General features: G+C 47.7%; 1 protein-coding gene across 2 annotated transcripts; it reads left to right on the forward strand.

The window, feature by feature from the left end:
• The first annotated feature begins 17,754 nt into the window (after positions 1 to 17,754).
• Positions 17,755 to 59,105, forward strand: CD82 (CD82 molecule). 2 transcript variants are annotated; one of them, XM_052781929.1, is made up of 9 exons: positions 17,755 to 17,777; positions 38,357 to 38,438; positions 43,738 to 43,810; positions 47,328 to 47,452; positions 48,441 to 48,515; positions 53,465 to 53,572; positions 55,859 to 56,050; positions 56,333 to 56,416; positions 56,935 to 59,105. In XM_052781929.1, exons 2-9 carry the CDS (start codon positions 38,376 to 38,378, stop codon positions 57,010 to 57,012), a joined length of 798 nt encoding a protein of 265 aa, XP_052637889.1. In that variant the 5' UTR covers positions 17,755 to 17,777; positions 38,357 to 38,375; the 3' UTR covers positions 57,013 to 59,105. The 2 variants fall into 2 exon arrangements, with proteins under 2 accessions (XP_052637889.1, XP_052637888.1); XM_052781928.1 differs by lacking the exon at positions 17,755 to 17,777 and adding an exon at positions 30,361 to 30,473.
• Positions 59,106 to 70,122: the final 11,017 nt, after the last annotated feature.

Genomic DNA, 70,122 nt, shown 5'->3' on the forward strand with positions numbered 1-70,122 from the left:
GGATTTCAGTGTGCTGGGAGAGCTAAAACATGGGGAGCTAAAGCCTCGTGGGTTTCCCCAGGCTTGCTATTCATCACAGGCAGCGTGCGAAACTGGAGACAGGCCGTGGGATATAGCACGGTCGGCTCTTACTGAAGGCTCTTGCCTGCAGAAGGGCAAGCTCTGCAGCCAGCCTATGCATTGCTCCCCGAGAGGGGGGAGCGCGGTGGGGTCAGACCTGCTCTCGGCGGCTCTTGGCTGGAGACCAGCTGAACTTGCGCTCCGTTTACCTCCTCAGCGAGGGGGAATCTTCCTTGCTGGCACCGCCTGGCCTTAGTGGTGTTGGGGTGGATGCAATGTTAGAAGACAAGCCCGAGGAGAAAAAGAGGAACTTACAGGGAAACTATTAGTCCAGGGACACCAGCAACAGCCCATAACAGCTGCACAAATGCCAGCTGACTGCCTGCAAATGTAACCTATAACAGAGGACTTTGTCCAACACGTTACGGACTTCAGCAGGCCATCTGCACAAAGGGAGACTGTCTGTATCAACATCTTGTGCCATTAGCCACCTTCATTCCTTCGGTTTGGCACCGATAGTTCCCTAACCTAAAGAAAGCCAGAGTTGCAAGTGACAGACAGAGACCGCAGTTGTCCTTAAGCCACCCTGATGTCACTCACGATCATGACAATGCATCATGAGACTGCCATGATAAAATACAAGCTCAGCAAAACTACATTGGCAGGAGGACACCAAGAAAACACCTCTGTGACTTGAGAAAAGTGAATAAGATCCCAAACTGCATTGCAGTAGCATTTACACTGTCCTTCTTCTCCTAACAGATCTGGTCTGCTTGATTTTCCCTCCCTTTTTATTAAGTAGGGTTTGACCATGTTCTGTGTTAATGGCTTGCTAGAGTATACTGCTTAGGGTGAGCTTTAGGAAAGTACCTACCAGCAGAAATGGGCACATCATCAAACTTGTGGGTAGACATATCCATTGCCCAACCTCCTATATCCTAACGATGAGTACAAAATAATGGAATGAGAAGTCAGTCGTAAAAGAAACATGGGAACTCCTCTCTTCCTCCTTCCAGAAAAAACAGCTAGTTAGCAAAAGCCAATGCAAACAACTAAACGTTTCAACACACAGTGAAAGGCAGCAGGCTTTGAGTTCTGCTGGGAGGAACGTCAAAAGTTCTCCACTGAGAAATTCATGTGCTCGGACATGGAAAACTGGAGACCAGAGGCAAGAGCCTTTTAGAACCTCCTAGTTGTTGGGAGAGAGCTCGTGTCCTTAGCTTGTATCCAGCATAAGAGATCTAATACAGAGAATAAGCACTTGGCTTGGCCATAAGGGCAAACGCAGTGTCGATGATGTGTCCGGGGTGATGGATGTGAGGGGCGTTAGAAGGCAAAAAGGTGTTTTTAAAGCTGTGGACTCGCTCGCAAAAATCAGGTGGGTTTTCTGTGAGTGCCCACCCAGGAGGCATCACCCCAACTTCTCTGGAGACAGCCGGAATTACAATGCTCCCAGACGTTGTTCTGAGCATCCACCTTGGCACGACCATCCTGCAAGTGCCTCTGTAGTGTCTCCAGCAGTTTGCAAGCTCTAGGAAATACTAACACTTAGACTTTTCCCCCAACCTCTCCCTGACTCCCTTCCCATCCCAGCTCCATGCAACTCGAGCAGCAGATCTCCCTTCTCAGGGCTGTTCTCCCATTTTTTCCTGTGATGCTCTGTTCTGTCATATGCCCCACATGTGTGCCAGAGTTCAGCCCCGTGGGGCTGCAGGCAGGGGGGGCAGCTGCATGGCATGGGTGATACCCTTATTAAAACACTTTCTCCTCAGGCCCTGAACCTGGATGTCTCTGAAATGCTCAGTCCCCATTCTCTGCCACCCCTCCTGCACTGGCAGAGAGGATTGCAGGGAAGGGCGAAGCCAGGTTTTGCAAAGGCGGCTCCGTTCCCTTCTTGCTAGCTGTGAGCACATGCAGTGGCTCCGTGTCTGGGCTCTTCTGCTGCTGCTCCACCTGGAGCCATCCAGGTGAGTGCGGATGCAGTGCCCAGGTAAACGGACCCTGGAGGGGGATGAAGAGTCCCTGGAAGCCTGCAGGAACGGAGCGCTTCAGCTGAAAAACCCAAGTACACCTCTGCGATGCTGGATGACGGACACATTAAAGGCATCTATTCCAGCTCCTTGGAGCCAGATGCCTCCTCCTTCCTCCTCTGGGCAGAGAGCCGGCTCAGCATGGAGTTTTCTCTCCCATTTCCTAGGGATGTCAGTCAAAGCCAGGCTCTTGGAAGTTCAAGCGTGGCCAAAAGGAAGCAGATTTCAAAACACACCCCTCCCTCCATTCCCCCCTTCCTAGGCCTTTTGTTTCCAGTTCCCCCTCTTCCCATCAAAGACAGAAACAAGAAAAGCTTCTGGAGTCACCAAGCCATGATCTATCATTCTTTCAGGGGAGTTTCTTCTAATATTAATCAACACAAGCCTCTCTCCCTGCCTCCCCTGCCCCAAGGGAGCGGTGGGCTTGGAAAGCTCAAGCGGGTTTCGGATGGGTCTTGCGGCAAAATTCCTTAGTTCTCAGTTGGAGCAAGATGGTGTCGGGGCAGTTGCCAGGCTTTCTGAGATTCTTGGAAGATAAATGAGATTGACTGCCTATTGCCTAGAACCGCGAAAGCACAGGACACCCAGAAACTCTGCTGTTTTCTGCAAAGTGACTGACGCCTTCGTCCTGCGAATTAGGGCCAGAGTCCCCGCTTCGCTGTAATCGTCCCCGGTGAAGAAGGTGAGGCTCCAGCTGGGAGCTGATGACACCTTCTGTATTTTGCTTTTCGACCCTGGACTGGGTTGCAGAAGCATAAAGATTATCCTAAATATGTCAGCTGCTGACAGACCTCCGGGGGTGGCCTCCCAGTGACACAGAGTGAGAGTACAATTTCTCTGCTTTTTCCCCTTCGGGTCCATCCCCTCGGTCTCTCGGGGGTGCCAGCAGAGCGGCACAAAAGTGAGCTGTTCCCTCCCTGTGCCCAGTGGTGACAGCTTTGCACTGGGACATGAGGCAAGTTTGGGCTGTTCGGAGGGTGCAAAGGGATTGAAGTGAGGTTGCCTCATCCTGCAGTCTCTCCCCCTGGTACGGCATGAATGCCTCTGGGGTTAAGCTCTGCAGATGAGCCAAAGAATGTCCTTGGTGGCTGCCAAGTGGGACACTCCTGTCCACCCAGTTCAAGACGCTGGCTGGCCTCCCCCCAGGCCAGGGCTTGGGTCCCTAGATGGCAAGAGGCACACAGGGAGCTCCCAGACCCTCCTTACCCAGAGGTAGAGGCGGTGTCCAGTCAGTGTTTAATCTCCTGCAGAAGAAAGAAGGACACTTTCAGCTTTCCAAGTAACAGAAGAGGCTCCTCTTCCATCCTCTGTATCTGGCTCCTATGCCACACTCTTGGCTGGGGCTGAATTCATTTTCTGCTATGCCCATCATTGCTGATTTGGCTGTTTTGCGGAACATCATTTGCAAAACCTCACACCCGTGCTGTTGGTATAATTTTGCCACTAGATTTACTCCAGACCATTAAAACCACAGTGAAGGTGCTCTAATCTTCACAAATCCTTGCAGGCTCTGCTGACTTCATGGATCTTGCCATGATCTCTGCCCTTAACATCCCTTTGACTTTTCCTTTCTTTTGTTATTTAGTTAAAGCATCAACAGCTAGGCAGCTGTTTTACTAATCCTCCTGATAGCCTCAAAAGCACAACAGACAAAAGGGAGAACAAAAGGGAACCTTCCGAAACCCTGCATGAGAACCTGGGTGCCAAAGCATAAGTAGACCACCCCACCCCTGAAAGATCTCCTCCAGAGAGTCAAAACAAGCCACAGCAGAAGAATTTGCTGACAAAATAGCGGGACCTCCTGAACACTTTGGTTAAAACAGCTAATTAATCTGACAGGTGAAGATGGCGACCTGAACCTCCTCCAGTACCAAGAGTAGGGACTGCTTCTAAACCATACCCATGTTAGCGTTCCAACTGACTTGCAGAAGTCTCCTTCTGATGGCAGATTATCTTGTAACAATCCTTTCGATATATGTTACCAGCAATAAAGGTGTCCTCTCTGGATCCTGGTCTCCAGAACACTCTTGCCATATTGTATTTACTTTTTATCTCAGTCTAAAGGGAGATGATTTCACAATCCCCAATTTCTGATTTTCACTCACGTTGTTTTAATGTTTAACCCTGCAAGACATTCTTTTTTTTTTCCTTTTTCTTTTTTTTGCCAATATCAGACTAAAGAGTCATAAATATTGATACGATGTTGACGACCAGGTTGGAATTATGTGGCCCATTCTTCTTCCAGAGATCAGGACTGCCAAGGAAAAAGTGTAATACTTAATGTGCTTTTTGAATTCCTTTTTAAACACAGCATCAAGATCTGCTGGCTCTGGGTCAGGCCTGGTCACTGGCTTTACCCCCATGAGACAGCCTGGGCAGTCAGCACAGAGCCAGGGGCCAGGGCAGCCCAGCCCTCCCTAGGGCTGACCTGTTCCAAGACGCCTCGCCCCTGAGGCTTTGCCAGAGAAAACCTCACTATATACAGTGAATATACTAGTATTTATTATTTGCCTCACGGTCTCTTTCATGGCTCAAGGATAATCGCTGGTACAGAATTAAAAACACAGTCCCCATCTCGAGGATCTTACGGTCTGACTGCACTAGACCTTGCAAATGCCTTTCAAGTTAAGGTCCGACCCTCATCTAAATTTCCATGAAGACTCTTCTGTTGAGGCTCATTTCAGAAGATTTTTGGTTGGATGTTTGAAAGACTTTCCAATAACTTTAGAGGAATGTGCTGAAATTGCATCAATTTTGGTGAAAATTCCCAGAGAAAAATACTTCATATTAGATTATTTTCCTGCTATAGAAATTGTGCTGGAGTTTAAAAAATTCTGTTCGATTTGGTTTGTGTTATCTTATTTCATTTCATTTATTTGTATGTTCTTCTTGTTTCCACTATTTCTTTGCACATCACCATAAGCACATGCTAGAGACACACTTGGAACTGGTGTAAAAAAGATAGCAAATATAATGTAGAAATGAAGGAAGACAAAATGATATTTTGAAATTTGACACATTTCCAAAAACTGGAAGCAGTATTTTTCTGAAACAAAAGCTTTTTTAAATGTCTGAAACAATCTTAAAATTCTGCTTCACTGAAAATTATAAACATATTAGTTTTCATTTTTAGTTTAAACAGAAAGGAAACTCATTGGTGACGACATCTCCCGTACGAGCGGCATTCGGAGGCCGAAGCAGCTCTTGGTCTGTGTCTTTAAGAAGGAGGGATGACAAGAGGCTGGCGTGCAGCGGCTGTTAGATTTCCAAGATGCTTTGTATTATGGCAGGACAGAAGAGTTGACAGTCTCTTCTCAGTTCTGTGGTTAGCAGGCTACAGGCATGCAGTCATTACTTTATATTAATGTGAGATGTGAACATTGTTTTGCTGGTTATAATTATTCTCCAAGTGGTACAACCTTAAAAATTACAGCTTTGGAGAATCTCTTTCTCTGTAGTTCTTCCTGGGAGTCCCTGCCTGGGTCGGTTCCCAATAATGAGATTTTCTAAGGGGGCTGGGAATGTATTGATTGATTTATTTGCTTTTGGATGCTAATTAACTTTGATGTTCTGCAGCCACGCTCCTGGCTGCCATACTGCATGCAGGGGAACAGCGGGGCTGGGCCTCCGCTTAGGAGAAGGACCACAGCGGGGGTCAGATGGGAGGGAGTGTCACTGGTTTGTGTTGCATTTTTCTCCTAAGCCAGAAGTAGAAATCTTTCTGAAGAGCCCTTCTTCTCACAAGACACCCCAACAGACAGGAGGAGGGACGTCCCCATGCACCAGGCGTTTCTAATACAGCCAAGGCAGACAGAGATGCCCCAGTGTGGGGCTGCCCTCCAGCGAACCGGGAGTGGGAACTGCCCAGGCCCCCACTGGGAGCTGTACCTTCTGGCAAAGGTTGTCCTGCAGCCACCAAGGCCCCCGGCTTCCACCCCGACCAGAACAAAAGCAAAGCAAAGACATCTGAAACAATTGCTTAAGCAGTGATGAAAGGGATCAGCCTCCCTTTATCTCCACAAAAGACACTGTGTCATCAGTCTTTGCACCATATTTCAGCACTATCCTCTCCACCGAGCCTGCCAGCGAGGGGCTGTGAGCCTGTAGAAGCAGATGCAGTGATGGGTTCGGTGCTGTTGAGTCTAAGGCTTGGATGAAAACCAAGCCGCTCCTCTCAGACAGGCAAGAGGCATCAGCAGTGATGACCTCTGGTAACACTCAGCTCTCAACAGGATCTTAACCAGAGCCTTCCCCTCCATCACCAGAGCCCCTCAGCACACGTTGAAACAAGGTGCTGGAAAGCCTAGGAGCACACCCAAGCCCTCCTAGGCTTTGGATTCATGTTGCTGTGTCACACCAATCCTCGGGCCAGCAGAGGGAATTTAGGAAGGAATGTAGGTGGCTAATGCCATGCACTGATGTTCCATCCTCAGCCCAACAGGCTGGTAGCTGTTTGCAAAAGTGCCAAAAGTGGCTGGCCTTCAGCTAGGGTCCAGAGTGTGCTTCAAAGTCCAGGTGAGGCTGCAATGTCCAAAGTGTTTGAATGCTGGAAGTGCAAACCCATATTTTTCTTCTTTACTACCTTTCTCTTCGCTCTCTTTTTGTTTTGTCTTAGGGCACAGCAGGGCAAAGTGAAATAGGAATGGAGGGATGCACTCATTTCTTCTGGTAATGGAGAAGAGACATGGCCTCTTTTGCAGAGGAAACAGCTCTGTGCTTACAGAATACCATTTTAAGAGCCGTAGCATTAATGTTTACATGATGCTGCATCTACTAGAGCAACACATGTGATACCCACATTTATGGTAGCAGCCTCCTCAGCCATCATTTTGCCACACACATCATAAGTCAGCAAGACCTCCTGCGTGTTGCCCATGGAGCTCTGGCTTTGTGCCTCTCCTCCAACCAATTTGTACCATACTCTGAGTATTTAGCAGCTTGCCACGGTGCAGAGCCAAACCATAAATCCCTTGGGGAGAGCTGTGCTATAAATGTCCACTTAGACCTCTACTGCCAGGATGAAGCAGGCTGTCCCCTGAGGCCGCCAGAAAGCGGCCCCTTCCCTGCTCCTGGTCACGGAGTCACCCTTGGGGCAGAAGGGGCCAGGTGCCTACTGCTGCTGCTTAGAAAGGACCCAATCTGTCTTGAGCATGGTGGTGTGCTCAACCATAGGACACAAAATGCTGCTTTTCAGTTGTATCCAAAACTCTGGGTAGTGGCCTCAGTTGCTAAGAGGTGACATAGGGGTTCGAGATCTGGACACAGCTTGGTAGCTGCATTTTGATCTCACATCTAAAAAGGAAGTCTACAAATGATGCCACAGGAGAAGTGAGTGAGGAAAGCCCCAGGTAACCTGGACAATTCACTCCTGAGCAGGATGCAGAGAGCCTCACTGAACTTAAAGTGAGACAACGGCAACCCTGCCCTGCTAGGATGGATCTAGCATAGATAGATGGTCCAACAGAGCAAAGTCAAACCTTTTGCATGCCGCAGGAAGAGGTGGAAAGGTGAGAAGGGGCAAGAAAAGTCATGGAGACACCCGTTCCTGCTCACGACATGGAAGCAGCTGCTCTTCAGCAGGGTGGATGCAAGTATCCCTCCAGAGAGTAGGCAAGTAATACAGTGTAATCGTTCACTCATACTAAACCGAACTTTGGGCTCCTGCCTCCTCTTTCTTTCTAATCCAGGCCCTGATCCCCCAGGATTATTCAGATATCTAACTCCTCTTTAGCTGCCGTGAACTGCACTAGAAATCCAGCTACTGGCCAACAGTCTGAGCTGTCTGCGACAGATGACTGGGTGCTATGGGATTGTTCTCCGAGCTCTCAGACAATGAAAGGACTGTTTTTTCCCCAAGCCTCCTCACTGACTGCCACATTTAATGAAGATACATATTAGGACAGTCAGCACCTTAGGTGGTGAGACCATCAGTTGTCTTCTGCAATGAAAGGGGCTCTTTTTTCACCCTTCTAGTTACTGAAGCTTATTGAGAGAGAGACTGCAAGAGATGAATTATCCCAGCTGAAAAGTCTGGGCCTGCTAAATCTCGTAGGGTGGCTAGCTGGGCAGCACCATTGCAACATGAAGATGACTCAGCCACATAGCATCTTTGTTGGCATCCCATTAGCTGCTGTGGAGACGATTATTTCTTTATTGCTAAACAGAGTCTGTCAGTGGCTTGGGGCACTTCTGTGAAAAATGTAACAGAGGCGGAATAATAATTCAAAACATGCCAGACCAGAAAGCCGTGGCTCATCATATCAGAATCCTTCTGCCTGAAAATCAACCAGTTCAGATCGTTCAGGGTGGGTGAACCAATGCCACAGATGCTTGTGACTTCACCAGAAGCAGCGCATCCTTCCAGGAAAGCAGGATCCCCTTCTCATACAAATGGCCTTACAAATACAGAAGCAGAAGGGAGCAGAGAAATTCTCCGAGTGGAAGCTACATCAGCAGAACTGACTCAGAAGAGAAATTTGCTTTTCAAAGTTTTCCGTGAGGCGTCAGCTGCTCTTGGGTGAAGTGATGCTAGCAGGCAGCGTCCCAGTTACTTTCCCACTGTGGGAACCGAACCCTTTCAAAACTGTTTTGACTGTAACCAAGGAATTAGAGAGATGGATGAAGCCAGCCGAAAGTGTGACAATCTCCTAAAGGCACACAGATGGTGAGCAGACCCTGGAAACTGATTCACTTTGAGCGATCACTTTCCTGAAGCACATTTTGGACAGTTTTCAACCTCTCTGAGGACCTGAGGAAACCCGTAACTTCTCCAAGGCAAAAGGAAGGGCAGGAGGGGAGAAGGAAAAAAAAAGCATGATTTCTCCTTGAAATGCACATTCACACATAGTTATTTATTTATTTGCCCTTTGACATCAAGAGAAGCTCATCTCTCAGAGAACGATCACCCGTGGCTCAGGCCAGATGGAGGTGGGATACAAATTTCATTGCCAGTGCTAACCATGAAAAGATTTTTCCCGTTTTACCAGAAACCACAATCTCCCATAGTTCCCAGACTGCTCAAGTGATGTATAGCTTGGTAATTGTCCTGAAAGATAAGGGAAAGCCTCCTCTGTGGTTGCATTTGATATCGGCCTGATGTATGGGATCGCTCAGTGCCGGCTCAGTGGAGGGTGTCTAGAGACAGCTTGGAGTATGCCTCTCTGCCTTCTTCTTGCTGGGGAAACTCTGCTGGTGGCAAGCAGGATCCTGAGGGTTGCAAATTGCTTTCCCACATCTAACATCCCTTTCATAGCAGCGTTAGTCAGTGTTTGGCATGAGGAGGAGAATTAAAGAGTTGTTTATAGCTGCTCCGGAGCCTCCTCTGCAGCGCTGCCACCCCTGCGGCATCCCTACGCCAGGGACTGAAAGGAGCTGCCGAGGGCAGCTCAAAAGGGTAGGAGTGAAACGAGGCGTGGAGGGGGGGAAAGTCTTGCAAGTGGAAGAGGGAGAAAAGCTTCTGGAGTGGGAAACCTCCACCCACAGCAAGTGGCAGAAGCCCCTTTTCTCGGCTCAGTGCAAGTGACACTGGACAAGCCCTCAATCAGTCGACTATCAGAAACACTGGCTGTGGCAAATCCTGCTAACCAGATGGAGGAGCCTGATATAGAGATCTTCCAGCTTGGTGCTATACAGAAAAGATGGACAACTTAAGATTTTCAGATAAGACTCTGCAATGCTTGATTTTTCCACTTCCCAGAGAGAAATGAGGATCCTGTTAAGAATTTGGGATAAGACTGTCCAAGCAATCGGGACAAGCAGCCGCTAGATGGCACGTCCATCCTTGTCCAAACTCGGTATCCCACAGCCATGAAAGTCCAGGATGTCCCGCTCATCCCACACTGGCACAGCAAAAGGATGAAATGCTATCATCTCGGCATCTGCTGTAAGAAAACGCTGGCACACTTTGCAGTTATTTTGCATTGGGGATCTGCAATCTGATGAACATTCCTCTGTGATTTTGAAAGGATTTAAAAATAAGCTGCTCACAGATTTTGCAAACTTGCTCTCACTGGTTTCAGTGGAGATGTACTAGGGCTGCAAAGAGCATTTATGTGCAAAACAGCTCGTAAAAGGAAATATACAGTGCTTTGTTCTCCCACAGGAGGGCTAGTGAATTATTTGGGTAGAACCCACATGAAGTAAGAAGTTATTGGTAGATACTATTTTCCAGATCCTCAGCTGCTGTTATGTGGTATACTTCCCTCGTTTATACTAGCTGAGAGTCTAGTCTCTAGGTCTCCAGATCAGAATTAAGCAAGACACCAAGAGGTCTTTGGAGAAAGGAGCTTTTATTTGAGGGGACTGCCAAGCACATTAGATTTGGACCACTTTCTCTCAGAGATTTAATCTCAGAGGAACTGGCAAAACAGAAAAGGCCCAGGAACAGGAGTGAATCAAGCACATTAGGACATTTATGCTGTAAGCCACAGTGTTTTCCATGTGTAGCAGCAAATATCTGAAGTCTTTCAGGGAGTTTCAGTGTAGCTTTTGTCATTGAAAAACTGGCTTGCACTATACAGAAATCAAAAAGGAAGCCAAACTCATGGATTTCCTTATCAAGTCAGTCTTATATACCATAAAGAAGTTTGGTTCTGGCGCAAAAAGGCTTAAATCACCCCACCCCCCACCCCACCCCAATTTTTCCACTACAATATGAAGAAGGATTAGAAGTACTGTACAGGGTTTTTTAAATTCTCCCTCATCTTCTCTGTTTGTGCACAAGGGAAAAGACTGTGCTTTTATTTGATGTTATTTTGAAATTATCACTTTAAAAAATGCTGTTTTGTGAATTCAGTAAAGTAACACTTCGTGTTTCACTTGCATGCCTGTGAAGTTCTCTAGCACTTGTTAGAGGGGGAGTCAAACCAGCTCTCTGTAACACGAATTAGATCAAGTTGGACAACGAATATGTTACTTTCATGAAAAAAATAAATATTTTCATTTCCTAAACACATTTAAAGCTGATGGGGAGCATACAGCAAAGCTATACAGCTGGGAGGGGAGGGAAAGGGAGTCTCACATTTTGTGAGTTCTCTACGTTGCTAATCACTGTGGAGTCGTGGTGCCCCACTGAAACTTTGGGGTACTTCTGCCATGCAAATAACAAAGAATTGTCCCCAGGAGAGCACTACTAGAGATCCAGCCCCAGATTTGAGACTAAAGAGAGACACCAAGTGGAAGCAAGGCACATGACCAGTGGCAAGTCATCAACGGACCTCAAGGATTTCATTCCTACACGCGCTTCATTGCAGCTTTACACGCATAACATGCATAAATCGGTGATGCAGGGGCACATTTGGGCACCTCGCTGACCATGTGGGCATTGAAACATGCATCTGCGTGAGAAAGAGCAGAGAAGCAAAGGTGGAAAAGAGACTTGTTTCAATGCAAGGTTTAAAATTGGCTCTACGTAGCGAGGAGGTACTTGGATGCCTTCACAGATGAAATCGAAGGGAATTAAGTCTCTAAATACTTTTGCAGATCTGAGCTTATGTAAGAAGCATTAGTGTCATAGGATTGTTTGTTCCACTTGCCTTACTCCTTCAGGTAGATTGTGCCAGTGTTACACACATTTCCCTGAGAAAATACCCAGCCTGCCAGTGCCAGCTCCTGAGTGCTTTCATTTACTTTGGCAGACCTTGAACTGGGTTCTCCTTCCTCGGGTTTTCTAAAGTGTTTTTGTTAACTGGACTGAAAGGGATGACTTCTCACCAGTCTTCAGGGCTGTGGAATTAATACTACCTAAGCAACAGCACCTGTCCCAGCACACCCCCAGGGCAGATCAACAGGGAAGCTTTCCCCATTGCTGGGTAATGTTCATTCCTCTCTATCCAAGGTAACTGACAGTTAAAAGAACTGTCAAGAAGCAGATGATGTTTAAATACACTTATTCAGCCTTGTATCACAGACAGAGCTGGTCCAGATCAACATGGGTGCCAGGAGTGAATCACATATGAGATCTGCCCAGATATGCCCATGTTTCTCTGGTGCAAATTCTGTTCTTCCTTTTTGAAAGACGAGGGCAGATCCATGCAACTTTGCATTCAAGTTATGGTCTTAGGAGGAAAGTAGTCTTATTATCAGTGCTCTGGCTCCTTCTTCCTACTATGCAGAAAAATGCATATACTCATCCAGACAGCCTAACCTCAGAAACACTGTTATGGAAAGTTATTATGCAAAATAGCTCAAATCTTGTGGGAGGGGAGGGATCTCATGGTGCTTTGGCATTTCATAACCTCCCAGTGCAAAGCTGGACATAAAATTCAGAATATCCCTTCAATCTGCAAGTACTAGATCAAAACAAGGTTGTAAGTGGAACCTATTGTGCTCCAGCACAATAACAAGAAACAAGACCCTACTTGGTTCCTGGAGGAACAGTGGATATTCTTGTGGCTCTCTGAACAGGAGGTTGCGATTCAAGGTAAGGTCTCTCCTGCAAAAGGCACAGACAAGACACCTTGTATCTCCAAGGAGAGCGAGCACACTTGAAGAAGCCGAATGCTTCTGTGTAAGAGGAAGAAGAAAGATTTTGGTGTCTAATATGGAAGCCTTAGGAGTAAGGTCAAGTTCTGCAGGTGTTCATCCATACCTACGCTTGTTTAAAAGGACTGAGCCTGAACGCCACCTCTTTGGAGTTAGTTTCTGGTTGCCAAAGATGACTGCAAAAGGCACAAAGAGGATTGTAAAATTGGGTTAAGTCCTAGCTCCACCAAGTTCCACAAAGTCACACTATGGATGCTATTAGCCCAGGCATGCCCAGGTACTGAACAGAGCTCAGCAACACAAGCAAGAGCTCCTTAGTGATTGGGATGCAGTTTTGAAACTCATCTGGGATTTTCTGTCTTATCTGCCTCAAATGAGCAAGCCCATGGCAACGGTCATGGTCTCTTCTCAATCCAGAGATGTCTATGACCTGCTCACACTTTGTGGAAGACCTTTTGAGATTTGTTTCTATGAGGATTTTTAAAAAGGGAGAAATTTTGGAAAGCACAGGATGGCAAATCTTGATGATTTGTTCCAGCAAATTTCCCATCCCAAAGGTCAGATAGGCATCCAACTCATGGGGGCACATGCTCCCATACTTGCTAATGCTCAATGGATCACAAAAACTTAGAGTTCAGAAGTCCCAAAGTTAGAGCCTAGGAAGACACATCCCCGGGTGCTGCATTTCCTGGCACCCATTGAGGGGGGAGCAATATTTTCTTGCAAAATACTGAGTTTGGGAGTGCAGTCACCTCTGTAATAGTCAGCTGTGAGGGACTCCTATCAGGGTTCAAAATAACCAAGCTACAGAGGAATCTGCTTCCCAGTTACGTGGTGCCTCTGGCAGAACAGTTTCCCTTTGGCTTGTCCAAGTCTTAACTTCTGCTGGAAAATGTCAATTGCCTGCATTTCTCGTTTCAACCAGGGGAGGGCAATTGGTCATCAGGAAAATTAATTCGGTTTACTAAAGCTGACGTTCACTCCGAAGTCATAAAAAGCAGAATTAGTAAAAATAATTAGTCCTGAAGAAAACCAACAGAATACTTTAAAAACATACCTTTTGATAAACATTTTTTTCCCTAACGCAACTTAAAATAGTCTCCTCTTGCCTCACAAGCCCCAGCAACCAGTGCACTTTTACTGCTGTTCACTCTAACCATTATTCTTTGTATATGATTAATCTGCTAATAAATCACAGGTTTTGGCAAATAAAAGAGCATTCCACTTACAGTGCCATGACAGCACTTCTGTCAAATTAGACTTGACAAAATATGTAATTTTAAATCGTGCTTTGCATTCTATCTATTTTATACTGTGTTATTAAACAGACACTAACTGTGAACTGTAAGTTGTTTGATCGTGTTTTTCCTTTTGACTTGGAATTTAAACAGAAACAATACAGCAATGCTTTCCTCTGTTTTTGAAGTCTTTCCTCCTTATCAAAGCAATTTTGAAAGAACTTTTTTTTTTCAAAGTTAGGCTATTTGTATTGATAATTACAGCACTCCTCACTGCACCACCTGAACCAACCCCTCAAAGTTTTGGCCCTGTCAGCACAGAAATCCTTCCCCTCTTAGAGCCACAGTAATGTGTGGCCAATTCAAAGACTTTTTAAGGGAAAGAAATATGCAAACGTTATAAAGCCACATGTGTCTTCCTCTTTGTTCTCCCTAATGCCAAGGACTAATTTCCTGCTTCTGATATACATAACGCTGGGCAGCAACCTGTGCCAGCTGAACCTCAGAGCCCTTCTTCTCAGAGATCCTCTGAGACTAGAGAAAAGCAGTTTGGTCCTTTCCACTCTGCAGCTTGCTGCAGAACAACCCCGAGACCTTCCATCCCTGCTTCACGGAGAGACGCGAAGCGCTGCCTGGACGTACAATGGTGGGAACTTGCTTGCTCGCATCCCACTGTTCCAGGATGGCTCCTTACCCAGCCAGGCATGGGTAGAGAATGAGGAGTCTGTAGCTCCCTCCATCATTAGCAGCCACCCATAATTAGTAGCCACCCATGCAGTACCCGTGTTTTCCATTGCAAAGCAGTGGGGCTCTGAGGACTGTGCAGCTTCTCGCAACGCAGAGCAAGGCTGCAAACGGCTGCACGAAGGTGCAGCACAGCCAGGTCTGTGCAGGGCATTAATATTCCCCCGTGCCTGAAGGAGACAGACCTTGTGTACAAATGAATCAGGACCTGTACGAGGCTGCATCCCAGGGACTTGGCCTCGCGTGCAGACTTCCCATGTTTATCCACAGAATAGGCCGTGACTTGATTGGGTAAAGAGATTAATTCCTTCTAAAAAAGAAAGTATTCATTTGACAGGGAATGGTGGTTGTGTTTGAAATGAAGATGGCCCAAGGCAAAAACAAGATTGCTTGGCTGAATGACCTATTGGCTGGTCTCTGGCTCCCTTTGAAATGGTATTCAGTCTTCAGCCTTTACACGCCACATAATGGTGGGTTTCTCCAGCCTGCATGTTTTCTTACAAGCACTTTTGTCTAATCACTAGCTGAGAATCCAGCCTACTGTGTACTGTTGTAAAAGATGCTGTTTATACTTGGGCTTTTAGTTTATCATCTGCGCACAGTTTAGCTGCATCTCTGCAGATCTGTTTCTCCTCTGTTGCCAAGTCTCTGTCGCAAGCCCTCAGAAGAGGATGATTCACTTCAGACTTTCTAATAAAATTCAGGCTCTTTGGAAGCTCTCTTTTAAAACCTATCCCCTGTTCTCAGCAAATGCAGTGGTATAGACTTAATGCTTTTCTACAGACTCACTGATTCATACCCGAGTAGCACTGAAGCATAACCAGTTATACATGCAATCACTGATGCATATATACCTCCACACTGCCCTTGCTAACATGTATCCCATTCTCAAAGCCACTAACACAAATTCATTCCGGCAGCAGAGCTGCCGGCACATACACAATCCATTTGCACGGCACCTTGTAATCACTTTTTATTTTAAACCCATTTTCTTTAAGAAGGAGCCTTTGCACTAAGGCTCAGGGGGAATATTTTGAGCCCAGGCTTCCTTCCTCAAAGAAAGACACTTTTTGCAAGAACCAAAACCAGGGTACGTGCTCAGTACCTGTAGGCTTGGACACTCTGTCAGTGCACAGATGAGGAAGACTGAATATAGGAACAGGCAGACACTGCTTCACCTGCCCCACAGAGCCTTGCATCTTTACAGGTAAGCATTCTGGCTTACAGAGTCTGGGCATAAGCCTGACCAGAAGTCTAAATTAAACACAAAGCCTATTACAGAGAGAGAAGGGGGAAAGAGAAAGTACTTTCAATATTCTGTTTGAGAATTGGAGTATTTTTACTGAAGGTTTATTCTGCTTGAAAAGAGGTGCTGGAGCGCTACCAATTTCCGGAGAGACATGTAGTCCCCCAGACTGGCTGCAAATGAGTTTTCAGATAGTGCCCCAAATAATTCTGATGCAAAATTTGTCCTCATCTTAGACACTAACAACTGACCTGACAACTCTTTTGGTAAGAGAGAGAAGCCTGAGCAAGGTCAGGCTTATTAGACAGTTTGCAGGCCGCGGATAGCCGGGTATTGCCATGGACAGCTGCAGAAATAGGGCTGGCGAGACCACACCTACGAAAGCCCCAGTGCAGAGCGAGTAATTTCACTTCCACCTTATCGTCCCTCTTCTGCTTCAGCACCTGCACTTCAACCACCTCTCCCTGGCCAGGCCCACATGCCCGCTGCGGCTGATGAGGCTGCAGTTACCCGCTGGCGGCACGGAGGAGGACACGCAGTCCTGGGTGCTGCATGCAATGCGTGCGGCATTCAGTGAGCGGCACCTGCTCTGCAGGTTGCAGCCCCCTCCCACAGCCCCTCTTGTCTCATGCTATGCAAGATGCGTGAAGGAGGACTTATTATACGGCCCGTGTTTGCCCGTTACGCGACCGCATGCTCATCCTGCCAGCAATGTAAGATGTCTGCAGGATAAAATACAGGCTAGTGGGAAGGCTGCGGAGCACCGTTGCTGCAAAAAGGGAGAAGGAGGTGTTTAATCCTGGTACCAGAGGAAGAGAAGGGGAGCTGCAGGGAAAGGTTTGGACTGGATGGAGCTGTAAATGCAAGAATTGAAACAAAGTGAATGCGGCGACTAAAGCACAGCCTAGAAAAGGACCTTTAAAAATCTCTTCAAAGTCTGGTGGCATAGTGAGGAATCACCCTGCAGGTACGGAAAGATGCTTGAGAGGCATCTGGTAAGGACAGAGTAAGGTGGCCACTGTACACCTGTCTCAGTACAAAGGCCAAACTGGTTTTTGCAGCCCCCAGGACCAAGGACCGTGGCCTTGAGCTGCATGAGCTTGCTGTTCCTTCTCCTGCCAGGGCAATGGAAACCATGAAAGTGAGGAATGCTGCTCCTGAGGAGGGTGAGGGACCTCCTGACCTTCCCTCGTTTTAGGATTGGCTTGCCTGGTTTGGTTTTAGTATCTTTGAAATGAGGATTTAAAGAGGGTCACGTTATCGTTACTGTTAGATTACCTTGCCGCTATCATTTTTATTTCTGTTCTGCCAGGAGAGAAGAGGCAGGATCCCATCGGGCACGTTATGCCACACACCAAGAACAAAGAGCCGGCGCTGGGAGCTTGCTGCCTGCCGCACCAAGCGGATCCACTACACAAAACGGGGAAACGCAGGCAAACAATGCCAGGACACCGGTCAGCAGAGTAAAACAGCAGCCGCAGCAGACTAGCACCTCGCTGTCTGCGATCGCTGGGGCAAACAAGAGCTTAACGGGGTCGCAACAGGGAACAATACGGCAGCCCTGCTGATGTTCACAGGGTTCACTTAGGGCACCGAAATTGCCCACTGGGGGGGGGGGGGGGATCTTTGAGTGGGTCATCAGGCTCGCTTTCACTTGGCAGAGAGCCACAGCCCGCCTCTGGCAAGGAGCGGACAAGCTGCTAGCGGCCTTCACCATTGAGGCGGGTATGTCCCTCCCGGGCAGGCCGCAAAAAAAAAGGCGGGAGGGAGGCAGGGCCGCCGGCTGAGGCGCCGGCGCTCCGCAGCTTCCCCAGCGGGGGGCCGGGCTCAAGGGGCGGCGGGCGGCGGCCCGCCCGGGGGCCGGCTCCACGCAGCCGCCGGCTCCGCCCCGCAGCGCCAGGAGCCGGAGCCGGGGCCACATCGGCGGAGAGAGGGAGGCAGAGCGGAGCGTCCAGCCCCGCCGAGCTCGCCAAGCAGGTAGGCGCGCAGCTCTGTGGAGCCGGAGGAGAGGGCGAGGCGCGGGGCGCGGGGGGGGGGAACGACACGGACGGGCTCTGTCTGCTGAGCCCCGGGGGTCTCGGAGGGGATTTCAGCGGCGGGGACTTCCCCGGCGGGCTTTCTGCAGCCGCGGCGGGGAGCCCCTCACCCGCCGCTGTGTGTGGGGGGGACCGGGCCGGCAGCCGTCCGGCGCCCCGGGGAGCCCCCGCGTCGCTTCCCCGGGTGGGTGGTTAAGTGCGAGGGCCGCGGGGAGCCCCTCCGGGGGTGGTGGTGGTGGGGGGGGGGGGGGGAGTCCCTGTTGCTGCCGGTTCACACGCGTGTGTGCGCGTTCGGAACCGGTGGGTGAGTTTCGATCCTCTCGTGTAGCAGGTCTATGGCCTCAAAACCAAAACAAAAACCAATAAAGAATCCTCGTCAGGTGCGGTGGAGCCGGTGTCAACGCAGGAGCGTGTTCTGCAGGCCGGACACGTTGATTGCTGTAAAGCGGTTTCGGCAGGCTGAATGTGGCTCGGCTGCGTACCGACCAGACCGGGCAACGCTGCTGCCTTCAGTGGGACGCTGTCTTGATTGATTTCTGAGATGTAGATGAGATGCCTCTGTAGCAAGCTTGCCCCCGTTACAACTACAGAAATCTGGTACAGGCCCAGCCTGCTGTGTCCCTTTTTTTTTTTTTTCTTTTCCCCTCTCTTTTAAGATCACAGTGAAGAGTTTTGGAGTAGTGCCTGCATTTCAACAGCTGGCTAGATGTTGGCTGTGAATTGTCTTGCAGTGTGACTGTTAACAAATTTGTTGATAAGGGGATAAGGGCTTGTTACAACCCAGGCATGCTGTTTGTGCCTCAGAGCATAAAAGCTCTGCTGTGTATGCTTTAACATAAAATGGAGCACTCGGTACAAAAAAAAAAGGGGGGGGGGCAGGGGGGAAGCAACTGTCCTGGAATCTAAATGTTGGCTTCGGTAAGCTGTAAAGCTAGTTCAGGATGAAGTGTTCCTATGTCTTGGACCAGCTCTAGCATTTCCATCTTGCGCGTGAGATGAGAGTTTAAAACTTTACTAGCCGTGCAGGGGAGGGACAGAGTGTCCTACTGCAGTGCTCTCAGAGGTGGTGGCTGGGGAGAAGAGCAGCTCTTGGAGATGTGTGTGCTGCTGCTGGCAGTAGAGGTTTCTCAGGGACGTAACCCATCCCTGCGCTAGCGAGGCCTCTCAATGTGTAGCTTCTGAAATCACCCGTGTGCTTTTGTGCGAGCGAGGGTGTACAGCTGGAGGGTGCCATCTTGAAATCTGCCATCGGTCATACTTCCTCTCCACAGAAGACTTTTTTTTCTTTTTAACTTTCTCAGGCACCTTGGGCTTAAGAAAAATCTTCAAAGACCGAGGTGTGAGCCTGCTGCTGTGAAGCTTGCTCGCTGCGTGAGAACAGTTGAGCAGAAGCGTGTGGCTAGGACCCTTTTGGTGGGCCACCAGGTTCAAGTGTAGAAACGCTGCTCTGAAAATCTAGAGGGAGGTATCTAGTGAGAGGAGCAGTCTCAGTAGTGTGCTGCTGCATGCTGTTGTCAAGATAAGCGTATGACAAACAAGCTGTAAAAATGACAGATTACTCAGATCTTACTAAATACTTCATGAGCGCTAAGCGGGAAGAAAGTGTTAATGGGGGAGGAGGGCACTGGTGGTGTGCCCACTCTGCAGTGTCACTGCGTGGGTGGTGGCAGTCCTGCCAGTGTCCCATCCCAGGACCTCTTTGCGGTTGCTACAGTGGGGTCATTTTTAACATTCACCCTTGTTTCTGGTCCTTTGGCTGGAGCGAGAACTCCCACACCTACGGTTGTGTTTCTTTAACAAAAAAAAAAAAAGAAAGAAAAAAATCCATGGGCGCTTGCTCATGTTGGGCTGCCACATGGGTGAAATGGACCTTTGCCAACTGCTCTGCAAGCCAATGTGTGGATTTGGAGTGGCTCAGGGAAGTGAGTAGTCTCTCCTCACTCCTAAAGTCCTTTCATTTAACACCTCTTTCAGAGAAGGATCTTGCTTCCAAAATAACTTCGCTTGGTGGAGCCCCTCTGGGCCTGAACCCCCCTTGGCCTGGGCTTCTCTGTCCTTGCCGAGGGCTCTGGGGACCGCTGGGATGACGTCCTGGTCCCTGTGCCACAGGGCAGGGGTGGCTGGGTGAAGTCTTGCAGCATCCGCTCAGCTTCTTACCTGCATGTGACAGAAATAGAGCAAGACGCAAGCTCAGTGCCTGGAGAAAGCTCTCCCTGCGGGTGATCTCTGTCCTGCTGCATGGAAGCTCCTCCCTCAAGAGGATTTAGCGGCTTTAACGATGCGGCTCATCTGGACTCTCCTCATTCCTGTTATTGTCTCTATTTTAGTTCTCGGGGGACAGGCAGGTGTAGTGTGACCTACAACTGTAAGCTGGTGCAGGAGATGCTCTAACAAGGCCTTCCCGCAGCTCCACAGAGATTTCCTGCCCCTGCTACCCAAGCCGCTCTCTGCTTCAAAACTCCATGAAGTGCAGGGGGGGGTTCATATGAAATTCCTCATTTGACTGTAGCTGAGGAAAGGTTTTACCCCTCTCCTGTATCTCTGGGTCCTTCTGTCACAGCTGTAAGGCAGCAGGGGACCATCCAGGACTGCAGACATTCATCTGGTAGATGTTTAAATTGGAGGTGCAGGCGGGAGTTTTGCAGACCTCTGGTAAACACGGGGCCCGAGGCGCTTTCCAACTCAAACCGTGGCTGTGGTTCTTGGTGCCCGCTGGCACCATTGCGGTGGGAAGCATGCAGCAGAGGCAAAAGGTGCTGCCGCAGGGACCTTGGGCACCGATGGCACAGGATCTGTTACGGGAAAGCCAGGGTGATGCTGGGAGGTGGACCGTGCCCCATGCTATCTGAAGCGGTGATTATTGCTCCGCTTCAATGGTGCCGGCAGAGTGGCAGCCACTTTCTTCCTGGTTTCCTTTCTGTTTCTGCTTGCTGGTGAGTGGGACGTGCTGGCGTGGGTCTAGCAGGGCTTGGGCTATGGTTGAGTGGCTTGGAAGGCCAGAGGAGGTAGCAACGCTTCCAGTGGGCCTGTGCAAGAAGGGATGATGGGAGCCTCAGTTCTTGCACTTCTTCCTCAGTTTCCTCTTTGGAAAAACTTGTGTGCGTCAAAATTAACTTCTTACTGCCAGGAACTCTGGCCCTCATCCTAGAGTGCCTTAACTTCACCTCTCTAAATTAGGAGCACCACGTCTGCATCCCTTTCTCCTCCCCTGCCTTCATTTGTCGCTGAACGGGGATCATGACATCCCGGGATCTGGAGTCCTTATGTACAGCAAAGGGTGAGCTGGGCCCAGTAGCCTTGCCCCCTGCCCCGCGTTGTCAGCTTTGACGGGCTGAGAAATAAACTCTGCTCTTGCACTGACACTTCTGTTGGAGGAAAGTGGGATCAGAGCTTTCCATGGGCAAATGATTAATGACACGTGTGTGAAGGGATGGCTGCGTGAGCCACCTTCCCTTTAGGAGCTGTGTAATGAGCTGCAGTCGTTACCTAACCACCTCCATCTCTTCCTGGCTCATCTGTATTCTTAAAGAGGGAATGAAATGGAGGAAAGGCTACAAATTACAGGCTCTCTCTTGGCATGGTAAAAGGAATAATATGGGAGGCACAGCCAGTGCCAGCAGTTCCTTGACGGTCGGTCGGCTGTGGCAGAGCCTGTTTGCTGAAAGCTCTCTGGGCTAACAGGGCTCAGAAACACTGAAGCAGTTAATGGCTGACTTGAACCTAGACAGGGTGATAAGTGAAGCACAAGGAACTGCATGGTGGAGATTGCTTAAATCATTGCTTTCGTGTGCTGACAGATTCAGAGCGAGCTAATTTTCTGGAAGAAAGATGAGGCGTTACTGTGGGCAGCTCTGTGAAAGGGACTGCCTGGTAGATGACAGCAGAAAAAGGGAATAAGATAGTAGCCTTTTGGGATCGGGACGGGGATTGGAGACTGCCGGCTCAGTACCCAAGCATGTGTCCTCTTGGACACAGCAGGGCCAGGGAAGCTGGGTGGTTTGGGGCTCATCCAAAGCAAATACAGGGGAGAAAGGGAAGGAGACGAAGCTGAAGGCAGGCTTCCTCCTGTGGGAAGAGGCACACGCATGGGCTGTCTGGCTGACTGCTCTAGTTCTTTTATCTCCTTGATGGAGCTTCAGAACTGGGACACCACCATTTAAAAGCAAGTCAAATCAAAGTCTGGTGCACGTACTTTATTTCTGAAACTTGCTGCTGAGGTAAGTGGCCTGTCTGTCTTCAAGCAGCTTGGGAGCTGGGAAGGGCCAGCTCTTCTGTGCCACTAGGAGCCTTGGACATGGGCAAAGGACTGGTGGCATTTGTTAAGGATGCTGCTGGGCTGCTGTTTTAGTTTCTTTGCAGTGCAGCCTTGAGCAAACAGGTGCATCATGAAAGCACTTTACCCTTTACTGCAAAATTGTTGCTGGGCTGTAAGCAGATCACTGATCTCTTCCAGTATGATGATAATCCCATGGCCATGTGTACTGGAGAAATGCTGATCTGGGACAAGCTATATATGTTAGGATATCCAGCAGCCCGGAGATTTGAAGTTGTATAATGGAGAGTTCCCCTTGTAGGCAAAAATAATGCTGCTTCAGTTGGAGGTCTCTCGTATGCAAGCAAAGGAGGGGATGAGCTGTTAGAGCTGCAGCAATGCACCTTGAGTCGAGCTGAGCTTCCCACAGCTGCAGTCAGATACTGCCCTTTGTCCCTTCTGCTGCTGCTCCCTATCCGTTGTCATGTAGGCAGTTTGGGAATTGCGGAAGAGGAACTAGCTTACACGGATTTGCATAGCAGGGCCCAAACTTGCTGTACGGTAGTTTTGCCTGTTGGGAACGAAGGAGAGTGTTTCCCAGAGTTGCCCTGGAGAAGGGGTTATGGTCACTGGATGTGGCAGTGTCCTCCACCAGCACCTTCCTTTGGCCGCTGCCTCTGCGGTCCGTGAGGTTTCTGTGCCCTTGCCAGGATGGGGTCGAGGAGCCACAGGGGAGCTCGATGTCCTCAGCTCCTGCCTCTGCAGGAGAGGCTTCATACAGCAAATTGTCTGTCTAGTTTTAAAAGCAACCCACTCCAGGACCCTGATTTTGCTTGGGCTGGCGTATGGGACTGGCACAGGTTCGAGTGAGTTGCCTCTAGATGTTTTCTGCACCGGGGTGCTGTGGGATCACAAGCTGTGCTGTATTGGTGCAGGGCTTCGGGAGCGGCACGTGAGGCAGGTGTGGAAGTAACATCTTGGCACTTGGCTAGGACTGCAAGGGCTGCTGCTATCATCCCGTAATATAATATGCAAATCCTAAACGCCTGGAGCTGGCATGTCTCCTGTGATGGATGATTAGCTGTTTGGTTGGGAATCAATCGTGAAGTCTAAATTAGCTAGAGGAGCTCTACTATTGCACAAAACGGTTCAGTGCTCTAGTTAGACCTTTCAGGGAAGTTTCTGTACCTTTCATGGCATTTCATTTTCTAGGTGCTCTAGTCTTAGAGACAAAAATATCTGTGTTGGGAATGTCTTATTCCCTTCCTACCTGTTTTTCTTCCTATTTCTCCTTGGTCCTGCAAACAGCTTACTTAACATTACTTGGAATACGTGTGGACAGAAATTGGAGAGGTTCTGTATTCAGTGGTGTCATTATCAAGTGTTTTTTTGGACTTTGGTCCCCAGAGCTAACATGCCTGCTTTCGAAATTACTTAACATTACTTGGAATATGTGTGGACAGAAATTGGAGAGGTTCTGTATTCAGTGGTGTCATTATCAAGTGTTTTTTTGGACTTTGGTCCCCAGAGCTAACATGTCTGCTTTCGAAAGGCACCATGCAGACTGCTCTGCTCCTCTCCTTTCTGCTTGTAATCAAATAATTTGTAGAGTACCCTTTGCATAAAAGAGTGGTGTTCTGGCTCGTGTGGTGATAGGACACCATCTCTAGTACTGCAGTTATAATCGTGCTGGTGGTGTGGTGCAATCAAAGCATCCTCTTGACCGCTGTGGAGCCAGTCATGTGTCTGCTGTGTGTGTCAGCTTGGATTGAAGCTGCTGGTGATGAGTCAGTCTTGAGTGGCTTTGCTGGAAGGTCCTCAACTTCCCAGTGTGCTTTACTAAGTAAACTCTGTCTCCTGTCCCCTCGCTCCCATTCTTCCTTGTCTTGTGATCATGGAGCTAGGCTCCCTGTTCATACAGAAGCGTGGATCCAGAATACTGTGCTGGACTTGGATTCAGGAGACTGCTCACCTGCAGTTTAGCAAGGCTGTTTTCCCCCCTGCTGTTGCCTTGAGTTTTGCACTGACTGGGCAGAGATGGGAGCTATTTTCCAGCATCTATGCTGGATGCTTGAAGAAACTGGGGTTAAAAGGCAGGCAGCAGTCCTAATTATGCTCATCTCTGAAGTCTCTTCTAGCGGGGGAAAAAAAAAAAAAACCCAACCTGACAAAACCCAGCTGCCTGGATGTACTTTCCCAACAGTCTGAGAAGCTGCCGGGCTCTTCTTTGCATTCAGATCCCTTTCTAATGCAGGTTTGCAGAGACACTGCACGTGGAATAACTAAAGAGCCCTCTGAGTTGTGCGGTAAATCTGCCTATTCCCAAAGGAAGCTCTTTTAATTAGAGAAGACTTTTGCTCGGCAGCTGCTTTGCAGGACAGTGCTAGACCAGAGCTGTGTGGAGAAGCCCTGGTGAGCCACGTGAAACAAGGTGAAGGCACAGCCCTTCTGCTGCACCTCCCTGGGGATGCCCCACAGGAGTGGGCTGGGAGGCTGCAGGTACAACGGAGGTCCCCGGAGGTTGGTGGTGAGGGGGAGTGGAGCTCTGCGGGGTAGGTCAACCTCGCAAGCGAGCCCCAGCCCTTCTGTGGGACTTTCCGCAGGAGGTGGCTGCTCCCCGTGCACAGGGCTCAGCAGGTCCCTCCCACCAGGTCTTCCAAGGGTGATAACACCTTGTCTGAGCGCAGCTAAAATAGGGGTGGCTGTGCTTGCTCCCGAGGGGTGGGAGGTGATGCCCATGGCTGCTGTTGCCTCTCCTGGCTGACGTGAGGGGACGCGACAGGTCGGAGTTTCCCCTCGCCCCGGCTCCCTGGGGGAGCGGTTGTGACTCACGGCTTCCTGGAACAAAACAGGCGTGACCAAGATGCTGTTGCCGAACCTGCGTGGGAATTTCTTAACGTCAAAAGCGGCAGCAAGCTGGCTGCTACCTTGGCAGAAGAGGCTATTTCAAGGGAGGGCTATTTGGAGGAACACCCAGCTGCTTTAATGCCCGAGTTCAAGACCTCAAAGGCTGCTTTGATTTGATGCTGCAATCCTGCCAGTGGTCGCAGAGCCTGGGTGTTTCTGCATTCATTCCCAATCCATCGTGTTGCAGCTTCAGAGGCTGTTGTGGCGGTGGTTTAGACTTGATCCTATAGTAAAACAGTAAGTTCTTGCTTTTGCGTAGCTTCAGGCAGATGGGAAACCTTTTCCTAGCCCAGCTGCCAGCTATCAGCGAGACCTACCGGTGTGTATTCAAGTAGACGGCCGTGCACCCCGTGCTGTCCCATGGGAGCCTAAACAGTTGCTCTTTGTTTGCCGAGAAGAGAGACAGCCTTTGCCACAGGGTGTTTGCTGTCAGGAGGAACAGCCTGTACAGCGGTGTGCGAACTGAGCCAGGTCGGCGGCTGTGTTACTGCCGTGCTCTCTGATGGTTACTCCTGTGCCCAGGGTCTCGGTGGAGAGCCCCGGTGTCTTGCGGTGGGTGACTCTCCTGCTGGCAGCCTCCCATCAGAGGAGGAGCAGGCTATGGGACTTTGCTGGGCTGGGTTTCAAGCTGCTGCACCAGCGAGGGGTGGGCAGGTATCCTGGGGGCAGAGGGAGCCTTGTGTCACAGCCATAACCTGCACAGGTAGCGTGCATGAGACCCCTTGCTGTAATTTGATGTCATTAGTAAGTTTGGCTTGATTTAAAAATTGTAGAACTGATGTGGAGTAGAAATGGTCTCTGGGCAGCAGGCTGTAGGGGAAAGACCACAATGTGGTGGGACAGAGGCAAGTAAGGAAAAAAAAAAAAGTGTCTGCAGCCATGTTAAAAAGTAATCTTAGCCTCGGTTGTGATTTACTGATTAAAGATGAAACAGCCCCCCCCCCCCCCCCCCCCAAACCGAGAGCATTTCTCTCTGCATTGAGGCTTATCTGATATTTGTAAATCAGTTATTCTGGATAAAAGTTCTTTCCTTTTAAAACAAATACCTCTGAACTACTCTTTTTCCATCTCATTCTTCTAGCATTGCTCCATCAAATAGTCTTCTGAAATATTTGTGCTCTAAATTTAGAAAAGGAGACCCTTTCAAGGAAGTAGAAAAGGCCACCCAGCCTCCCTTGGTTCAGGTTCAGCTGAACCTGTTTTCCAGACCACTGTGCATAGGTCTGCAGACTCCAAGGAGGCCCCTCCTTTTCCCAAAACAGACCCAGCTTTTCGAAGTCTTGCTGTCTATTTTAACTGCCAAATTCCTGGGGAACTTAGCCCATATGTCTGTTCCTCTTGGCTTGAAGCAGCCCTGTCCATAACCTACGCATGTGGTGCTTGGAAGGATGGATTAATTATTTTCCTTTTTTTGGATGGTGTTTGGTGGAGGGGTGATCTTAACTGCAGGTGGCAGGTCTATAATTGAGTAATGTTCTCACATTGCTCCAATTAAGTTGCTCCAATTAAGTCTGCTGGGATTACCTGCCTGGTAATGTGGCAGTCAGCAGGGTAGCAAAACACCTGCGTGTATTGCAGTCTGCCTTGGCCTTCAGGACCATCTTCACAGAAGGGAAACCAAAAGTTTTTGAGCATCTCTTCCAGCTAGCTGAGTGTTTTCTGGAGGCCCCCTTTGTTTTCCAGCTTTGTCTGCTGAGATTTCTTATTGTGGCATTTCACTTCTTAGGAAAGGCTGGGAACGAAGTGGCTTCACTGCAGCTTCTGTAACAGCTTGTGCTGTGTTATTCTTCCTCCTCACAGTGCTGCCCTTTACTGCTGTACAATGCAGCTTTCTTTTGCACTTTCTTCCTCCTGTAGGAAGAACTTGGAGTGAGGAGACTGCTCTGTGAAGGTGGAAGGAAAAAGTGCTAGGCAATGCTGCCGTACATCTCGGAGACTGTACAGCAGCCCCTGCTGGGACCGATTCTTCCAGAGTAAAGCATGGAATTGCTTCTGAGCTGCATGCTCAGAGGGAACAGACCAGTGAGGGGTTTGGCTGTTGTGGCCAGGTGCTGCCAGTTACAAATGTGAAACTATTTGTATTATTCACATTGATATTGGAGGGGGAAAATGTGGTTGCAGGTGGATATTTTTGAGTAGAAGGGAATGACTCAAAACATCTGTGCTCTAAACTCTTGTACTTTAGGGCTTTTCTTTCCCCCCTGCCCTCTCTAAATCATCACTTTGGAAAAAGGGGCTGCTTGAGACAGAGTCCCTTCCTCTGAAGCTTTTTATAGTTCTGGCTTTCTCTTTTCATTCATGCCCGGTGGTAGAGTCAAGTGGTATCCGTGGTGTGAAACTCAGGATATTGTGAAATGTTAGTCCTCAGGCTGTCTGTGACGGTGCTCATCTCGCCAGCTGGCAGGCCAGTCTCCAGTGGGGCACAGGGTCTCGTGTGGACCTGGGATGGTCTGATGGGAAGTAAAGCTGCTCCTAGAGTAGAAGGCAGTCCGTGGAGAGGCTGGGTCCGGCAGTAACCTTTCGTGGCTGTGGCACTGCTGTTGGGCGAATGGCTCCGTACCATTGAGTCTGTTGAGTTTGGAGACACCTGGCTTAGGTGTCCCTGTCTCCTTGTAGCAAATGGGTTTGCTGAGTTGCTTTCCTTGTCCTCCCTGATATGCCTGTCTGGGAGAGACTGTGAGATACTTTGTGTGAGAATCTTGCAGGAATCCTCTACTTCTGACTCTGGGTGCCCTGCAACAGGGTCCTTCAGATTGTAGAGTGGAGGGCCCATGGTTATGGTAGGGCAGATGTTGTTGAAGAGAGATGGTTATTACAGCTGCTGATCTGTGGTCTTCTGCTCTAGAATCACATGTGACAGTGCCAGCATACTAGCAGGGGAAGAAGAGTGGTTCGGTAGCCACAGGCATACAGACAGCTGGTAAATGGTGAGGGTGCTGCAGTTAGCAAATGGTGTATTTGGCAAAAAGAAGATTCCTGAGATCACAAACAGTAAAGGGACTATTTCTGTGAACAGGCCTGTCCTGGTTTCTGCTGGGATAGAGTTAATTTTCTTTGTAGTAGCTGGTATAGCCTTATGTTTTGGATTCACTGATGTTTTCAGTTGTTGCTAAGTCGTCTTTATACCAAGTCAAGGATTTTTCAGCTTCTCGTGCCCAGCCAGCAAGAAGACTGGAGAGGAACAAGAAGTTGGGAGGGGACACAGCCAGGGCAGCTGACCCAAACTGGCCAACAAGGTATTCCATACCATGGGACGTCATGCCCAGTATATAAACTGGGGGGGAGTGGGGTCGGGGGGATCGCCGCTCAGGAACTAACTGGGTGTCGATCAGTGGGTGGTGAGCAATTGCATTGTGCATCACTTGTATATGCTAATCCTTTTATTATTACTATTGTCATTTTATTAGTGTTATCATTATTAGTTTCTTCTTTTCTGTTCTATTAAACCGTTCTTATCTCAACCCACAAGTTTTACTTTTTTCCCAATTCTCTCCCCCATCCCACTGGATAGCGGGGAAGTCAGCGAGCAGCTGTGTGGTGCTTAGTTGCTGGCTGGGTTTAAAACACGAGAAGGCCAAAAGATGCATCCCTTTGTGGGCTGAGGCACTTTTTTGTGCCAGTGGGACTTCTGTGACTTTCTGGTCATGCTGGGTCTGCAGTAGTCTTCCAGCTCTGCTTGATCTGTGGGGCTAAAGGGTTAAAACCTTTGCTTCTTGAAATCAGTGCCTTGCTATCAGCAAAGGATCTGATGCAAAGCATGTCATATGATTAAAAAGACTAATAGCCTGTCTCTTCTGTTGTTCGAGAAGGCTGACTTAATTCTAAAGCTTTACAATCATTCAGAATAACAAGCCAAAGGTCTCTGTTTGCTTTGTGGTGGTCTTTTTTTGGTTTTTGTTTTTCTTCCTTTCTGCCACTCAAGATCCTGTAGATGGACCCTAGGGGGAGAGGTCTTGGGGAGAATCCTGTTGCCAGAAGACGCTTCCATTCTCCAGTGGGCTAGTCCCCCAGCAGCGTGGGACTTCAGTGCTCTGGTGAGCACTTGGCTAGCTTGGCAGGGTGTCCAAGTTCCTCCAGAGACTTAGCCTGAGAATCAGGAGGGAGTGCTCGTCCTCCTACGCTCTTCTGGGTAGGCAATCTCTAGTGCTTGGCTTCTAGCAGTGTCTGGCTTCAGCTATGGAGTGACCTACTGGAGAGCCTGCTATTGCTGGGAATAGCAGTGAATAAGCCTAGTTGGACTCAGCTGCCTTCCCACGCTGGGTGCCAGTGCCTGGGCTCTGCTCAGCCCCATCCACTTGTCTGTGGAGAAGAGCAATGTAGTCCCAAGGCTCAACAGGCAGAGGGGAGGTGGAGGCAGAGGGTGTTTGTTTAATTGCTGTTCAAGTTGCTAAGCTAAGGAACACTTCCTGCCCTTGAAGTAAAACTACTCCCTCTGCACCTTCAGTACATCCTTGCTAATTCCTGGGAAGAACCAAAAAGAATAGGAAACCTCATTTCCCAGTTCAGGCAGATGCTGTGACTTCTCAGAAACATGTTTGGCATGGGTGTGTGAAATCTAAACACCTACTAGTTATCTGCCCTAGCATCTGAGAAAATGGAAGTAAACTGAAAACCAGTTTGTTTTGAAAGGGAACTTTACAGTAGAAAGTCCTCGACCTTGACCTCTTGCATCTTATGGGAGGAGGTGGTGGAAAAGATAAAAATCAGTTATACTACCTGGCTCCTACCTCTGTCTGGCAATCTCTGGTGCTGTCTCATAAGGTAGATAAAAAGCTTGTATTAAGGCTTTCTTCCTGCCTGGACTGTGTTAGCCTTTAGGTGCTTTGGCAGGGAGGGAAGGCTGCTGGGTCTTGGGAAGGTATCTCCAAGCCAAGTAGTGTTGGGAGGGATATTGTGCAACTTGTCCTCGGAGATTTGTTGACCTCCAAGGCATTGTTTGCATGAGAAGGGAGCTTGTGCATGTACTTGCACCGGGGATTTCCAGGCTGATGAATCTGATGGCAACAGCATCCTTTGCCTGCTGCGGAGCCACGCTGGGGAGAAGCTTATCCAAGCACGAGCAGGGTGCTGCTCATCTGTGCCGGCCACTTTGCTGCGGTTTGGGGTGCAGGTCCTGCTCACAGGCTTTCCTCCTCTGTGGGGAGGTGTGGGGCAAGCCGGGGTGGGGGACTGCCTTTGACAGATGCTGCTCGTGGGTGGAGGAGCTGGCGGGGACATCTCTTTCAGAGGTTAAGTTTACAGCCTAACAAGCTCCAAGTGCAGAGCCAATGTAGTCAAGTGGCAGAGTTGCCCAACCAGTTTTGTGAAAACTATGCATTTTTACTGTACCTTGTGCTGGTTTTAGTCAGTGTGGAGACCTCTTTCTGGACCCTACCTGCAGTGTTTGTTGTACAAATAACATTCTAGTACATGGTGATAAAAAAGAGAAAAAGTCCACTAAACTGTACTTCTGGCTTTTTCTTCTGTCTGCTATTTCTGGTAATTGTTTTTTTTTTTTTTTGTTGGCTTGTTTGGTTTTTTTTAGGGGAAGAGGAGAACCAAATGACTTCTGGGACAGGTTGTGGGTTTTTTGGGTTGGGTTTTTTTTTCCAGTTTTTTTGCCAGAGTTGTATCTCTGGTCTTGCTGAATGGAAAGTTTTGCTTATATGGGAGAAATACTGTCCTGCAAATACTGTCATGCTGTGCAAGCATGAGTGTGTAGACTGAAAATAGTAAAGAACTTTCTCAATTTGGCAGTTGTAGGAATTGAAGACCTACTTTAATGTTGGCTTTCAAACTGAAGTGTGAAGTTCAGATGTTCTTAAAATCTGATTGTACCCCTTGCAAATACAGAGATGATAATAGGCGCTTCTAAAACCTGTGCTGCTCTTTGATACTGAACTGTGACTTGGTTTCTTTTTAACAGTGTAATAGTGGTTTATAAGTATCTAGTAACTTCCCCTCGAGAGTCAGAAGTACATCTATAAAATACGCATTTCCTTTTTACAAAATGCACAACGTGTGCTTGCTGTTGTAAAACATGCTGAAAAACCTCTGCCATCATAGACAGTCCTATGGGTGCTTTCTAAATCTAGGGATGACACTGTTGCTTGTCAGATTATTCACACAACAGTATACTAACTACACAAGTCAAATGGAAAAACTTTTAACGTCTTATCACGTGCACCAGGAACAAATCTGCCCTTGCAATGTGAGTTGATGAGTTTCCTCAAACTCATCTGGTTTCCTAAGAAATCTAGTCTTTCCAGTGGTATTTCTGTAGTACTTGCAGCCAGCTGTTGCCTTGCTTTAGTTTGCTCCCCTTACTCCAGCAATAGCCCAGGTAGAAGGACTGCACGCACGCTTGAGCCTCTGGCTTGCAAATGTCTTGCAGACGCTCATGTTAGGGTGTCACTGTACATGTCTCTACTCCTATGTGGTAGAGCAAAATTTGTTGGCAATTAAGTATCGTGCTGCAGTTTGCAGGCTGATGTAGCTATGCTGCTATGGCTGACTTTGTGCTTAGCCCTCAAACCATCTCCTCTAGCTTGAAGGCAATTGCTTCTACTTAAGCTAAGAAGCAACGGTCTCTAGAGTAGATGGAATAAGAGATAGTCTGTTCTGCATGCCTTCTTTTCTTCCCTTCTGTTTCCAAAGCTTGTATTATGCAGAAATAGTTTTCTACCTTGCCCCGACACTTTCCTTCAAAAATAAACTGTAGCTGAATCAGTGACATATACACACACACACGTATAGAATCATGGAATGGTTTGGGTTGGCAGGGATCTTAAAGATCATCTAGTTCCAACAATCTCTGCATCCACAAGTGTGGCCTGTTTGAGGGGGTAACCCTAATTAGCAGCCTTAATTTTTAGGATCTACCTTCTCCCTCAAATTCCTCCATTGTAACTTTTGAAGAGATGCTGTTTGGAAAATCTCCATGACAAACATGATCTTGTTTGTTTTCAAGGTCATTACACAGCTGGTATTATCTCAGTGGAGCTTAAGGAAAAGTTCAATGAATTCAGACCTGAGTCCTTCACTGGTTCTGTGGTTGTTTGCCAGAGACAAGATGTACTTCCCAGGTGTACTGAAAGTCCAAGGCCTCTGAATAGTAAGGTCAACAAGATGAGGGCACTCTTCTTAGGACATTCTTTATATGTTAATGTGGCTGTAACTTGCAGTCTCTGCCCTGAGGGCAGTGCTGTACCTGGTTAACAGGAGACTTAGTAACTCTGTCATTGTTCATTAACCAGTACTGTTGTGTGAAGCTGTCCTGTCTCATCACTGATGATCAGGAGACCTTTTGATTGCCAAGTGCTTGTTCTTCATGTGTGTGGATAGAGAAGCATTCCCGGCAGCTGGGCTTTGTGGTGCAAGGGCTTAAAATCCTGCAAAAGATGATCTGTTTCCTCCCCTGCTATTGAAGATCATGGCTTTCTGGGCTGCCCCTTCCCCAGCCTCTCCTGCATGCCGGTGTCTGGCTTGGAGCTGGAAGGGGAAGTGACCGTGTAGTGAGCAACTTCTCATCCTCAGCTGGTTTCTGTGGGTCTCTGGTGTGGTATACGGCTGATCTGGTTCTGGTTTCTGGATTGGGATAATACTGCACAAAGTAACTGCCCTAGCCTTCAAAATGGCCTTAACCTCATGCAAATTAGTGTGCAGATAAACATCTTTATGGAACCAGTGGCTTGCTGATTCCCTCCTAGGGACAGGTGCTGGTTGCTGTGGCAAGAGGAAGCCAGTTCTGTGACCCGAGTACATCAGTGGGAGCTCCTCCTTCTCCAGGGCTTCTCGGTCAATCTGTCTACAAATGAGACCAGCTAACCTCGGTCACTGTTGTGGTGTGAAAAGAAGGCAGGGAGGTGAAACCAGATCAGGGAGAGCTGTAGAGATTTTTCGAAGTCCAGCCTGGTAATAGTATCTTGAAGGAAACAACCTGTTGCAATGTGTAAGGCTTGGGTAGGGCATGGGGAAAGTGGTGCTTGCCTGCTGCGTCAGGAGGCACTTGCAGTGCTCGTCGTCAGCTGAGGCTACTTTGGAGGTTTGCTTCAGTGGACTAGTTGAACTTTCATCCAAAGATCCCACCTGCCACATCAGGTGCAAGATGTAAAGGATCAGGGGCCTCAGGCTATGCTGCAGAACCTTACTTCACAGCACTGGCTGCTGCATCTCTGCATCTGTCAAGTTGGAAGTTTCCCCTTCGGCAGGCAGGAGGGATGGCAGAAATGAGCTGGCATGCCAGCCGTACAGGACATTCAAGGTGTTTGTGGGGGCAAGGGGAAGGAATAGAAACTGGAAAATCAATTCTGGTGCTGGTTTGACCTCATCCTAGCCTGGCAAAAGCTAGTAGCAGCATATCCTATAGGGTCTGCCCTTGTTTTACATTCCCTGGGGTTAGAGCCTGAGGGGTGGTAGTGGGGAGGAACTGAGTAAAGCACATAGAAACAACCTGCAGCTTCTTTGTAACCTATGATTTCCTTTTCTTAATGAGGAGGGTTTGGGGGAAGGGGAGCAGCATTTTCCAGGCTCTGTAGACGCATTCAGATGTGAACCCCCTTCTACTCGACTTGCAGTATTGGGGCTGACCTTCAGAGCTCATTGCTCTCGGGTGCGCGCGTGCCCTCCTCGAGGGTTTGCAGGAACTTCGCACTTGCCTGTAAACGTACCGAGATGGTGATTTCCACAACTGATCTACTCCGTTTCACATTGAGGTTGTTCCTGCTTGTCTCCTCCTCTTTCACCACGCTTGTAAATGAGCCCCTTATTTGTGCCATACAGTGACTTGGCAGCTGAGGTGCTTCAGCTGCCAGAGCTCATGGGGGAGAAACCTGCACTGCAAGAACGGTGCTGCAGAGGAAGGCTGAGCTCTTACCGGCAGAGCTGCGTGGCACAGGCATGTACAGCGCTAGCCTCAGCCAAATATCATAAACTTCAGCGGGCACCAAACGTGCAGTGCTTGCTACGTGGAGGCAATACAGGATCTAATTTGAGAGAGCAGAATTGCAATTAAAAATGAACTTAGCCTCTCTGCCCCTTGACTGATGTGGTTATAACATCTGCGCGTAAGTGTTCCCTCTCCGCCTCACCGGCTGATGGTGGGATGGGAGGCAGAGGTGTTTGGCTCTCCCCATATCGCCTGTCCTTTGCTGCGGTCACCTTCTGCGGGACGGGGGCTGGGAGTATCACAGGCTCCTGCGACAAAAATAAGTTAATCTCCGAGCCGTGATGGGACTCCTCTGCTGTCGTTAACAAAGCAGGCCTCTGTCTGCCTCTCCTCAGACACGCTTGTCCTGGATTTTGTGCTCCACATTCCGGTCTTGCTGTCATCGCTGTTGCTGGGAGAACAACAGGTCTGAGAGCTGGAGGTGGCGGAGGGGGCAGGAAGCCATCCCGTGATGCTGGTTTAGCCTGTGCGGACTTGTCCCATTCCTCCCCCGTGGGGAACCCCAGGGTCCTGGATCAATTGGTGCCTTCCTGGAGTTAGTTATCCCTTCAGGTCCTGGGGCTGAAGCTGGGCTAAGAAAGACCCAGGATCAACTACACAGAAGCTGACCAGGCCGTGCTGGCAACCAAGTTTTTGTGGCAGTAGTGCCTCAAAGCAGCAAACTGATAGACGTGCATAAATAATCCTGCATATGTTTACAGGATGGGAAATGAGAGGCTGGGAGAAACGCCACTCCGCAAGTTGACGGTACCATCTCTCATGAAATCCTCTGCAGAACTGGCATTAATCTGGAGAATGACATGGAAAATTTGGGAGCATATGGGCAGGATTGTTGAAAAGAGTGGGTGTGGCTGCTTGGGGAGGAAAATTCAAATGGTCGAAGCAGCTGGGGTGGAGAGGAAAAGGAGGAAACAAACAATTGTGGACAATCAATGGAACTTAAAAGTTGCAAACTTAATGTATTAAACCTTTGCACACATTGCTGCAGGATGTTAAGGCTCAAAAGTTGACCAACTTCAAAAGGCAAATGGTCAGCTCTCGCTGACACAGTCAGCACTGGCTGGCAAGACTCAGTACTTAAGCCAGCCCTTCACTGCCAAGTGGCCCGTGGATATGCCTGGTTGTGATAACACCAAGCTTGTCTGCTTCCAAACCTGGCCCATCTCAAATTTTGTTGAGCTGCTGCTTCTGCTGTGTGGCAGTGTTGCTGCTTTTGTGACTGTTTGTGCAATTTCAGGACATAGGGTTTTGAGGAGTTTCATTAGTGTAGTGAATAAAAGCAAGTTTAATTTCTTAAGGATAGTAGAGGAATTGGAAAATCTGTAATGTTTCAGTATGTGGAGCCCTAAAGTATCTTAAAAGCTCAAAGCAAAACTCTAAAAACCTGGTTCTCTTTTGGCTTGAAAACTGTACTTTGAATTACTTTATGACTAGGAGCTATGGAAGAGGTATATCTCCCTGTGGCAAGAGGAGAACGGTGCATAATGCTCTAATGCACAGCTGGGTTTTTGTTTTTTTAATAAACATTGAAGGTGGTATGCCTTTAACAAATAGCTAAGAGTAGAAGAGCCCTGGAAGCAATCTTTTACTCTTGTCACCTCAGGCATATCACCTTCCACAGCAGCTCTTCTCAACTTGTTTGACTACTTAATTATCTTAGATAACTATTGTAAAGATCCTAACAGCTCTGCAAATCTTGTTTTCCTGACTAATCAAAGTAGTGTGGACAGAGTTGGAAATGGGCAGCACATGGCTACTTAGTGCTAGGAAGCAAATCACCAAGTACTGGGAGTTGCCCCTCCAGTTTGAAAATAAGGAGGATTGCACCTGGGACTGGACATCTTAAGGTAAGAAGTACAGTGCCTTGTGCAGGAAGTTATTACCTAGCTTAGCTCTTGGCTAGGTTGAAGAGTAGAAAAACACTTGTATCCCCCACAACAGACATTCATCATCACCTAGGGACCTGGCTGCCTCAATGTTCTGGTTAGACTGCCAGGCTCCAGTTTGTCATGCTATTAAGAGGAGATGTGTTCATGGTGAAGCCAGTAAGCAAGCCAGCGGGATGGGAAAACTTATGTCTTAGTTATCCTCTCCAAGTGCAGTCTTAGGTGTTGGTGCCTGCCAGGATTAATGGCTTGAGAGAACGTTTCTCCTGCAGAGGAAAGGAGGGAAGCACAGAGTCTGAAGGAAGCAACATTTGTGCTCTCCCTGCTCAAACACTCGCTCCTTTTTTGAGATACCCTTGAAGGGCACTGTAGTCTTTGGGTTACAGCTGTTCTGTGACAGCAAGCTGGCATATGGTTTGTAGAGAAGCTCTAATGTGGGCAAGGCTTTGTTGAATAAACTCACTGTCATTAATCAAGGGTAAAAATCTGCTAACAGAGAGGCTTCACTCAGTTTTCATAGGTTGGTAGTGATGCAGCTGTTGTATAGTGCATCTGTGCTGGAACAGAACCAGCTCATAGCCAATGGCTGCACCTGGGGGGGGCTGGAAATGGTAATGGGAATGTGTGTTTGATATTTGATGTAAGTATGAACCAGAAACTATTACAGGAGCTTTCCCCAGCTAATTTGAAGGACCTACTTTTGGATGCTGCTGGCTTTATGGACTCTGACCTGAGGAGTTAACTGAAAAAAAGTGACTGAGATTATGCTAACCTGGCTGTGCAGTAAGAGCTCCTTAGGTGCAATGACTGCTATATAGGTGGGATTTTTAAGATCAACCTGTAGCACAGCTGGCTGATACTGTACTTCTGTGCTGCTTTCCCATCTCAATAGCATGTTGCTAGGTGCTGTGCAGCAATGGGCTTAGCACAACCTCTAGCTATGTCATTCCCTGAAGTTAGAGCAGTAGTGTTGTCTTCAGCCTCAGAGTTCAAACTCATGCTCTCTCCTGGTAGCTGGAGGCTGACCATTGCTTGGTGGGAAGACTAGCCAGTTATAACAAGGCCCACATACCAGTTTAGCTCCAGAGTTAACCTAAATATTTAACAGGATTAAGCAAAAGCCTTTGATTGAAACAAAAGAACGTACTGGGCTCCAGTGACCCTCAGTACACCCAGGCTCGCAGCAGGGAATCCTGCTGACCTTGCTGTCTGTTGGGGCTGGCTCTTCCCAGGCCAGGCTGGTGACCCCAGCCTAGTATTGCTCTTCCTCTAGCTGTTGCTTCTTAAAGCAGCACGGTCTGTTTTTAGCAAGGAGCTTGCTAGAGCAAATTTTAAGGAACTTAAAAGCCCCCTGTTGCCTAGGCAGGAAACATAACTGAGCATGGGGGAGGAAGGAGAAGTAGGAAAGCTGACCTCTGAGATGTTCCCCCACCGGTCCTCATGTGTTACTCAGCTGTGCTGCTTCCCCAGGAGGAGGCTTATTCCTGTAGCAGGGATAGTCTGTGGGACTTTTTCTAGCTTCTGAGCTCTTTGCTGTCAGACAAGTGAGAATTGAAGTAGCTTGCAGTAATACAGATCTATTTACTCCCTGGGTCCCGTAGTGCAAAGACCTGATGAGGATCCATTGCTGATAAGCTGCCTAATTTGCAGTGCGAAGAGCAGCCTTGTCATCTCTTCTCATGCTTTACATAAGCTTCAGCCATGGTAATTGAGCAGAGTTAACCTTAGATACAATAAAGTACCTTCTCTCTGTGTGAAGACCTGCCCTGGAGTTTGTCTCTTGCCTTCTCTGTATTGCTTGCTAGCCACCCCATGGATTTGTGTAGCTTTTGTGGCTGGTACTAACAAACTAAAACGAGCATCCTGTCCTATCAGCACTCCCACACTGCCTCGAACTTCTGAGGTTGGCTTTGGAAACTGGGACTTCTTGAAATCTTGCCCGTCTTGATCTTGCAGCAGAATTGGTAGTATGTAACCATGGAGCAGACTCGCTGGTCCTCATGTGTTGTCAAAGCATCAGGTGCCAAGTTGTGCACAGAAAGCTTGATTTAATGCTGCCTTTTAAACTGACCCTTTGGCCTTGCTCTTCAGTGCTCCCTCAGCTGCTTAGGGATCACGAGGAGATGAGATCTTCGGGGGGAGGGAGCTGGCCTCGTGAGCTCCTTCTTCAGACAAGTGCATGCCTTTTTTTCTGCTGGGAGTGATAGCTAGAGTTGGTGTTTTGGTTGATGCTATTAATGCAAAGTCTGTATAAATAGTGATGGAATTAGCAGTGTATTTGTGATTAAATCCCTTCTGTAACTGCTGATAGCCCTCTGTCGCTCTGCAGGAGATCTTGGCAGCAATGGCTGTTGGTAGTGATGGTGGGGTCCTGTTTTGCTGCCCTGAAAAGGCAACTTGGATTGCTCTACGGAGCACGTGCTTTCTGTGCATCTGCTCTGAGACCCACAAGATGATCCAGAGCTCTGCACAGGGTAAGGGTGTTGCTCTGAAACTGCCTGGAGGACCTGTCACTAACATAACTGGTTGTCTGTCTGCTTTCCTCTCAGGTCCTGAAAGTGAACGAAGATGGGGTCTGGCTGCCTAAAAGTCACCAAGTACTTCCTCTTCCTCTTCAATCTCCTGTTCCTTGTAAGTATTGTGGGCATCTGCAGAGTAGAAAGGAAGGCTTGGACTAAAATTAGCTGGAAAGGTGTTTTTTTCTGGATGTTGGCCCAGTGTGTTCATTAAAGAAAATGGCCAGAGTTTTGGAAGGAAGGAGGGAATCCCTGAAGCTGAGGGACACCAGAGCTGCTGTGGGGCTCCCGGGTACATCAAGCAGCTCTGCTCCCAGTACCCACCTACTGTCTCCAATGCACACAGCTCCCTCCCTGCAGTGGGAGGGGAAAACAGGAGTTACAGGTCCTTTCTGGAAGGAGAGTAGTTGTAACTACTTTCTCTGCCACTTCTGGAGCAGCAGCTGAGCTGCCCCTGAGCAGCAAAGCTACAAAACCTGCCAAGTAATGGCAGTGCCCTCCTAAATAGGCCAGGCAGGCTTCAAAGAACAACTCTAATTTTGTTCGAGTCCCAACGGCTGGTTTTGATTTTTAACAAGATGAATTAGTCCAAGTCCCCTATTTGAAATGGAGTTGGGAGGTGGGGGAGACTGGGGCAGGCTTGCCTGGGGAAATGAGGCAGACCACTAGATGCAGTTATTTTCAAGTGTGAGGCTCAGGAAAAGATGAGCTCCTTTTGGATCAGAGTGGGTCTGGGAGGGCCACACATGTTCTTGCATGCATCGTTTTGTGAAGTTTAGATATTGTGTATCATGTGGATGGTGATGGTACTGTTAGTGCTGCCCTCCTGCAGGAACGGTATAGCAGGGAAGCATAAAGTTTCAGCTTTCCACGTATCAGCAAGAAAATAACCTGTCTGATATCGTTACCCTTTGTGCAGCATGTAAGGGGAAGGAAGGGCCAGGCTGTGAGGGCAGGGAGGGAAATGGGGCATGATAAGGTGAGCACTGCTTTCTGGTCTCTGTCCCTGCACGCAGCTTCACTCTTGCTTCCTGCATGGCTGTGCTGTGCTGCTGGCACATGGGCTTGAACTTGAGGCACATCTGGATCTGGTTTCCCTTGGCTTACTCTGCTGGCTCTCTTCTCTCTGCGGTTTGCTTGCATCCTAAGGGTAGTTAGCTCTGGTCTAAGGGCCGAAAGTCAGGGGTGCTCAAAGCAGCTGTGGGGAAGACTCTTGGGAGGGAGAGGAGAGGTTTTTCAAGTGCCACTAGATCTTTCAGAGTATGATTTGGTCCACTTTAAGGGTAGGAAAAAACCAGCTGAGTCCAGGCCTGTCCTCCTACTAGTGCAGGACTCAGCTGAAGACATTAGCATCCAGGCTATATCCTCTTTTGAAGACATGATAACTTTTTAAGCAGCATGTAACTTAACCAGTCTACCCTGAGAAGCAGAGCTGCATTTGTTAAGGCAGTTTTTGAGTCTTGCTGAAGCCCAGTACCTGGGCACTGTCAGTCTTCCTTTATCCCGGAGCCTAGGTCCAAGTTCATTAGCTAACCTATGTATAGAGAAAGTTCTCTTCAAGAAAGTCAGCCTACCGTGGGAGGAAGGGGGAAAGACAACAGCCTGAAATACTATGGTGCCTTACAACACTGTGGCTGTTTTTGCTGGATGCTATCAACGGTCATCGTGGCACCCCTATTCCATATTGCCCTCCTCCCCCCTCTCTGCTGAGCCAGGCATGGTCGCGGGCAGCCTGCAGGGATAGCCACGCTGTCAGGAGGCAGAGTTGAACTGCTTTGTCTGGCTGACCCATGTCTGCGCTGAAAAACATTTTCCTATGTTTTGCAAGACTGGGAGGATGGCAGGCGCTGAATCCCTCTGCGGGTCTCAGGGAGGCTTGAGCGCTCCTGTCTGGGTTGCAAGTGATGGGAAGCAGCTGTTCTTTGTCCTGTGCACACTGCTCCAAACCAACTCCTCTGGTGTAGCAGCCAGCCCCTCTTCCTCTTGGGGAAAGCTGATCTGATGCACTGAGCTGGGCCTGAAGAGTAAGAATTTTAAGGTGGGACGTGAGGAGGTTTGTGCTGGCCGAAGGGAGAAGCTGCTTTAAGGAGCTCTTTGCTAAGCCTGCCGTGCAGCACAGGCGCTGTCTTCCCCTCAGGCTTCTCTGTGGAATTGAGGTCTCTGAAGCTGCTGTGTTCTGGTGGGGAGCCTGATACTTCTCTAAAGCGAAGATTTTGAGCATGCTTCTGTCTTGACCGACGGCAGGCTTTTTGCACGTGCCAGATGTTGGGGGAGGTGGTATCCATTACTCCCTTGCTGTCATAGGAAGTAGTTGACATGAGAAGCTTTTTCCGTTATGGTTGTTCAAGATCTGAATGGGGGTGGGATTCTTGAGCTCATACAATGTGGTAGATGAGTATTAATCTACAGAGAAACTGCTTCTGTTGCGTTGCTGTGAGCTGCTGGCATGGGCAGGTTTTGCATACCTCATGCTTGTTTCCCAGAGCTGCCGAGTTTTGCTGAGGAGAGCGCTTGCACAAATGGGAACGTTAATGCTGGTGATGGAGCTCTGTGTCTGCTCTGGACCTTGAGCTGAGCCTCTGTGATTGCACCCTGTGCAGGCCAGCCCTCGCTGTCTGAAGCATATTCTCAAGCCTTGCTTAGTGCTGATGAATTAAGCCTTTAGAGACACGCTAGTGACTCTTTTAGAAGTTAGTCATTGAAATAGCACTTCTCTACAGCTCGAGGTCTGTGAGAAGGTCCTTTGCTATAGCTGAAGTAGTTCAGGGACTTGGTATTTTGCAGTCTTGGAGCCTTACTTCAGGGAAGGGTTTGACCTGCTTTGATTAAAGGGAAGAAGGTTATTTGGACTGCTGGCCTACGTGCTACAAAAGATACAAAAAAGTAAGCTTGGAGTAAAAGCTTAGTTTCTCTAATGAAAACTAAATACATCGCTACCTTCTTGGGTAGCAGACACAGGCCACAGCAGATGCTTCTCCTTAAAGAGAAAACAGTTCTTTGAGACAAGTTCAACAGTCTCTGGAAACTATTTATTTAGAATATGTAACCGTCTGTCCTACTTCTAACCCTTCTGTAAATGGAGCACAAAGCTACTACCTGAAACAAAGCCTGGAGTTTAAGAGCCTTTATTGGCCCCTGTGCCAGGCTCAGTGTTACCTCCTGCAATCTGAGTGTGAAGGCAGGCAGTGCTGGGGGAGGACAGCTGGGTCTGAAGCCAAGCCAGTGACAGAAGCAGCCTTGCTATGCTAAGGAAACTCCTGAAGATGCTGAGCAGAGATACTATCCTGCTAGGAGGTAAATATACTGTTGTTAATAGGACAGTGTTTTCTCCCTGTGGTTTTTTTTTTCCCTGCCTTCCCTTTTTAGTGTTTTCCACAGCAGCTCCTGGCAAACGCATGAGTTGTGGACTAGAGCAAAGATCAGAGTGAAAACAGGCCTCGGATAGTCTGTGCACCTCATAACAAATAACTTCCCAGGCACTCAGCTCAGCAGCCGTTCTGTGTTTTGTCAGCAACAGCAAAACTTAGGTGACATTTCAGGGTCAGCGAGCCAAAAGAGATGTCACATACAGCCCGGTTTGCATCTTTGTTAAGACAAATATTTTATTAAGACTATAGTTTAAATGTGAGACTGCCTTGAACTGTAAATTCAGCAGTTCTTGGCAATACCAAGTTTGAGAGGAATTTTTTAGGCTCCACAGCTGTTGCATGTTCAAGGGGCCTTTCTATTTTGATCAGCAGATTGAGTGCTGCGGTGCAGCATGTTGGGACATAAGGCAAGGGGGAATTCTTGTTACTGCCATCTTGTCTTTTTTTTTTTTTTTTTTCCTGGGATACAACAGCTACATGCTTTCTGCAGCTGAGTCAGTCTTCTTCATCCATCTTCATAGATGGGAACTTGCTTGGTGACTTTCTAATTCTGTCCCCAGAGCTAACTACATGTTGTGCCCTCTGCCAAGCCAGGAAAGCTTGCAAGCAGCTTATTTCAGACTGTTGCTTTATCTTTGCTCAGAAAAGCTTCTTTGTCTGAGGAGATGAAGCATAGTGTAAACTTTCAAATTGTGGAGCCAATGCCTGTCCATACAACCCTCTCTACCAGCTTCCTTCAGGTGGGGGTTTGGCTTGTCTCCCGAATATCAGAACATTCTCTAATGAAGCACAGAATTGCAATCTCTCTTCAGCCCTTTTGGTTTATTTAGTATTTCACTTCATCCTATCTTGAAATCCTGCTGGTGTAAGAACTGCTGCTTGTAGTTCATGTCCTCTGGAAGCATCTCACTTGTACTCCTTGTCCTTCCCTTGTTTCTTCAAAGTCTGTTTTAGATCTTTGCACAAGTGGTTTCCAGCCTTTGCCACTTTTAGTTGGCTGAACAGCACAAATTTCAGCTTCTTGCCAAACCCGCAGACTTACAGACTTCTCAGCGTAGTTACTTTATTATGGGTATAATGGTGCTGCCATCCTAATTTGGGAGCTGGGGTCATCTACATGCAAACGCGTCACAGTGTAGCATAAAACATGGTGATACCTGGAAGCTAAAACAGAGCATTCTTCCCCTCACCCCCCTCTTCAAAATGAGATGGGAAGACTGTATGTCTCTTGCCTTTGCAGTTCGAAGTATGGATTCAGCTGAGTCCTCGCAGAGACATATTGCTCTGCTAATCCTTGCCCTAGATAAGACTGTGTGGTGAGTGAGGCAGAGACTGGCTGATGTTTCATAATGCTTGACTCTCTGTTGGTGGTAAGATGTGTTGGCTTGAGGGGCTGGGGTATTCTGGCATAAAGTAGCGGCCAAGCCAAAATGCCTAAGCTTGGCTTTGGAAGGGGCAAAGCACTTCACTCAGGGGAACCTGCATGTAAAATGAATGCTGCTGTTTTTTTGCATTTGTGGGTTGAAGCCATAAGGTTATAACAGAGCCGAAGATTTCCTTCCTGGGAAGGTTCCAGCTGCCAGATATCTAATCCTTTGTCAGCTGGCTCCCAGCCTGGTCCCATAGGGTCAGGGATTTCTCTATTCAAAAAAACTTTACAATCATATGCTTAGATGTGTTTGTCCTTCCTCAGTTCTTGACAGAAGCAGTGCACTTACCTTTTGCTGCTGACAGCAAGGTTCTAGCAGCAGGGCATCTCTTCCTCAGACTGTTTTGAACAGTGGTCCTGTACAATATCGTGTACTACTAAAATACCATGTGAAGGACTGCCAAGCAGAACCTGGGGCTCCTGTGCAGTTGGCTGAGGTGCTCTTCCTGGAGTCATGCTAATCCTGTTTACTTTGGGAGGAGTAGCATGGGAGAGATGGGTGGGAGCAGCAAAAGAATAGTTGCTTTTACTCTGGAAGTATGGAGAATAGTGACTGCCTCTTCTTATTTGTCTAAACTAATAAGCAAGCTATATGTGTTTTGTTCTTACTCTTTCAGATTCTGGGCGCTGTGATCCTGGGTTTTGGAATATGGATTCTGGCCGACAAAACCAGTTTCATTGCAGTTCTACGTAAGAACATTTTTCTTCATCTTCTTTCTCCTTCTGAACTGACTGTAGTCCAGGGCTATGCTTGGCCATGGTGTAGTCTAGGGATGGCAGTACTTTTGTGCATGGTCTGTGACCTGAGCAGTAACATGGTGTATAGCAAGATGGGACTTTATCAGGGACAGGGTGAAAGGGAGCAATCCTGGAGACACAGCATTCCTCCTAGTCTTGTGGATTGCAACACCAGGGTCAGACTGAGGGAGACCATTGCCTCTTCACCCAACAATCCAAATACTTCAACTTAAACATAGGGACTAGTATTTCATCCTATTTTCACTGCATGCTCTGTGTTTCCACAACATCTTCCTTATTACCATCATGTCTGAAGGCCCCCGATGCCTTAATGTAGTTTTGCTGTGTGAGTCCCCTATGATCCCACTGCTTTCCGTGATGATCTATTTCAATTTGACTGTTTTAAATGCCAAAGAAAGTAAGTACCTGTTTTTATTGATGCTTCACGTACATTGAAAGTAGTCAGTATATTTGTTCCTAAGCAGTAGAGGATGTAGATCTGAGGGGGGATGGAAGGTGTGGGTCTGAAGTCTTTAGTGCTCTGACTTCTAAAACATACTTGATTATACACACTTCGTGAGACTTAGTCTGGCCATCAGAGGTGTTTTGTGTTGCCGCACGTGCAAGGGGCTAGCTTCCTTCCCCTTTAAGTCAGCCAAGAGCATCAACTTGAGTCTTAACAGAGGGTCTGCTTTCTGCAACGACCAAAAAACTGAGCTGGCTTAGCAGAGCCTGGGCTTCGCAGGGCTGTAAGCGGACTCTCACCGAATGAGTAGCTCAGCTCCATCTTTCACAAGCTCTGCTTCCTTTGTGCTTTTTCCTAGAGGGGACTTCAAACAACTTTTCTGCTTGATGGGTCTGGTTACCCGTTGACACTACCTCCAGAATTGCTGACTCTGGCTCTAGTGTCAGATGCTGCAGGAGGGCTGCCTGCACACTGCTTGCAGCCCCAGGGAATGAACAGTAATGGCATTCATAGCCCTGCTCCCAGCTACACTGATCTTGCAAAGGACTTTATCTCCCAAGTCCCACTGAACACTCTGGCCTGGCTTTGGAAGGTGCTGGGTGGAGACAACACCCCCCACTAATGCCATACACACAGATACTGCTGCTTGCTCTGTTTGTCGTGCTGTGGCATCTGGCTTCCTCCTGCAGTACTAGAAGGGCAAGAAGCACAACAAGGGGTGTTGGTTAATAAAGCGGGGGCATAAGCAGAAACGCCTATTAGTACAGGCAGCCAAAAGGGACCTTATCAGGGTCTGGCTATTTGCAGCACCCCTGACAGTCTGAGGCACGTTTAATACCAGTGGGCCAGCAGCTGTTCCCCCAGTCCGATGGGTGTAACTGCCACTTGTGGAGGTATGAAGTCCCTGAGCTTGACTCTGCTTCTTCCCATTTTACCCAGAATCTCTGCTAACAGGGCATTTAAGGATTTAGCTTCCTTCCTGGAGATTTCCAGCATCAGCTCTTTCTCCCTGCCCCGTTGCTTCCTTTCCCGTGCCTTGCCCCTCTTTCCCTCTGCTTTAGTAACCCAGGCATCAGGGAAGGAGCTCTGCACAGCAGGGCACTCCAGCTGCTGCCAAAGGAGCCTGTTGTACTTGCTTGGCTGCCCGCCCAGCGCAGAGGAAAACACGGAGTGACAGCAAACAGAGCAGGAGTCGTCTTGCCAGCAGAGCCTTCTCTTGCAAGACAAGACGTATTGCAGATGAGAAGTGCTGAAGATGAGAAGTGCAAGCACCAGCTCCTGTCCCCCTGCCACTGTCACTTCTCTGAAGGGCTTTTGAGTTGGAAATACCTTTTTCTTTCTTCTAATGAGAAGTCGACTAAGCAACTGCTTTCTAGCACTGTGGACGTGCTGCAACCCAGGCACTTGAACACTTGTATGATGGCTGGGCAGACTTTGGGGGAGGGAATAGTGTAGTCTTGTGAAGGCCACTCCTCTAAAGCTGCTACTTCAGTAAATGCTTTGCAATAGCAGCACCTAACCTGCACAGCAAGACTCCCAGGACTGGTGAGGAAGGAGGAGCAGGATCGTGGTTTCTGTGGCGTATGTCCAGCCAGGGAGAGTCTGGCCTGGAAATGAATCAAGGCTGAATTGTCTGAAGTGACCTGTGTGGCAAACAGCTCTGGTTCATTTTTTGATAACTGATTTTTTTTCCCTTTGTTTGGCATGTTCTAGGGAAAAAGTTTGGAAGCTGGTGACTTGTACCAGGTATCAGAATTGGGAGGAAATATGTGTTAGGGGGAAGAGTATTAGTCTGGATTCAGTTACTCTCTCTGTCTCTCTCTCTCTCTCAACTTATTTCACGAGGAGCTCAGAGGAAGCTTGCCTCCTGGGACTTACGTCCAGGAAACTAAATGCTGAGCTCTGGGAACATTATTTTCATTAGTCACTGGACATCCAGAATTCCCCTACACTGTGCAGCTTGTGGGTTTAAGAATATCTCTTAATGATAAATGAGGTTTCTGGTTACTATTTCTAGACAGAGTATCTCTTCACCTTTTGTGCTGTAATGCTTGCTTCCTCCAATCCTATTCTGCAAGAAACAGTCCTGTGACCAACCCAAATGTAAGAGTTAGTTCCTTCTGTTGCTTGCAGTACTAAATGTTGAAGGGAGAGGACTGACAGCACCAGCATATCTGAAATGATACTACCTAAACTTGGTTGAAAAACTGTTGAGCATTTAAGAGCACTGTCATTCCAGACACAATAGCAGGGGATAGCTAGGAGGATATGTAAACGTAGCTAATTTGGGCACAATACCTGTTTTGAACCTGGAATAGCATCTATTTGCAGGGGGTCATACACAGGTGCTGCAACAGCCTGCAGCGAGTGCCTGGCCACAAGCCATTCAACACTGACTTGTCAAGTAACCTGTCACATCATCTATGCTCAATACTAGCTGTAGCTCTTGCGTCGTGTCTCACTCCACAGAGTTTGTGTGTCCCACTGTTGACTGCAAGTGGATAAGTAAAAACAGAATGGCTGGAACAAGGAATAGTGCATTAAAGTGAAAAGGAATAGTGCATTAAAGTGAAAAGCCAAACCAAAAAGGGGTTTTGGGACTTGAAAAAAGTTCCTTGAAGATAGCGAAGGGAATTGAAGCAAAGGCAGTAGTTGTGGAGTAGGACATACTTTGTCTTACTCTCACTCAGAGTGCATTCATGAGGGAATTAAAAATCTAGTAAGCAGCTAACTTTCTCCAAACAAGGTTAATTTGTTTGGACTGACCTTGAGTCTTCCAGGCTCTGAGATAATGGAGACCTGCAGGTTGGCTTTGAAAGTCTTCCTTTATCACAAGACACCCAGAAGCAGCCTTCTGTCCCCATGTTCAACACGCCTCTGTGCAGTCCCTCTGTAGAAGAGAACAGACTATTTTAAGTAGATATGGAGGCAGTTCTCTAAATGGTGACGGCAGATGTAGTTTTTGTCAGTAGCTAATTTTGTTCCCTCTCCTGCCCCCTACAGAGATGTCATCTCCCTCCCTGAAGACTGGTGCATACATCCTCATCGGTGTTGGGGCTCTCACCATGCTGATGGGGTTCCTGGGTTGTCTTGGAGCAGTCAATGAAATCCGATGTCTCTTGGGTCTGGTGAGAGAATTCATGCTATGTTTTAGATCCAACCTTTAACACCAATCCTGCAAAATATCTGTTGGATTGTAGCTGGGGTTCAGGTCTCCTGGGGATGGTACTTCTAGGTCAACTTGGATCCAATTCTTAATTTGCACCCATTAAATTCTCCAGCAGTCAACAGGCTGCAATAGCAGTTCCTCAGACATTACTGGTGATTAGCTAAAAACTCTGCAAAATGAGAAGGGATGTTGCTGACGCTATCTGCAAACACACTGTGGGTTGAGGACTTCCAACCAAGGAGAGGTGTCCCAGGTGACCCTGTACCTTGTCCCCCCCACCCCGACTTCCCAGTTGGCATTGTGCAAGGACAACTGTCAAGGGCAGGAGGAGAGAGAAGAGGAAGAGTGACGGTGTCCTGCTGTGCTGCAAAATTCAGCTTCTGTGGAAAGTGCAAGAGTCAAGAGAGACTTGACTAGGAACGGCCTGTATGTAAGGACCTCTCTTCAAACAGTTCATTTATAGGAAATTTTCTGTCTGTGATGGATGAGATGACACTAGCTTCATACACCTCAGCCTGCTACTTGACTCCTGCTTATTCAGAGCACATATGTATAGGAAACCAAGTATGGCCACACTGTGTGTCCTGGCATTAGGAACATCTCCTAATGTAATGGTAGTAGCTGCCACTGTTCAAAAGTAACCTCAGATGTCAGACTTTCCTTAAAAGCAGCTTGCTGGTGAATTTTAAATTTTAAACCCTCTCCCTCCTGAAGTGTTCCTGTTGGCCTGATGGGAGAAGTGCTGAAGTGCACTGGTCTGATGTAGATGCTTGTACGTAAGCCTTTTACTGGGGAGAGCATTGCTGATAGCAGAGCTCGTCTGCAGGCAAAGGTGTTGGCTCAATGTTGTGACTTCTCTTGTCTGTGAAATCTTACTAAAACTTGTGCTGTTATGTGCAGACCTTTCTAAAGGCTGATAGTAGTCACCTATTCTCTTTTGTTTCCAGTACTTCACCTGCCTGATGGTAATCCTTATAACTCAGGTCACTGCTGGACTGGTCATCTACTTCCAGAAAGAAACGGTAAGTGTTTCTTAATGTGCATGTTTTCCTTGGTCTTGGTTTGGGGGAACAGGAGACAAATGGAAATTCTTTCTTCTAAACCGGGCTATACCGTTAGCAGGCATAACTGGATTCTCCTTTCCTCTACCCCACTCAGCAGCTTTGCTGTACAGTTTGCTGCTTCTGTATCTGCCAGCCTCAGTAGTGCTACTTTCTCAAGGATTATGAAGCTCTATGTTTGGTATGCAGGCTTTATTTTTGGGTAGTGGGAACAGTAAAAATAAATTCCTGAAAGGCTTTTGACCACACCTCCTCTTGATCCTGCTGCAGACTGCTATTTGGGCACGTAGTTGCAGTGATTACTACCATGTTGTCATCACTGGTGCTTTGAGGGGTTACCAGCCTGAGTGATTGCTTTTCTGACTGGCCTCCCTCCTTGTGTCATCTTATTCTGTCCTTTCGGTCCTTCTGCATCTGTATGTAAAACTCTCCTTGGAAGAGCTGTCCTCTTTCTCCAAGAGCAAACCCAAGTATCTGACAGTTCCTGTACTACAGTTTGAGCTTAAAGCCAAGTGCTTTAACATTTTGAAGTGGATCTCTTTGTCAGGAATGCAGTTTCACAGTGTATGCTTCTAGAGCTCTAATAGGCCTAGTAGTGTAAAGGGAATATTGAACTACTTAAGTGCACTGCAACAGCCTGTCCTGGCTATACGTTCCCTGGCCAGGGCAGTGCCTGGTCAGGCCTCCAGCTGTTTGACAGCTAAACTGGGAGCCACATTCATTTAGTGGGAGCAAGTTGTAACTGTGGGTTCCCTGCTGGCTTCTGTCCTGGTATTCAGGTTTCTGGTACCAGTTTTGGGTAACCCTGTCCTTTGCAACATAACTGTATGTCTATACCAGTGCATGGCTGTGCTTGCTTCTCCTAAGGCAACCCTCCTGCTAGGTGGTTACCGAAAGCAGGTGGTTGAGGAAGTTACGGATGGGGCCTGGTGGTGAAGTTTGGGGGTGGGAGGAAGGTGCCTGCCCCCAACGTAGCTGATACGAACTTTGTACAAGTGGCTGTGATGACTGAGCAGCTGCTGGCTGGGTTCCTTGCCAAATGCGGTATGAATGTAGCTTGCTTTCTGGGCTGGCTGGAGCTGAAGGAGAAACCGAAATGTTGGCTAGCTGGTGTGTAAAGTTACGGCTTTAAACAAGCTGCTGATTCTAAACAAACAGCCCTGACTAATGCAGAGGAGGAGGTGTGGGGATGGGCATTCCCCTGCGATGGGGAAATGTGACTTTTCATACATGAAGTTCCGTACCTCCGTTGGTATTTCTCCTCCAGCTGTCACTCTACTCTAGAAAACTCCAGCTTTTGAGCTGTAGCTCTTCATTTGAACCTCAGTCAGACCAGGGAGAGGATAAAAGTGCTGGGGCTTATTCTGCGCAGCCCTTGGAGCCGGTGTGGCCGAGATCATCACTTGTACGGATCCAGGAGAATGGTGGGGAAAGCTGGGCTTTGAACAGATGCTCCTGTTCAGTCCTCAGTGAAAAAAACTTATAGAAAAGCTCTTCTAGAGCCCTTCTATTTCAGGATCCTCTGAAGTACCTGCCTGGAGCACCAAGAAGAACTGTTTCAGGAAGGTCTTGGCTGAAACCTCCCACACGCTGGTTTGTGGCTGCGCTTCAGTGATGCTATGCATGTTGCTCTGCTTCACTTGACGTACGTCATCCCAGGGCAGCTCAGAGCACAGCAAAGCAAACTGAAAACTGCTCAAGATGCAGTCCCTGGATGTCTATTGTGTTCTTTGTGTTTATTTCTGACTTCAGGAACTTGGTTAGATATAAAACAAGGAATAACAAGAATGGAGGAAAGGATCTTGGATACTCGTGATACTCGTTCCTCCACTTCTTGTAACTAAAGTATTTATTTCTGCACTGAAGGAGAGTAGACGGGATTATTGTTGTACTCCTCTCTACTTGTCCTTTTCTTGATTAGTAGCTACTGAACAGATTCACTTGATGGGTTTTTTTGTTGGAATATCTGTTCCTTTTCAGTGTCAAAATCCTTCCCAACCCCTGACGTATAAAGTATGCTGAAATAGAGTTAGTGTAACTGTAAAAGGCTGAGTCTCTGACAGGAAGGCTGCTGCTTTGCCTCCCCCATGGGTATTGCTAGAGGAATGCCCCTTCAGACTGGAATTGCCCAGTACTGCTGGGAGGATGTTGATGTAACACCCGTTTTCCTCCATCTGTTAATGACTGAAACTGCGCGCTGGGGCCAGGTGTTTTTAGGGACGACAAAATAGTAATGTCACAAACGTTGCAAATGGCATTCTGCTTTGTGAGCTGAATGTCGATGGTCACCTATGTCTAGTGGGTCACAAGGCCCTAAACATGGGAGAGTCTGGGCAAGGTCTCTCTCAGCCTAGTTCACACAGTTTTCTGCTGCTTGGCACTAAATGCCTTGAGGGATGGAGAGCTGTGGTCTTTTGGGAATTGCCCTACTTCCTAGCTATTGTTTGCAGCAAACAGGCCTGTGTGGTTGCGTGCAGCAACTTGCCTGGGGCTATGGACTATGGGTTAGTTTCGGAATCTGAAGTGACTGGTGGGGTGAGAGCCCCCTCCTGTTGTTTTGAGCCTGTTCTCCTGTGCAGGCTAGATGCTAATAAATTCTGGGGTACGGATCTAGCTTGAGTCTCAGACAGAGCAACAGGAATAGATGACTGACAGTGGAAGAAGCCTGCGTGATTCATTCTGTGATCAAGACTGGAACCAAAGACCTGTGCTCTTGCCTCTGGTGTTCAGCTTTCCCCCAGCTCCCTCCTCAGTAAGCCTGTGTGAAGGGGAGACTGACAGCCCTGCTGCTTTCTGGCAGTGGTCTGTGGCTTTGGTGCCTAGGCTTTGAATGTCCCTGCTGTGGGGTGGTGGAATTGTGCCTTCTGACACCCAGCTAGCTAGAGCTGGGAAGCAGCAGGAGCCCAGAAAGCAAGGGTAGCTGTTTCTTGGAGCAATCATGCTCCACACAGCACTGAGTCCTGACAGGCCTTAAATGGGTGAAGATGGCGAGGATGTTGAAAGCCTGCCTACGTGTTCAGTATGCCTTTCTAGCTTGTTGCTTTTTTCCATTTTCCTCCGCGAAGTGTGTAAGGGCGATCAGCTGCAAGTGCCTGTGTTTTTTCCCCTTTGGGCTGCTCTGCTGGTTAAACCTGTGAACGAGCTGCCTGTGTGTGCGGTCTCCAGAGTTGTGCTATTGTTTGCATAATATTTCCCCTTTCTCCAATTACTTTCTGAAACACCTAAGAATGCCTGAGTTTTTCTTTAACTTAAATGCCTCATCTTTTGAAACCAGAGCTGTTTGTAAGAATTCTTGCCTGTTCTTGCGTAAGAGTAGAGGAAGAGCAGAGATACAGCTTCACTATGCAGCTGTGATTTGGAACATCTAGTTCAGGCCTTGTCTCTGCTTGTGGTGGGGTCCTGGGATGGAGAACAGAGGCACTGCCTGGGATTCTTGCAGAAGTGACGCTAGGTTCCCATCTGACCTAATAGCTAAGGGGCTAGATGGGCCCCGGGGTAGGACAACAAACCCAGCTCTCCGTGCCTCCTCCTGCATGTGGAGCAGCAGTGTGCAGGAGGGGCAAGGGTGGGAACTCAGAGGTTCAGTAACTGATAAGGCTTACGGCAGCAGCCGAGGCCAATCTCATTAGTGAGAACCAGGTCAGGTTGCCTTGATTTGAAGGGAAGGAAAAGGGGAAGCAAAGTAATTAAAAAGGGAAGAGCTAGACCTCATGAGAAGAAAAATCATGTAACTCCCGTCTGTCTGGCCTGCCGTAGCTGATCCCAGTGAGCTGAGCTGCAGTTTTCCTAGGAAGAAGAGTTGCTGATGTAGAGAAGCTTCTCTCTTAACAGTAGGTACTGCTTCCTCTTGCTGGGTGTCCCTGTGTTTGCCATGGTCATTTGCAATGCTTAACAGTAGAAGGAAAGGAAAAAACGGTTTCCACTGCTCTGAAATGTGCTGTACCGTCACAGACAAAAAGGTGAGACATGGGGTGGGAGCATCCTAGTGCTCAGGCTGATGTAACTCTATCCCATCCTGCCCTCAGGCAGTCTAATGACACTTCTCTCCAACCTCTTGTGATCTGGGTCTGTCCTTAGCAGTAACAGCTGTCCTCATGTACGGGCTGGCTGAGAAGAGCTTCAGAAGGAGGTGGGAGGAAGAAGGTGAAGGCGTCTGCTGGGTGGTAGCTTGCACCTCTCCTCAAACTGAAAGGTGGTGGTGTAAATATCTCTCGATAAGGAATGGGGGTGAAGGGATGATTTGATACACCTGAGCTTTGTGATAAGACTGTTACTGAGCAGTTTAGATAGTTGTAGTACTTCCTGTCTTAATATAGAAGCAGCAGTTGTAGGAGTTTGGGGAGAGGCAGATCAATGCCCTGTGAAAAAGGGAAGTTTTCACCAGCTGTATGTCAGAAACCCAGCTGCGTACAGGAGCAGGGTGACTCATACCTTCCCTGAGCAGTGGAGATGAACTGCAGTGACTGAGATTCTGGTCCAGAGTCTTGCTGGCAGGGTAAGGTTAGAAGCAGTTATCTGTGAGTATTTAAGGCAATGTTGTCCTTTAGCTTGCATTTACCTTTCACCTCTCTCTCGTCTGGGGCAGGCTGCAGTTGTTCAGCCTGTGTCTTACCAGGGTAACCATACCCAGTTCTGTTTCCTTATTGCTCATCAGGTTTGTAGTCCTTCTCTGTGCCTGGGCAAGGACTTGCTGGGAAGTACTGGTGCTTTGCCTGTTGCATTGCACAGCAAAGCTGCTGTCTTGCCTTGCCTTCAAGACTGAGGCTGTATATATCACCTTATCTATACTTGTTACTTTTTGCAGTTAGGTTTTTTTGAGTGACCGAAGCTGCCTATGTGTACTGTAAGCCCCAAAGAAAAGGCTACAAGGAACTGACTAATCTAACTCTCCTGCCTTTTTTCCTTGCCAGCTGAAAGAAGAGTTGTCCCGCATAGTTGGAAGTCTGATTGAAAATTATGACCCTTCGAATGATGATGAGAGGAACTTACAAGATGCATGGGACTATGTGCAAACACAGGTGAGTCACGAGGGTCAGCAAGAGGCAGATGATGCTGTTTGTCAGTGCAGTCAATGGCCTTTAAAACTAAGCTGAGGACAGGAAAACAGGTATTGCAAGAGGCAGTAGTATACCACATTGATCTGGCTGATCTACAGAGTTGCCTGAGAGGTTTGGTGCCTGCAGACTAGAAAACTGTCTTGCTTGCTATTACTAGGTAAGACCCTGAACCATTCCCTCATGCTGGCTGTTAGGCTATGCAGCCAATGCTAGCTAGTCCTAATGTATCTGGCCTATCAAATGGCACCCCAACACTTCTCTTTCTCTGCAGGGCCTCCAGAACACTAGCCTGTGTGAAAACCACGGTGCATACTATTTTTGTAGCAAGTAAGGTCCCTAGCTTATTGCCAGACAAGTCAGCAGCACTGCCTGCCTTACTACTTGGTGCATGTTGCTTGCTTATTGTGACGGCTCTTCTGCAAATGTCAGTGTTCTTGGGAGCCGTCCAACTGCCCATGGTTTCTGTTTTAGCATCATGGTTGGCGCTTGAGCAACTAGGTCAGTGTTCAGGCACCCTGGAGTCATGATAGCTGTTTACTGTCGAACCACAAGCTTGAGAGCTGGCTGGCTGTTGTGGTTAAATACATGCCCAGCATGGGACTGATGTGCAGTAAGTACAAGTAATAGCATTTTTCTTTGGTCTGCAAAACACTGACCTGCAGTATTTCCCCTCCTTGGAGGGAGAATGATTTGTTTATGTTTTATCACTGTAGTTGCATCTCCTTGCTAGTGGACTCAAGAGAAGCCTGAAACTGTTGTGGAGAGAGGATCCTGCTTGAGCCCTTCTTTTACATAGGAACAGAAGAAGAAGGTTTTGTATAGGTGGAGAAGTTGAGTGTTAGAAGTCTAATTCCTCTCATGTACTAGAGTTAGCGTTTGAAAGGGGGTGGGTGTTCTGTAGACCAGTCTTGGAGTTACTCCAAGCCGCTGTGAGGCAGAGGCAGTTCCTTCTGGAGGCTAGATCTTCAACACTTGTTTGGAAATGAAATGCTTGTCCTGGTGTGGGTGTTCAGCTGTTTGTACCTCCGCTTTCACATCTGTTATGTCAGACTGAAACATGACTTTTTCTTTCTGAGCGGAGGGGGATTTTCCTTAAATTCCACCTCAAGTTTGATAGCCTTTCTGCTCTGTACCACCATGCAAGCACTGGCATCCATGCTTAAGATCTTAGTCTTTGCTGGACTTCCCGATGTGCTTTTCCCTCCAGCAACTGCCGTTTTATCACGTGGCTGTATAGGAATGTAAACGTTTCTTCAGATGGAAAATTTTCCTCATCCCATCTTCCAGCCAGTCCCAGCTGCAGCCAGGCGGGTGCAAACTCGTCCTGACTCGCTGGGGCTCGGTGGCTTGTCGACGCCATCGTGCGGTGGCTGCTGGTGTCCCCCGGGTGTCACAGCTAGGATCAGTGGTACCTTGCAATTGGGAACCAGAAAATGGAAAGTTCCTGCTTCATGTCTGATCAAAAAATGCGCGCTACTCAAAGAAGAATGAAGTCTTAGCATTTAAAGCTATGGAAGTGGCGTTGCTAGTGGAAGACTGGGTAGTAATCCTTTTGAGATGTCTTTGAATACACGTGGTATCTTGTCAACACATTAATCTCTTGCCTGCCTTGCTTCTCCCTCACCAAATCAATCTACTGATGATGAACCGGAGGGACTGAAAAAAATCTCTCAAATGTGTCACGCAGGACAACTGCCCTCTTCCAGCTGACCCACCAGCAACATCTGTTTTGCACTTTTACCTCTGTTTAGCATTGTCACCTGGAAATAAGATAAGGTTTGCTAGTATTTATCTGCAAAAACTAATCAAAATTACACTCTGTAGAGCTGATGTCAAGCTGTACAGCCTGCTGAAATCTGAGTATCTAGGCCTCGTGCAGTAAGGCTTGTAAAAGATTCATATTCTAGCATGACTGTTGTGCTAGAACTTTATGGATGACCTGTGCATATTATAGTCTACTATGCTCACAGTCTGCTAGAAGTGGCCCTTTAACTCCTGTCTTGCTAGAAGAGTGATTCTTTAGTAGGCAATAATGCCCCTGTCTTCTGGATGGCCCTATGCATAGGTTATCGTCTGGTAACAGAGCGATGTTCTAATGTAACCAATTCATGCAAACGGTATGGCTCGACGGATGTTGTTACATGGAGAGCTCCTGTGTACTTCTACCTCTACTGTCTGTTTGTTTTCATGGGCAGTATGTTACCAGCGCAACATGTAAGACCATGATGATCTCTCTCTGCTTGTTAGATCTCTTGCTGTGGCTGGGCTGGAGCAAAGGACTGGGAAAGTAATAAGATCCTTATCAACCAAAGCATGACTGAGTATCCCTGCTCCTGCTCCAATAGCTCCAAGGACTTTCAGGTAGATACCGGTTTCTGTAATCTGGATGTCCCTGTCAACGGTACTGCAACGTATGCCGACTGGCCTGTTCATGAGCAGGTGAGTGGGTATGTTTGGGCCCTGTGAAGTTTCCACTGAAGTCACCTTGTCTTTGTTTCTCTGGGAATTATTTAGAGCACTCTTTTCACATCAGTATTGGTTGAAGTACCCGTGGAAGTTGGGGTGAGGGTGGACAGGGATCCTGCCCTTTTCTGCTAAAGCTACTGTGAAACTTGGTAACTGGGATAATCCCTGCATGCACAAGGAGATGTGTTAGGGATTTTCAGTCTTGAGATACTTAGATTCGTGCTTCTTTCCCTTGTGACCATGTTTTCTCCGTAGGGATGCATGGATAGTGTAGAGAAGTGGTTGAAGGACAACCTTGGTGTCATTCTTGGGGTCTGCACTGGTGTTGCTGTTATAGAGGTAAGCCACTCCCTGACGTGAACCTATACTGTCTTACCATGGAGACTCTTTTAAAGGCAAGGCTATTTTTTCAAGTAATAGACACCTGGTTTATTGGCAGTGCGGTTCTAGCTCTTGGTTGTGTCTACCTGGAGCTTTGAGCTGCTGCTTTCATTGATTGGATTAAAAATTGAACAAAGCCCTGTCTACTTGTGATTCCTGCTGCTGTGTCTGATGCTTGGCAATTCACTGTATGCATAACCGAGAAGAATGAGACAAGCAACATCCCACTAGTGGGATCCCACTTGTTGCCTTAAAAAGCCCATAACCTAGATTCCAGATGAAGGCATACCTTTTTGCAGCAAAATATTTTTGTCATCCCGATTATTGCATTTTCCTTGCATTGGGGACCAACTCTGTTCACCTGTGTGGTGTCATTAAAAGGAGACCACTGTATTCTGCTCCGCTGTATCACCCTTTCTTCCCACCTTATCTGTCTGGTTGCTGATTTTGTTCCCATTCTTCATTACTTATTCCAGCTGCTGGGGATGATACTGTCCATTTCGCTCTGCAAGAACATACACAGTGAAGATTACACCAAAGTGCCCAAGTCTTGAGTTGGCTGACTCCAGAGCTACGGCACCACAGAGAAAGGAGCAAACAGAACATTCCTGCCTCATACCCAGACTGTCCAACCATTGACCATTACTCCTGTGACATCCCATTTCTGATACCACTCTGCTAAGAACTGTTAGAGCTGCAATACAGCCTGATCTTCTGGCAATAGGGCCCTTGGCCATCTGCACCCTGCCTCTGGATTATTTCTACTTCAAGAAGCAGAACTTAACTGTCTCGTATCAGATGAGACACCGATTAACCTGAGGGGACAATGCTTTTGCTGCCTGCTCCATGTTAAACAATGCTATTCATATCTCCATTCTACAACCCACTGGACCTAACATAAAATAACTCCTCTCCCCGCTCATTCTCCTCCCACACATCTTTCTCTCTACCCCCAGAAGTCCCATCTCTTTGTCCTATGAGCCAGGATTGCTGTTGAGATTCCAGTGCTTCTGTAGCTTCACCTGCTTCACTGATTTGTGGTGGTAACTAATCGTGCTTTATAGGCCTTCTCCTCCCTTGCGGTTAACCTGATTCAGCTCCTACTATGCATCTTCCAGTCTAGGCTCTCATCTGAAAAATCGAGTGCTACCCTCATACTTGCTTCTCCTGCTTCTGGAGTCAGCTATGCCTTGTCTTCAGTGGAGCTCTTTCCTTTGAGCGTGATGAGAAGCCACCAGGAGGGAGCCAAGCCTACCTATTCCTAGTGTGGCCTGGCAGATTGTGGCGGTGGTGCTCAGCTGCTTCTGGAATGGGTCCCTTGGGTTCTGGATTTGACACTTACATGTTTATCCCACTTGCCTCTTTACCTTTTCCTCTCCCCCTAGCACTGCTTTGCTGGCTCCTGTCAGCTTGGAGGCACTTCAGAGACTGTTGCATAGCGTGGACTCAGCCCCAGGCTGAGTCTGCTGGTTGCATTCTTGGGTTGCCAACTTTTATAGAGGTTACGATTAACATGATTCTTCCCCTGCCCCCTTTATGAACATAAAATTTGTTAGCTCTGGTTTTTAACTATGAATATGGAGGGATCTGACTGGATTGCTGACGCTGTATACTGGAGACATCACTGTGTCCTGTTTAGGTTCTGTAGTTTGGATGCAAGGATAAGTTGCTTTTATTTCAGTTGTCCAGTCTTCTGACTCCACTGTGGTCTGGAGCCATGGCTGCATCCTGAGCTCTGTCTCAAGTGTAAGCACTGCAGCAGATAAGTAGCTGGTTTTGCAGTTTCGCAGGCTGGGTGGTTTCTGTACTTAATGGCTGGGCTGTTAGCTCTATTCAGCCAGTGGCCAGCAGCAAGGAGTGGTGTAGAGCAGAAGTAAGTAGGAAATGTATGTGGAAAAACTGCCCCAGCTTCTTAGATAAGGGAGCTGGGTGCAAATCCTCAGTCTTAAAAGTGGCTTGGGCACAAGAGATGTCCTGCAGTTGCACATGCGTGCAGTCACCCTGACAGCAGGAAGCTGTATGAGAGAGAAGTGGATGGTCCTTGCCTGAGACCTGACACAAGGTACTTGGTGAGAGAGCCTTTGCCTTAGAGACGTGGTCCCAGGACTGTCTCTTGTTAGGGGTGGGGTTGGTAGAAATATCCCTAGTAGCAGTTCCAGGGGATGGCTTCACTACCTACTTGGTTTTCCTTCTGGGAAGAAAGGCTCGTGCAGGGGATCAGGGCCCTGGCAGTGGGTCCCTGCTCTGTCCTTATCTCTGTAAAACAGCAGTGATTGGGGAGACTAAATATGACTGGGCAACTGGTTTTTATAGAGGTCTGTTAAGGCTTTGCTATTTTGAGACACCTGCCCCCTCCTGCACAGATCCTTCAAGCTGACCTTTGCTATCGCAGAAGGCACCCTTCTTAGTAAAGCTTGCTAGCTTTTGTAGCACAAAGTCTATTCTCTAATGTGTTCTTATTTGTAAGATTCTTGTTCAGTTACAGATGCCAATGCTGAGCAGCAAGTAAGAAGGAGCCCATGCTGGGTTTCCTTTCTGTTTTTTGTCTGTTTTTAGCAACATCTTCCTACTGGAAGAAATGCATGTACAGATATAAAAGTCTAGAGGGTGAATATTTCTGTAATAAAGACTTTGCTAAAAAAATGTATCTCTGCCTATGACTTGTGCATTGCAGTGGTTTCCCCTTGCTTCCTCTCCACCCCCTTCCGCTTTACATATGAATCACTGACACCTTGTTTGTTCAAGGTAGCAAAGGGCCTGTCAACAGTTGTTCTGAGGTTCATGTGTGGACTGTGAAGATACTGCCCAGCAGATGCAGGTGACAATTTTCCTAGGCTATATTCTAGATTAAACTTTGCCTTGTTTTATGAAGTATGTCTGTCCTAGGGTTAGCTGACTGAGTGGTAGTTCCTTTGAATTACCTGCTATCTCCTAAGCTAAGCGATCTCTGTATTTGAAGATGTCGCTCCAAGTCTGTACAGTCTGCACTGTATGAAGTCATAAGCCTCGGGGACTAACTGACAAAATATAAGCTTGCTGCTATGCCCACAGTGCGTGCAGCTCTTGCTAGCTTAGCTTTATCATTTTTTCCTCTTCCTACTCACCTTCAGTAGGCTCCTGCTTCTAGGCTGCTACTTTAAAAAAAGATTTCTCAGCCCCTGCCCTGCCACTGTGAGGAGGAAGAAAGCCGAGGCAACCATTTTTGTAAGTTATGCCACCACACACTGGGCTTGACTGTTTGAAAAGCTCTTGAGAAGTAGATAGAGCAACTGTATGAATCTTCTCGCTTCCCTCAGGTAAGCGGTTGAGAAGTGGATATGAGCTGGATCTCCAAATTCCTTCAGATCCCGCTCCATGGTGGTGTTTCTGGCCATTTAGAATGGCTGTCCTTAGAAGGACCTACGCTAGTGCGCTAATGGAGTCTGGAGCTGTTGCTTTAGGAAGTAATAAGCATGACCTAAGCCCTCATACATGTTTGAAGAAACAGAGTGAAGTTTGTAGAGAAGAAGGTGCTGGGGTGCTACCAGAAAACACTGGTGGCAACTGGTCTAAAGTCAAGACTTCAGTTACCCTGACCAGTGGAGTGAGAGGTGCTTAAATGGATCCTGGACCTGCAGTAGCGTGCAATGGTCTGTCCGATCTGTGAGTACAGTTTGTTCCTTTAGGCTGTCCTGGGCTGTGCTTGAGGAGAGCTTGGTTCTTGGTCGTACGGGATCTCCCCTCTTTCTGGTTGGTTTCCCGGAGCACCCTGCTTTAATCGGGTGGCAGTGCTTTCCTAGGGCCTCTCGATTTAGAGGGCTACACTTCATGGCAGACCTGACCAGATGTCTGCTAGGTGGGGAAGGGTGCTGCTGGTTCTCCTTCAGCCTGATGTGGAGCTGGAAGGAGAAAGGGAAGGTGAGGACTGCTGCTTGGGTCCCCCGAGCTCTGTGGAAACCACTTGCCTTTGGCCACTGGAGGGAGGTGTTCCACCAAGAAAAGTCAGCCCGGGTGCTGCAGCATCAGCGGCATGGGCTGGTCCCTGGGGGACGAGATGATGACACTGATCGCTTCCTTCTGCTCCTAGTTACTCCTGGCAGCAGGGTAGCTAAAATAACTTGTAATTACAAATGTAGTCTCCTCGTAAACGATTTGTGCTGCGTGCTTGGCATTTTTAGGGATGATTTTCCCTTCCTTTTCTTGGAGCAGCACACAGTTGGATATTTTGTTGCATGTCTTCCACTACTGTATATGGGTTGTGCTTGCTTCTTGAGTTTCTGTCCTATGTAGCTCTGGAAGTTGAAGATATCATGAAGAGCTTCTCCTGCTGCTTCTTTCCCTGTCCCCATCTTTTTCCCGTTTCCCTCTATCCTCAGTTCCTTTGTGTGGTTGGTCTGGGGGGGGGGGAAGGAGGGGGCATTTGATGCTTATAAACCTGGCTTAAAAAAGGATTCCAAGAAGAAAGTCGTCATACCTTCAGAGAGCAAGAAACCTGCTGCTGCTCCTTGGGCCAGGCTCCCAGCTCGTCTCCAGAGGTAAAGGTTTGCTTCTGGAACTAGAAATCAGAATAGCAGACTTCTTGGGAGCTGCAGTGTTTGTCTAGCAAAACCCGCAGCTCCAGCCTCTGCAGTAGCTCAGCACATGGAAGCATTTTGCATGTAACCAATAAGCTGCTATATTGCTGTTCGAAGCCAATAATTAATATTGCAAGAGTATAGTTGTGACCTCCCTGTGGCCTTAAGCAAGGCCCCTAGTAATGAACTGGTGACGTTCCTCATTCTGTGTGATCATGAGGAACTCAGAAGCTCCTATAATTCTTCCCATGAGGTGTTTTTTTTTGTTCTGGAAAGGGAAGAGGAATTGCATTAGTTAGAGTGGATATGGGTAAGCCTATAGGTTGCAAAGCATCTTGTTTTCTGTGATGGTTTTTGCATGGCACGTACTCAAATGTAACGTGCGGCAGTTGTTCTTTCCTCTGTAACTCTCCCATGTGTGGTGGTGTGGCTGGTCCCTGCTGGCTTTTCTCAGGAATTGAGGCTGAATTCGGTAGACTTCAGAAAAGGTCTGATTTCTGGCTGCTGAAGGACAGACTGCAAGTGGTGGTGTCAGACTCCTACTTGGTTGGGGAAGGTGGGAAACAGCAGCCACAGGGGCTCATTGCTGAAAAGCCTGAGGACCCTGGGATTCCCACAAATGCATTTTCACAGCCAGTTGCTGCCACTCAATGCCATAAATGGAGAACATACCCTCAATTATTCATGGTCTGGCTCTAACCCATTAGCCTCTGAGACTCTTGGCTCTAGCCTTGGCCTTTTATTACAAAGAATAAACCTCAGTTAGCAGCCAGGATTTCTGAATCTTAAGCCAGGTTGATACTAAAAATGTGTCAGTGTAAAATCTACTAACATGGAAGTCTTCAAATACTTGTAGGACGGCAAAAGGTTCTTAACAGAAACTACGCTATTAGTGAACCAAAGCTATTAGTAAAATGTTGCTAGTAAAGCTACTAAGTGTGCTTTAGCCATTACAAACAGTTTCTAGCAGGCATGTGCTTGTAGAGCGCATGCAATTTCTTGCCTCGTGGCAAGAATCTCTTCTGCCAAACATGGGGAACTGCCTTCTCCTAAGTAGATTGTGTAACCCTAGCCATACATTCTTACTTCTCATAGGTATGAATTTTCTGGTTTTTCCCTTCTAAGCTCCTAATAATATAATTGGCTGGGGGCTGTGTGTGCTGTTTGGCTTTTGTGGGGAGGAATTAGGGGAATATTGGATGCTCTGTGTCTGGAGAAAAGGTATGCTCTGTTTTCCAGGCAAAAACATTACCCCCATTTAAAATAGGGGTTTAAGAGAAAGATAAGGCTCCAAGTAATATGTGGATGCTCTAAGAGGTGTGGAATCTGAGAGGGAAAATCCTGCTTTAGTCCCTAAGGATGGTATTTGCACATACTTGAAGTTAAATTTCTCTCTGGTGTCTTCTTTCCTATACTTCTTTCACTAATGAATGGCATTGTGAGGTGACTTGTCTGTCTGCAACAATCCAGAGTTACGCAGAAAATACAGAAATCTGCTTTTGTAACCACAACAGGCCCCATCTCTAACAAACTAGAGAGCATTTCCCTTCCCTCCTATAGGGTCCAGATGTTAGTAACTCCCATTCCTTCACAATGTTGCTTTGAGCAATGGTAGCAGCTCAGGGGTTATCTTGATATTGCTCTTTGTTCTGTGAGTGTTCACCAGGTTAGGAACTATTGGCTTACACCTATGTGAGGCCGCCATGCTGCTGCTCCAGACCTGTTTCAGATCTAGACCTCCCTCATGACCCCAGATTCTCATTATGTCACCGTAGTGGCCGACCTTGGCCATCGTGTGAGTCTTGCCAGCATTACCCGCTGTTCGTAACCTTAAGCCTTCTCCATGTTGTCTCTTCTTGTCCAAGCAATTTCCCCAGAAGTTCTCGGCCTGCAGTTCTTTCCAGATCTGGCTGCTCTGCCATCAGGTAACTAACTCCCAAAACAACAGTTGTGACAGTGCTGGAGATCAGAGGAATGTACATCAGACTAAATTTTTCATCATTTTGCCCTGCTTAGAGTTACAGACTGGACATATGGAAGTTCTTCAGAGACAGCAAGAATCCCAGAGCATGTGAATCATCTGAATTGCTTACCCAGCATGCTTCCTGGGTATTTTCTACATAGTGCTTCTGGAAACTATTTAGGATTTACTAGGGTGGGAATGTGAGGTCCTGTCAAGACCATGTTATAGTACAGGCATGTGCTTTGGGCACTGAACTTGCAAAATGATGTCAGAATAGTATAATTCATGCAGTGATGTCTGCAGACAGCCTGGAACAATAACCCAGCAGAGAGCAGACCTTTAATTTTGGCAGAAGTTGTTTCACGATGCTCTTAAGTATTTGAAAATAAGTTGTCCTTTTAATACCATGTTGTAATTAACTCTGGTTAGCACTGGTTGGGAATTCTTTTGGCAAAAGTTTTTCCCTAGAGGGTGTAGGTTCCTATAAAACAAAGTGTGTTTTGTTTATGAGCTTTTTCTTCTGTTTAAACAGGACTGAAAATAGTTGGATAACTTCTGATGGAGGGGTTTCTTCTGCTTTCTTATTGGTTGCCTCATAGTAAACATTATGTAAAAGACCTGGAATTGGACAAAATAGGATTATAAAACCATTTTCTAAATGTATGACCTAGAGACAGGGTGTGTTGGTCTTCTAAGCTAGGATAGACTGGGGAGCTGGGTACTTTTTTTTTTTTTTTTTTCATGTGAGTAGTCAAGAGTGTTGGCTGCATCTGAGAAAAGACAAAAAAGTAATTTTTTTGCCTTTAAATCTGCATTTCATAAGATCTGGGGCTTGAAGAAAAAAAAAGGGGGGGTCCCAAACCAACCAAAAAGAATAAACTATCCAAGATAACACTGTTGCTTCTAGGCTGGGTGGAATTAGACTAGGGGCTGCCTGCTACTTCCCCTTCAAGCAAAGGTGTCAGTAACAAATGTGCAAACCAGGTCCGCTTTGACAAACCATTGGAATCGTAGAATCCTTTAGGTTGGAGAAGACCTTTAAGATCACAGAGTCCAACCGTAAACCTAACACTGCCAAGTCCACCACTGAATCATGTCATCATAGAATCATAGAACGGTTTGGGTTAGAAGGGACCTTAAAGATTATCTAGTTCCAACCCCCCTGCCACGGGCAGGGACACCTTCCACTAGACCAGGTTGCTCAAAGCCCCGTCCAACCTGGCCTTGAACACTGCCAGGGATGGGGCAGCCACAACTTCTCTGGACAACCTGTTCCAGTGTCTCACCACCCCCACAGTAAAGAACTTCTTCCTTACATCTAATCTAAATCTACCCTCTTTCAGTTTGACGCCATTACCCCTTATCCTATCACTACATGCCCTTGTAAAAAGCTTTTTTGTAGACCCCTTTTAGGTACTGGAAGGTTGCTATAAGGTCTCCCCAGAGCCTTCTCTCCTCCAGGCTGAACAACCCCAACTCTCTCAGCCTGTCTTCATAGGAGAGGAGCTCCAGCCCCCTGATCATCTTCCTGGCCCTCCTCCGGACTCACTTCAACAGGTCCATGTCCTTCTTAGGGTTGGGGCCCCAGAGCTGGACACAGTACTCCAGGTGGGGTCTCACGAGAGCAGAGTAGAGGGGGAGAATCACCTCCCTTGACCTGCTGGTCACACTTCTTTTGATATAGCCCAGGATATGGTTGGCTTTCTGGGCTGTAAGCGCACATTGCCGGGCCACGTTGAGCTTCTCGTACAACCAACGCCCCCAAGTCCTTCTCCTCAGGGCTGCTCTCAATCCATTCTCCACCCAGCCTGTATTTGTGCTTGAGATTGCCCCGACCCATGTGCAGGACCTTGCACTTGGCCTTGTCGAACTTCATGAGTTTCACACTGGCCCACCTCTCAAGCCTGTCAAGGTCCCTCTGGATGGCATCCCTTCCCTCCAGCGTGTCAACTGCACCACACAGCTTGGTGTCGTCGGCAAACTTGCTGAGGGTGCACTCAATCCTGCTGTCCATGTCACTGACAAAGATGTTAAACAGCACCAGTCCCAGTACCGACCCCTGAGGAACGCCACTCGTCAACTGCTCTCCACTTGGACATCAACCCGTTGACTGCAGCTCTTTGAGTGTGACCATCCAGCCAATTCCTTATCCACTGAGTGGTCCATCCATCAAATCCATGTCTCTCCAATTTAGAGACAAGGATGTCATGCGGGACAGTGTCAAATGCTTTGCAGAAGTCTGGTTAGATATCCTGAAATGCCACATCTAATGCATCTTTTAAATACCTCTAGCGATGGTGACTCAAGCACTTCCCTGGGCAGCCTGTTCCAGTGCTTAATAACCCTTTCTGTGAAGAAATTTTTCCTAATATCCGATCTAAACCTCCCCTGATGCAACTTGAGGCCGTTTCCTCTTGTCTGTTACTTGTGAAAAGAGACTGACACCTGAGCAGTTCGTATTTTGGAGCAGCTCCTCTAGACCCCTGCGGGCAATTCTTCAGAGCTGCAGAACTCAGCCAGGCTTGCTTGAGCAGGGCATAGCAGCAGCGAGGTGGGCTCCACATGGCGTATGAGAGAAGCTGCCTGGAGAAATCAGTGGGCGCCCTGTCACCCAGGAACAGAGTCCAGTTTTGCAGGACTTTCATCTTCAGTGCCTGCATGTTAGCAGGTCCGTCACCCATTTCTTCTTGCTGCCCAGGGGAAAGCTAATGTGCCTCTGCGTGCTGTGAGGCTGGGGAGAAGAGACTGGTGGAGACACTGTGAAATGCTGCTGCCACTGCTAACGTTCTGTATGTTCAAAGAAGGACTGGACAAGATCATGGGGGAAAAAAGTCCATCGAAGGCTATTAAATGGAGGCAGATGCAACTTCTGCTTGGGGAAGTTATTTTTAAAACTGTACGCTGTGTAGCTGTTGTGTGGAGTTTGGAAGAAAGCAGTGTTAAGGTTTTAAAACCGTGGAAATAGCTGGGAAATCCCAGCCTGAAGTGAAATCCCACCTCAGGGAATCCCAGCTGCCTGTGGCACTGTTTATCGCAGTGCCACACGTTGTTCCCACTGCAAATGTTTAACTGGATGTTTGCTTGGCTTGGGAGGGGGAGAGGAAAGGGAACTCTGTGGTGAAATCAAACCTAAAAGCTTCAATATTACGGTGGAAATTTAAAGGCACAAAAATCATGGCCCGCTGCTGGTTTTTGGTTTGTTGTTTTTTTTAACTCCCCTAGAAGTAACCTCTCCAAGCAGTGTGTAAGATTAGTAAACAGTACAACTGTATTGTAAGCCAACAACGCAACTGTACTTCAGTGATTCTGAAAAGCAACATCCCAGCAACTTGTATGTCTGACATGCTGATGACAGTATTTCATCGATCAATACAGCTTTATAGGGTTTGGTTTTTTGTTGTTTGGGGTTTTTTTGTTTTTGTTTTTAAGTGGAAACACACCAGTGCCAGGTCTGTGTGAGCCTGTGGAAGCCAGGCCGCGGCAATGTGGAAGCCTCCGGAAGGTTCTGGAAGGTGGGGGGGCAGCCCTTGGCACAGGGCTAGCCGCAGCTATTTGCCCTAGCAAATCTTTCTAACTATTTAGAAAGGGGCTTAGCTGTAATTTGCATTCTTATTGGAAACCTAGTTTATGCCCCGGGGCGGTGCATAAGGCAAGGACGAGACCACCGCCTCGGGGCCGTCTCCCACTGTAAGCCAAGCAGGAATCGTGTGGCGACGGAGCCTCCAGGCAGCGAAGGATGAGCGCGGCAGCTCCAAAGCCTCGCTTCCCTCTCCTGCAACATGCCGTGGACCCGGCTGCGAGGGAGATGTGCCCGGAGGACCCTCAGGAATGGAACCCCCGTGGGGCAGCCGCTGCCCCGAGGAGCCAGCCGGCATGGCCGGGTAGGTTGGTTTGCTGAGGAAATGTCAAACTGCGGCCTGGCCGTCAAGGGCAGCTGGATGAGCCGCGGTCAGCCCTGGAGGGGACGTAGGAGGTAGATTTTTCTGGAAGAGTTGCTCTTGGGAAACTGGGGCTACAAGGCAGGCAGGGTGGCAGGCAGCTGTATTTTAGCTGTCAAGGTTTGCCACGTCTGTTCTCACCGGCAGTGTGAGAGGTGAGGACGTGACTACACTCTGGTGTAGGGCTGCTGCTGTGCAAGTAGTCAGCAGGGAATACAGAAACCACAGCACCTTTATCCTTAAGCAACTCTGCTGCCTTTCCCATTAATTTCAGGATCAGTTTGAAAACAATTGTTTATAAAACAACCTACTAGGTTGCCAGAGTTGCCTTTTGAGTACTTCCAAGTATTGGTAGTCTGTCTATTGCTTTATACAATCTCACCACAGATGTTATGAAAACAATCTTCTGCCTCCTGTAACACCTCGGGTTGAATGTTCTTTCTCACGCTTGCTGGGTCTTCCCGAAGTCCCCAACAACTCCTGCTTTGGCTGGTAAAGTATGAAAACTTCATGAGAAAGTTTGGCTGCAGAATGCTGTGGGTTGAAGTCTCTTGGGTGGAAAGAATCGCCTCACATTGGTGAGCCGTGAGCAGAAGTAGGAAGATGTCCTAACAGGGACCAAGGCTTCAGAGCAGAGGTGTGTCTGGGATTTGGGAACCTCGGTATCCCAGTGGTCATTAGTGAGGAGCTTGCACTTTGTTAGAGTAGTGAAGAAGCTGGTTACACCAGCTTTTATGTGAGAAGATGCAGAGAGCACATCGCTGATCAGATGGCTATCATAAAGTTGGCAATTTCATGCCTAGCTGTAGTGGAAGCTAATTAGCTCAAGGCCGTCTCTCGTCTGAGCAAGGCAACAGCAGGGTTACATTGTCTTCCTATTAGGCAATAGTCTTCCCTGACAAAATGAGATGTCTGGCGATTCTCATAATTGCATACAGCTATTTATTTTTCACCACAGCTAGATCGTCTCACTCTTTAATAGGCAGCAAAATGGTAATGAGATCTTCTTTTCTCTTGAATTCATCACAAGCCATGCTGAGGACTCCTGTGCTGCAAAAGCAAAGAGGAGGGCAAAGCAGAAGTAGAGGAGGAAGCAGCCTCTTTGTCTCTACCCTGAAATCAGCTTGGTAGGAAAGGGTAGTCTGCTAGCTCCTGCCTTAATGGTGAAATCTCTAGCATAACTGCTTCCCGCTCAACCCTTTATTCTCCCAAACTAAGAGAACTTCTGTCATGCACTCCTGTTAGTGCCATCAGGACCTTGTAAGAACTTTGCAGTACTGCCAACAGTTCTGCACCATGTAAACGTAATCCCAGCTCTGTCCTTAATGCGCCAATCTCTACCTGCCTGTCCTCCTGTGTGTGTGGTCGTGCTAGAATTCAGTGTTGAAACTAGCTAACCGTTGTTTGCAGGGAGAGGACTACAGCTGATGATGTAATTGGTTTATAATATGCAGAGATGTTTCACATAAGGATAAGAGCCCAGGACCAGAAGGGTTGAGAGTATGGCAAGTTTCAGGATCCTGGAAGGTTTGTAGTGCTTTATGGCTGCTGTTGTCAGATTCCATCAGTAAAGTGAAAGCCTGCCTCACTGGAAATAAAAGATTATAGTTAGGATCCATGCAAGGACAAATAAAAGCTTGTTAAAACTGTGAAGATCACCTGTTTATAATGGACTAACTGGTGACAGAAGCAGAGAACATCTTGATAATCAGGTTAGGGAGTGATAGAAGAATCATAGAATAGTTTGGGTGGGAAGGGACCTTTAAAGGTGATCTAGTCCAACCCCCTTGCAATGAGCAGGGACATCTTCAACTAGACCAGGTTGCTCAGAGCCCCATCCAGCCTGACCTTGAATGTTTCCAGGGATGGGGCATCTACCACCTCCCTGGGCAACCTGTTCCAGTGTTTCACCACCCTCATTGTAAAAAATTTCTTCCTTATATCTAGTCTGAATCTATCCTCTTTTAGTTTAAAGCTATTACACCTTGTCCTATTGCAACAGGCCCTACTAAAAAGTCTGCCCCCATCTTTCTTATAAGCCCCCTTATTTGTGTCACTGAGTCTAAGCCTGCCCAGATAACACTGCTGCTGTGAGACATGCTGAGGGGAACAGCCTGGCATGCTCTGTCAGGTTTAGGGTTATCCAGAACTTAGGCAGGGAGTGTTTGAAGAGCACAGTGTACAGTAATGAATGAAAAGTGCGGATGCAAAGTCTAACAGCCTTTTTTTTTCCCCTTTTTTTCCCCCCTTTTTTTCCCCTTATTTTCTTTTTTCTTTTTTTTTTTCCCCGATGGAGTTAGTTACAAGTACAGTGAGAGTTGGGGCAAGAAATACTGAAGCTGGAGTTTGCCCAGTCCTCAGGAATGCATGAAGACTGGTGTTGGTAGGATCCTTTGGCTTCAGTAACATCTTGTTCATTGGAATGAAAAGACATGAGTTGAGAATAAAGGATAAGTAGCTGTGCGAGGAGGTTCTAGTTTAGGAAAACTGGCACTGGAAATTCTTATTAATATATGGCTAAACTTAGGGTTAGCTTTGGGATGGGATAGACTTAAGAACACCTCTTACTGCTGAATTCTAAAAAACTGTAACAATGGAAAAAAATACAATGTTTTAGTTTGGGGTGAAATGGGTTGAGACGGTCAAGCTATTGATTGGCTCAGGTTTAGACAGTAAATATAAAACATTCTGGTGCCAGCTGGGTGCAAGGTCCTGGAACAGCCTTTGACAGTGGCCTCAGCACCCATGGTACAGCAACGCTTCAGGACTGTGCCCAGAACAACCAGCAGCTCTGGTCAACCCACTACCAGTACTTTGTTACTTGGTCAGGGGAGAAAAAAGCTCAGTCTGATTCCTTCCTAGGCCTAGGCTTTGTCACAGCATGGTGTCCATGAAGTAACTGCAGGCTATAAGATCCTACTGAACGTAGTTCTTTATCCACAGAAGTCTTTTAGTATGTAAAACCAACTCACATTCTCCTCATTTTTCTTGCAAACCCTGACACTACATCATAACTGCTGAGGTCCTGTGTCTTCTAAATAACACTGTCGAATGCTGCTGTTTTCTTGTTGTACTTCTGCGGGCCTTGAGGGCATAATAAGAACTGGTCATGGCCCATACTTCTTTTCCAAAAGCAAAACCTAACCCCAGCTATACCTCCAGCATTCAAGGTAGGTAGTTTGATGTTACAGGCTCAGCCACAAATAAAGC

The sequence above is a fragment of the Harpia harpyja genome, chromosome 3 (genome assembly GCF_026419915.1).
Source record: "Harpia harpyja isolate bHarHar1 chromosome 3, bHarHar1 primary haplotype, whole genome shotgun sequence".
Classification (NCBI taxonomy): Eukaryota; Metazoa; Chordata; class Aves; order Accipitriformes; family Accipitridae; genus Harpia; species Harpia harpyja.

What these genes read in the sequence shown, in the direction of transcription:
- CD82 (XM_052781929.1), top strand. Translation starts at nt 38,376, where the DNA reads ATGGGGTCTGGCTGCCTAAAAGTCACCAAGTACTTCCTCTTCCTCTTC. An exon ending in TCCGATGTCTCTTGGGTCTG is followed by an intron (nt 47,453 to 48,440) that starts GTGAGAGAATTC and finishes TTTTGTTTCCAG; the next exon opens with TACTTCACCTGCCTGATGGT. An exon ending in TCTACTTCCAGAAAGAAACG is followed by an intron (nt 48,516 to 53,464) that starts GTAAGTGTTTCT and finishes TTTCCTTGCCAG; the next exon opens with CTGAAAGAAGAGTTGTCCCG.